This window comes from Nuphar pumila, chromosome 1 (genome assembly GCF_984573655.1).
Source record: "Nuphar pumila chromosome 1, dmNupPumi1.hap1.1, whole genome shotgun sequence".
Taxonomy (NCBI): domain Eukaryota; kingdom Viridiplantae; phylum Streptophyta; class Magnoliopsida; order Nymphaeales; family Nymphaeaceae; genus Nuphar; species Nuphar pumila.
The window spans coordinates 124,712,773-124,784,861 of NC_143249.1; the positions used below are offsets into that span (position 1 = coordinate 124,712,773).

The 72,089-nt window shown below is 39.7% G+C and overlaps 1 protein-coding gene across 3 annotated transcripts; it reads left to right on the plus strand.

Moving 5' to 3' along the window:
- The first annotated feature begins 10,809 nt into the window (after positions 1-10,809).
- On the plus strand, positions 10,810-54,272 carry LOC149849149 (hydroxyproline O-arabinosyltransferase 1-like). 3 transcript variants are annotated; one of them, XM_090013439.1, is made up of 8 exons: positions 10,810-11,438; positions 12,136-12,203; positions 12,315-12,516; positions 12,608-12,705; positions 12,837-12,906; positions 13,035-13,106; positions 13,281-13,394; positions 53,906-54,272. In XM_090013439.1, exons 1-8 carry the CDS (start codon positions 11,007-11,009, stop codon positions 53,963-53,965), a joined length of 1,116 nt encoding a protein of 371 aa, XP_089869565.1. In that variant the 5' UTR covers positions 10,810-11,006; the 3' UTR covers positions 53,966-54,272. The 3 variants fall into 3 exon arrangements, with proteins under 3 accessions (XP_089869565.1, XP_089869571.1, XP_089869575.1); XM_090013445.1 differs by lacking the exon at positions 13,281-13,394 and having other exon boundaries at positions 10,811-11,438; XM_090013449.1 differs by lacking the exons at positions 13,035-13,106; positions 13,281-13,394 and having other exon boundaries at positions 10,811-11,438.
- The last annotated feature ends 17,817 nt before the right edge of the window (positions 54,273-72,089 follow it).

Here is a 72,089-nt window from a genome sequence, read left to right on the forward strand (position 1 = left end):
ATAGAAAACCTCATCAGAAAATTCTAACATTTTTGAAGTGAATAACATATAGAAAGATAAAGAGTTTCCTTGTTTACAGATTATTGATCAGATCTTCGGTTAGGGAGATACGAACAACACAAGTTGAATTAGGGTTTAAATAACACATAACGAGTTCTGAGAAGTTGATCATACTCTCTGACAGAATAAAAATATCAGACAGAAACATAAAAAAATAAGAAAATTATAGTAAATACTAGACAATAATACAAATCCACTACAATTTACGGATTGCAAATCGAATCTCGAATGACAGAAATATAGTATCTGAAAGTCATACCTGAATATCAGTAGTGATTTTAGGTAACAGAAATCACGGGTCGACTTTGTATTTTTTTAACAAGGTTCCTGAACCCAAAAAACTCTGATTTTTTTATAAGAACTTACTGACAAATCTATGGACTAAACATAAAAAAATTAGAATTTTTTACCGAATATTTAAATATGAAACAACATGATTTCTACTGACCTAGAATCAAAACACACGAAAATCTAATAAAACACTAAAAACTATGATTTAAGCATGGAGAATAATAGAAAAAATACCTAAACAGCATAACAAAATTTAATTTAATGTTTGAATACATAAAATAAATACTGATATAATAATAAAATAAAATAAAATAAAAATATAGATAATCCATGGATGGAATTGATTTACCCTTTGAAAATATGGATTTAGCCCATTTAATGGGTAAATCTCATATTTCATTGGTTAAGAATATAAAAAACAGTAATATAAACGGTTCTAATGGATTAGAATCTTGAAAAATAGCACTAAACATGGTTAGATCATCTTCTTGGATCGAACTTGGGGTTCTTGGATGAGATTCATGGTTGAAATCCATGAATGAGGGGGTGCCCATGGTGAAATCCAATGTAAAACCTAAAAAAAACTAAAAAAATTCATGAAATAATATTAGAGAAACTCACCTTGGGGGCTGCAGCTGCTAAGGAGGAAGGAGAGGTGCTGGAGAGGAGAGAGAAACTCCAAGAATTGATGTGATAGAGGAATAGGGGTCGACCCCCCCTTGGCTCTCTTTAAATAGAGTTAAATTAGGTTTTTCTAAAAAGTTAATTAATCCCAAGTTTGATCCTTTTAAAAATTATCCAAAACCATTAGTGGGGGCAATTTTTTTGAAGTTACCTAACCTAATTAGACTCCTAACTAACCTAAAATACTTCCAAATGTGGCGCCACCTAGTGTGGGCCCACATTGGTTTTTAAAACTTTAATTTAAAACTTTTAAAACCCACTAGTTAAAAACCTAAATAAAATGGATTTTCAAAATTATGTTTGACTCTTCTAAACCCCTAACCTAACTAGGACACTGACTAACCCTAGTCTAACCCTGACTTCTGCAAATGTGGCGCCACCCCGAGTGGGCCCCATTTGATTTTTCAAAAATGATTTCAAAACTTGAAAATGAGAGGTTTTTCAAAAGATATTCAAAAGTAGACTTGAAATTGAAAGTTTTGAAATAACACAGAGTCCTGACTGAGTCTGAACTTCTCTAGATATGGCACCAATTGAGTGGGCCCCACATCAGAGTTTTGAAAAATTTTAAATAAAGACTGAAAATGGCTTTGAAAAGGGGTTAAAATCAATAGATGAAATTCAAAGGTTTTGAAAATAGCGTTCTAAGCGAACTGGAACTCTGGACCAGAGTCCTGAACCAACTAGGACTCTGAGGTTTTAAAATTTTGAAAGTCAAATGAAGAAGTTTTTGAAAGATTCCATCAGAAATAGTAAAATAAGTCGAAAATGTAGTCAAGGTTAGAGTCCTAACTCAATCGAAACTCCAAAATAGAGTTCTGAATCAATCATGACTCTGCAAAATGACCTAATTTTTAAAAAACAAATGAAAAAGAATGAAAATAGAAGTAAAAACAAACTTCAGAATATACTCCTAACTGGATTAGGACTCTGGGACAGAGTCCTGATCGGACTAAAACTCTAAATTTTTTTGGTATTTTCTAGAAAACAGATGAAAGAACTTGTGAAAACAGTGAAAATAGCAACAAGTATTGAAATCAAAATAGAGTTCTGATCCAACTGGGACTTTGGGGATAGAGTCCTAATCGGACTAGAACTCTCAGAATTTTGGATTTTCTGAGAAAACAAATGAGATGATCTTGAAAAATAGGTAAAAATAAGATAAAATTGAAGTCTGGTTCAGAGTCCTGATCCGACTAGGACTCTGAAGAAGAGTACTAATTCGACTAGAACTTTAAGAATTTTTTATTTTCTAAGAAGCAAATGATGAGATTTAAACAGAACTTTGGAAAACCAGTGAAAATGAAGTGAGAAAGTGAACTCAGGATAGAGTCCTGATTCGATCAGGACTCTGGGACAGTGTCCTAATTCGATCAGGACTCTGGGATAAAATCCCAGAATTTTGAAATTCTATGATAAAGGTGTAACAATTTTGATTCCTGAAGAGATAAATAGAAAGATTTTTGAAAGATTCTCTCAAAATTGAAATCAGGGTCAGAGTTCTGATCCAATTGGGACTCTTTGAATAGAGTCCTGGATTGACTAAAACTCTAAGTTTTTGACTCATTTTGAAAATTTTTGAAAGATTTGATTGAAAATAGATAAAATATTTATTCGTAGTACTTACACAGTTACATTATCTCATTTATATTAATAACTTATTTAAAATGCTCAGGTACATTTAAACCAATCGAGCATCTTGCATGTGAAGGCAATAACCAGATTATTATGCATGCATGTATTTTTTCATAACTTGGTACACTTTTAGCACCCCATGGGTTCTAATCAATCCGTTGTTCATTCATGAGCAATCTCATGTATATGCATGGTTTTTATGTCTTACAACACAATATCATTATATGCAACACACATATTCGTGCACTTATGGCACCACATTGGTTCTTTTAAACCACAAGCTCATTCATGACCATCCACATGTGCATGCATACATTTCATATCTTATAGTATATCATAATATCATGTTATATATTATAACATCATGCTGCATATTATAACATTATGTTGTAACTATAAAAATATAATATCTACTCATAAATCTATATTCAAAATCAGCTAATATCGCAAAGAAAATATATTTTTCTCAAAAATAATTTTCAAAAAACGATTTTGGTATATTAAAAACTTTCATGCTCAAAATCATATCAGTACCTAAGTGGATTTAGACTGATATGCATGTTGGTATACATCTGAAAATCATTCACAACTTGTTCATATATTTATCCCCATACACATATTCAAGGTTATACTGTATCTACCTTGAAATAAAAAAATCTACCATAAAAGACTCTCTCACAAGCATATTCATCAATTGGTCCTTCTCCTACGCATGCCCCACCAAGATTCATTCGCACTAGCCTTCAAAGCACTTCTCAAAGGAGGGCGTGTAGGAGAAAAAAGGAAGAGAGAGATAGAAAAAATAATAAAGAGAATAAGAGACTAGGGGCGTGTGGGAGGAAAGAGAAATGACTCTTAAAATTTTATCTTTGGTGTTTTCTTTGATTAAGAAAACTCCCCTAATCCTCATCTCATTTAAATTTCAATTTCATTACATGTAAATTTATAAAATATTAGGCTAATTAGGAGTTCTACATGTTATGAAAACTATTAAACCCATTAACTAATTAGGACTCTTAAGGAATATAAAAACTAATTGCCTAATTTGACGTTAGCCATTTAGAAATTTTTGGGCAAGTAGGAGGAGCTCACATGGGGGGGTGTCTTATCCTATGGGTCCAACTTACTAATTCTTTATGCAAACAAAACTCCAATTCAAATCCCAAATTCACATTCATATTCAAATTCAAAGTGAAATTAAATCACAAATTAAAATTCAAACCCAAATTAAAATTGACATTGAAATTCAATTCCAATTTGAAATTAAACTCCAAATTGAAATTTAATCTCAAATAAAATTCAACTTCAAATTGAAATTAAATGCCAAAATAAAATTCAAATCAAGGTGAGATTCACATCAAATAAAAATTCAAATCTAAATGAAATTAAATTTTAAATGTCAAACCAAATTTAAGATATAAAATTCATCTTTATTTATTAAATAATCATGAAAAATTCTGAGGTTTATGAAAAATGATGCCCGGTAAGGGATTTTGTGGTGGCACTAATGATCCGATTGGCTTCCATGTTGTCAACTGTCACTGTGGGCAAAAGTTGGCCACGTCTAGTTGGCAAAAAAATGTCATGTGGGGTTTTTTTGGTGGCGTCTCTGCATCCCATCATATTAGTCACGAAATGCAGTACCCTCCACAGCACTCACTCACTTCTATTAAACCCTTCATCCATTGTGCCTTCAAGACGATTCACACTTCACTTATCGTTGAAGCACTCATTAAGCTTCCCCATCGCTCGAACAAGTTTTAGATTCTTTAACGTTTTGATCAACATGGTGATAAGAACCAAAATTGTAATGCCCCAAATTTTCAAAACAAAGCTAAGTTAAAATTTTCATGATTTTTTTTTCTTTACAGCAAAACTTAGAAGAGCTTTTAGCGGCGGAATCAGACAATAATGAGTCGTCAGTTTTAGAAAACTTCGGGCAAGTCACAGGTATGTGGCCAAGCACTCCTTGACCACCAAGATGTTTCATTTATCAAAACCACTTATTTATTACAAACATTACTGCTTAGAAAAAGCAGTATTTGGTTTAATAAAGGAAGCAATAGAATATTGACTAGAGAAACTCTCAAATTCGATGCTGCCTTGCTCCGCATATCGCAACGCAGGTCCAACACCTGAAACCTCCATTAAACGGGGTCAGAACCATTGATGGTCTGGTAAGCAAGCAATCATATATCCATTCAACTCAAGTAAATGTGTTGACCACTCAGGGTCACAGTTCACAATAATGACGCTCAAGTCTCCACGGCTTAGCGTATATCGCAAGAGCCTCCTCAAGACTATGAGTTGAACATTCGCTCAAGTCTTCATGACTTAGCGTGAGCCTCTTCAAGGTTGTGATTTGAATATCGTGCTCAAGTCTCCACGACTTAGTGTAAGCTTCTTCAGGGTTGTGATTTGAATATCCGCTCAAGTCTTCACGACTTAGCATTGACCTCTTCTGGGTGTTAGTTGGGATGTCAAAGCTCAAGTCTTCATACTTGGCACATCTGTATCCCATGAATCCAAGTGTGAGCTCCTCGATCTTAACTTGTCATACAGATACAACATGGGTCTTTGTCCAATCGGTCTAGTAGTATACTGATCATGACACCTTCACTAAGGTTATGCAAGACTTGACACAACAACATCCATTCACTCATACATTCAATACATCGTTGAACCTAAAGCTAATGCATTGTTTCGATATTAGCATTTCACCCCTTGGTACGTGAGAGAACTTTTGTCCAGGCATCAACGCGACGTTTTGGAGGTTGATTATTTCATGTATTTTAGATACCCCAGAGGCATGTTGACCTCATCCATGTTAGGGTGGTAAACTTGTACCAAAAGAACCCTACTAGGCCCAATTCAGATGCATCATCTACTATAGTAGTTGGGTTCAATCCTTAGATAATTTAAGGATAACCACGACCTCAAACCCCTTGAGTGACTGAGGTCCCATTGAACTCTGTCAGGTTCATAATCAAATACATGCCACTCGAGCTGTACCATCACCGTCTGTCACAGTGAGCGATAGTCATGAAGGGGTCTAACGGTTTTACTATTACTTATCAGATATGTGCATGCCTATCGGGCAGCCAGTGCCTCCCGCACTGAGGACATATGTACCCGACCCCATTCATTGTAATCCCCTCTAATATGATTCTTTGACCATAGGGTTTATCAGACTTTAAGTCTTATTCATATGCATGCTTGACCTTGCTCTTGGCATCTGCGGCCATCACGAGCATCTCACCTCTTTCGGGTGGACAATGTACTCTGACACTACAGCCCTTATGAGTCTAGTTGTATATCAGTATCTCAATGAGCATGCATATGACACGATCTTAATGGATCGATTGCTCGGCGTGAATCACCGCAACAAGCAGTTGGCCTAGTCAAGGCGCGACAACTACTCTGGCTCTGCGGCCCTTACGAGTAAAGTGCTCTTACAGGTGAACATAGAAAAAAGTCATTTTGGCAGTGTTTCAACAATAGGGCATCCTCGTATCGTTCAACTGGTTTCGGCAGCTCTTTTGCCAACCATTTCGATAGCACTTTCCTTGTTTCAACGATAGGAGTGAGTCGAACCTTTCTACATTGTAGAAAGTACTTAACAGAATATGCGCAACACCTCCTCTGTATAATGGAGTAACATGCTACGCTTTTTCTGAGCTTGGTTGAGCTTTTTCAAAAATTTCAGCAGCACTCCCTCTCTTTGTCTGAGAAAGCGTGTGTTTCTTTTAAGCTTAGTGAGCATCTTTTCAGATATTTCAGCAACACTTTCCCTTTTTGACAGGGAAATCACTATGCTTTAACTCAAGAATGGATGTGCACTGTTGTGTGTACTTAGCATCCATCGAGGTTCGATAGAATCTTAGGACATATACAGGTCATGCGCAAATGACTTAGGTTTTTACGAAAAAGTAGTTTTGTGCAAAGGTGAAGCCTTTCCAATAGGGGCTTCATTCGTCAAGCAGAATCTTGATCGAGGAGCGGTAATAGAATCGCATCAGCGATTTGAAGTTGATCTCCATTTGAACGCTCATTTACATATACTATATGTAGTATAAGCAGAAGCTTGAGCTTTATATGACGATTGCGTAAAGGAGTACATATACATATTATTTGGAGGGTGAAACCGAACAAAATATCTTACATATATAATTGCAAAAAGCAGGAGCCTGGGCATCGTTCGATGTAACGGCAAAACAAAATGCACAATGTAAGTGTGTAATGTAAATTACAGAAAGCAGGAGCCTTGACATTATATAACGCGACGACAAGACAAAATACAATATACACAGAAATCCATATCTAATGATAGTCGCAAGGCAAGCGCGTAAACACTGAAGTGTCCTAGAAAGCTCAACCAATGACTAGAGCGAGATACCATTTTTAAGAACGCATATACTGCACATTCAAATATATATATCCGAGATAGTCACAAGGCGAGTGCATGAACACCGAAGTGTTTTAGAGGGCTCAACCAAGGACTAGGGTTAGACACTACTTCAGAAAGTATACACCATATACAAACAAGCAAATACTTGAAAGAAATGGATCAATGAAGCGAACTTACTTCTGATCAGCGAAGAATGGATCTGGAATGCTTCTTCTGCTTTGAACTGTGTTTGAACCTTTCTTTGAGAGGTCAGACTAGGTCAGATGAGGTTGATCTAGTTGATAAAGAGGAAGAGCAGGTCAAGCTGCTTAACCTAAGTGGTTTAAACCAAACTGGGTTTGGTCCAAATTAACTGGGTCAAGCAGGTTCAGACTTAACCCAAGTAGGCTAAGTCTGGGTTAAGTGAACCAAACCAAGTTTTGGGACCAAAAAAGACTTTGACTTTGACTAAACCCAACTAGGTTCAAGCCAAGTCAAGTGAGTTTGGACCAGGTCAGGTGGGTTCAGACTAGGTAAGGCAGGTTCAGACCAGGTCAGGTGGACTAAAAAAGGCTAAGTTAGGTAGGGGAGGTTTAGGAGAGAGAGAGAAGAGGAGGAGAGAGGGGGGGTTAGCGATTTTTCAAGGAGAGGGTCAAGGCTATTTATAGTCAAGATTACTTGGCCCTCAAGTAATCCCACCTCCTCTTTGGATTTTTCTAGAAAAATCCAAAAGGCTTCTTTTCCCTTCTTGCCTTTAGCTTCTTTTTAATTCCAAGAGGTTCCTTTTGTGTGGGGCCCACATGGGATATTTCTATGAGATATTTTGTGGGTCCCACAAGATATTTTATGAGAAATATTTCTGTGGGTTCCACCAATATTTCTGTAGGTCCTACAAAATTTTTGGTTTTCGATGATTTTTTTTTTTGAAAAATTCTGAGTACGTCATTCCCTTCGTATTGGTGTAACTAAGAAAGTTGGCTTGTACAAATCTCTTGATTTTATTAAGGAAGAAAGTTATGACTCCCTAACGGTTTGAGCATATATTCATGAAGATACGAATATCCCAAGTATAACCAATTCGTAGAAATCGATTCGTTTCATATTTTGAGTTTAAATGTTATTTTCTTATAGAAATACCTCATGAATTTATTCAGAAAGATACTGAAAAATTATGGGTCTTACAAGAACGAATTCAAGAAGGGTGCAAAACCTTGTTGTTGCATTTTTCAATGCAGTTGGTTTATCAATCGAGTCTCCGAGAATGATGATCTGATACCATTAATAGAAACCTGACCCTATGGAGGTAAAATTTCTATAAATCTGATATCACGAAGACTCTGGCGCAGAAAAAAGCCAGAAAAGAAAGAAATATGTTCTCGATTTGGCTAGGCTTTGTGTTAGATATGGCCAACAATAGGGTAGAGGGAGAATATTGATCCCTTTGGGTGGGCTACTATTGACAAAAATATAAAAGAGGAGAGAGAGTGTAACACCCTAGGATTTTAAAACCCAATAAAAATGCAATTTTTTTTTATATAAACAACGGAAATGGTTTTTGGCTTCTGGTTTTAAATCTCGGGCACATCACATTTCAGCAACCATAATAAAAGCAATAATAAATTTATATCAACATTATATATATGCTATTTTCATAAGGTTCAGAAATTAAAAACATTTAGGATTAAATTTAAAATAAAACCTAAATTAATTCCAGGATCTTAGGAATCTCGATTCTTTGATGCCGCTCTTGTCAAACATCCACTGTAATATTATCTACTCTATATTCGAACTTGAAATTCTCATAAAACAGAGTCAAACTTGTGATAGTCAGGTAAACTATTAATCAAAATCATACAATTCAAATATTAAGCAAGATTTCAATAATTTAAAATCAAAATGCATGTATCCAAGAACAATTATGGCAATTAAAATAATTCAAAACATGATTATATATGATATCGAAAAGGCATAATTTCATATCAAATTCAATGAAAGAAACTTTATTGTTTCGATATTAATGTCCTCCTAGTACGGTGGAGGGCACTCTGATCTCAGACTAAGTATTACAGGGGTATATTATTTTATTATGGATTACCTGGATACCTGAATGAAACAGGCTCCCAAGCGAGTGGTCAACGACCGGGAAGATTCTCGACAATAGTGAGGAAACAGGCGAATCAGATGCATCCACTGACTGTGGAGACCCGTTGGTCTCGGCCTCCTCAACCCGAGTGACAGGAGACCTTAGAGAATATATTGCTCCTAAAAAATATCATCATCATAACAATGTCACTCCTGGCTGTACCACTACCCCTTCCAAGGTAGACAATGACCTGAATGGGCCCAGAGGGTTCTTTTATAGGAGTTTAATAATTTCAAAACTAGGCTCAATAGCCCAATAACTCTTTTTTATTAAATAATCACTAAAGTCAAATGTACCCAGCCTATTCAACATTTGCTTTGGTAAAATGAGCACACGCTTATGAAGGCGGAAATTAAGTTTGTGTGTAGACATGACTCATGCAACAAATGTTTTAGCAAATTTGCATAATAAAATCTTTCAAAATCAATATGCTATACAAAATTCTTCTTTTTATCAAAATCGAAAATCATCGAAATCTTGACTATATTATTTATCAAAATTTGATTCAAAATCATAAGATTTGAAATCTTATCATTCAAAACAGGTATTTAGTTTATGCAGATATTTAAATAATCATGCATGCATAAAAAATATGTCTAATACAAAAATTATAAGATTTTGATAAAATAACTTACCTTGATTTTTGGTAGAACGAGGAATAATAAGATAAAGCACTCGTACTTTGATTTAATCTGATAAAATTTATTTTAATAGATAATGTTTTTATATTGAATTTTGGGCAGTATTTGTACTCTAAATTCGTAGAAACATCTTTTTAAGAAATTATTAAAATCTAAAAATTATTTTGAAATAATCTTAAAAAATTTATAAAAATTTTCACAGAGCTTCCTCTGTAATAATTCAAATGTTCGAAAAAGGTTTTAAACTTGAATTCGAGTTGTAAAAATTCAAACATGACTTTGCATCACAAATATTTTTATAAAGTTTTTTAAAAAAATTTGACTCAGGTATTTAAAAAGGATTTTCAATATTTTGACATAATTTCTTTTATAAAATTCATTTTTTTAAAAATAGCTATACAAATTTTGATATAATTTCTACTAAATAAAGTCAAAATTTAAAAAGTATCTGAAAAACTTTTGCTATAATTCTGATTAAAATAACTAAAAAAATTAAAATTTATTTAGAAAAATTTGCCAGAATTATAGCTATATTAATTCTACTTTTCAAAAATTATTTAAAATAACTTTGCCAGAACTTCTGTTATGAAAACTCTATTTTTTTAAAATCTTTTAGAAAATTTTGCCAGAACTACTCCTATAGTAGTTTTAAATACTTAAAAATATTTTTTAAAATTTGAACAGAACTTTCTCTGCGTAGAAGCAGGGTTGGATTGAATTTTGGCAAAATTACCAAAATTTAAATAAAAAAAAAAGTAGGAAGGAGAACAGGAGGTTCAACAATTACAAATTTGAATTCAAAAAAAGAATTTGAATACTAACCTGATTTAAAAAAATTGAGCAGCGTTTTCGCAGTTCAAAATTGATTTTTCTGCTAAATTTAACAGAACTCCTCCAGACAGCGCTTTCGGGCTGGATTTAAGTCGTCGCTTAAAAGCTAGATAGAAAAACTGAGGTTTGAGATAAAGTAGGAGAGAGAGAGCTGAGAGAGAGAGGACTTGTAGCCCTTAAATCCAGCAACTGCAGTCACGGGTTCCCTCAGGTGCAAGGCGGCGTTCTGCTCGTGTGCCCGAGGTGACCAGACGCAGCTTGAGCTGCTGCCGCCCGGAACCGGAAGGACCTGGTCCATTTGAGTTTGACAACCACGAAGAATCAGGAGGAGAGTATGGGTTGGTGTGACGCCAATCTGGTGTACTCTCTTCTCATCACCTTCTTCGCCGCAGTCATCACCTACAACATAATCGTCTCATCCAATGCCGCCCCACCTCTCAGTCTGATAAACGAGTTCAGATTCCCATCATCATCGTCATCGTCGTCTGGCTATGTCACCATCGACCCACTCATCAGGAGGCCCTCAGAGGTGAAGAGGAGGGGGGGTAGCAGCAAGAGGCTCTTCCACACGGCCGTCACCGCGTCGGATTCGGTATACAACACCTGGCAGTGTAGGATCATGTATTACTGGTTCAAGCGGCACAAGGACGGCGAGGGATCGGAGATGGGCGGGTTTACAAGGATTCTGCATTCCGGGAAGCCTGATAAGTACATGGACGAGATCCCCACCTTCGTCGCCGACCCCCTCCCCCCGGGCTTGGATCAGGTGCATGTCGCTCCCCCCAATTCCTCAATCTTTTGATTTGTTCTCGTTGTTTTTGTAGTATTAGATGAGGAGGTCTTTGTCATTTATGGTTGCTCTCCAAACATTGTTCTCAAAAGTGTTTTTACTTGAGTATGTCATATGTGGGGGCTGCTCCTGCCATTTGGTGGGGAATTACCGGAAGAATTTCTGTGCATTGTGCTGCTTTCTTGCTCCCTTGCATTTCTTGGATATTGGTTTATTTCTTCGATTCAGACTGCTTTAGTTCTTTTGAGCTGATATGGTTCTGAAAATCGCGAGTATATGATCGAAAAAAAGAAATCAGACATACTTGAATTTGTTAGTATTTTCTTCCCTTTTTTGCTATTTCCTTTTCTCCCTTTCCCCCCTTGCGTTTACAGTTCATGGGTGAGGACTTGACGTTTCAGATTCTAAACTTTGTTGAACGTCGATTTCATTGTTCTTTCGCTTTTCCATGCGTGGTTAACAGTCTGAAACCTTCTAGTTGTTTTCACCTTTGTGGCTTTGCTTGATGGACAAGGGACGGTGTGACATGGTGAATCCGAAGATATTGACTCTGAAAAATATAAGACATGTATAATCTGCTTTTCTGTGATTTACATTCTTAGGAAGTATATTGCTGCCCATGAACAGTCATGTTTAGAAAGTGCTCTATTGGGTGTATGTATATCGTTCTCAGGGTTACATAGTCCTCAACAGACCTTGGGCCTTTGTTCAGTGGCTTCAGAAGGCTGACATAGAGGAAGAGTAAGAACTAGTTCCTTTATATTAAATTCAATTGGTATTAAGTTGTCTCCTTCTGCCTCAGTCGTAGCCTTTCATCTTTTATATTTATATTATTTTTAACATTGTATACAGGTATATACTGATGGCAGAGCCTGATCATATTATCGTAAAACCAATTCCTAACCTGTCAAAAGGCGGAACCCCAGCTGCATTTCCCTTTTTCTATATTGAACCAAAGAAATATGAGATGGTGCTCCGAAAATTCTTCCCAGAAAACAGTGGGCCAATCACAAACATTGATCCCATTGGCAATTCCCCTGTTGTCATAAATAAGGTGCTTCTCCATGCATTTGATCTTTTGGTCTTCCTCTGTAAGTGTCTTATCCTATATAATGCTGTTATCATACTACTATCTATGTGTTTAGGCATCTCTTAAGAAGATTGCACCTACATGGATGAATGTTTCTTTGGCAATGAAAAAGGATCCTGAAACTGACAAAGCATTTGGTTGGGTGCTTGAGATGTAAGTAGTTTTGTTCTTCATTATGCTCATTAAGGTTCAGCTTTTGCTCTTGATTTCTCCCACATGCATGCATGTGTGTCACCTTGAGGGTTTATTCAAATTCTCATTTCTTGTTGATTTGATGATTACAGGTATGCTTATGCTGTTGCATCTGCACTGCATGACGTTGGTAACATTCTCTATAAGGACTTCATGATTCAGGTGTTATGCTACGCTATGATATATTTTACTTGTGTTTGCTTAATGAAATACTCAACTCGTTTAGTATATGCTACTTGTGTTCCCTTAGCGAAAAACTCAACTGACTTGTATCTGCTTATGTATTGAAGCCTCCTTGGGACAAAGAAATTGGTGAGAAGTTCATTATTCACTATACTTATGGATGTGACTTTGACACACAGGTACAATAGTTTTCTTTCTAGTATTTTTGAGATTGAGATTGGTCTGTTTGAGTACATAATTTTGTCTCTCATGCATGCAACATTCCTTATGCTTGCTAGACATGACAACTTGGGACTGGCATGTTTGCGTGCTATATACCAGTAACATGGTTGTGTGTTTGATGCAATCTGCAGGGAAAGATGACTCCTGGGAAATTTGGGGAGTGGAGGTTTGATAAAAGATCATATGATCATAGTGTTCCTCCAAGAAACCTTCCATTGCCACCAGCTGGAGTCCCTGAAAGTGTGGTATGAATTTTTAAAAAGTACATTCGAAGTATATTTTCATCCTTTTTCGATGCATAAAAATCATTTCTTTTTAGAGCTTCTGTAAACAGATAAAAGTGGGAAGACAAATCCAACTCCATAATCATGAATACTTAAGTGAATGACACTCTTAGATGGATGTGTTGTTGTCTTTAACCTATGTCACAGGGACTCGGCCAACTGGGTGCCGCAGCCGTGTCGACGCGACGCGGGTGCGTCACCTGGTGCGGTCAACCTGACCCTGGGTGTGAACCCAGGGTCATTTATGTCCAACTTTTGAACTTTATATATATATATATATATATATATATATATATATATATATATATATATATATATATATATATATTTGCCGCACCCCCGCACCCAAGTTTTTTGAAAGTGCCGCACCCCCGCACCCATGTGACATAGTCTCTAACTAATTTAATAGAGCTAGAGGTTGATAAGAATTTTGATGATGGGTTGTATCTAACCCATTGGTTGGTAAGATGCTCTGTTTATTTATGAGGATCTAAAGATTGCTTGTGTTACTGACTCTGCATGGTCAAGCAAAGGATACTAAATCATTTCCTGAAAAAAGAAAATCAAAAGAACTTTATTATGACCTTTATATGCTTTGAAGTAACTTTAACAGCATAGGACCAGAAATATAGCTATTTTGCCGCATTCATGTATTCTCCTTAATAGAATTCACTTTTCATAAATTTTGGATGCATTTAAAACAAGTCTACTCCTTTTGGCGTCATATAGTTGAAAATGCCATTACATCCAGCTCTATCAATAGGTTACCATCATCGATATATACATTCCAATGCCAGCGAACTTAGGTTCCATAATCTTTACCACAGACATCTGTTGGTTTTAACACAAGGAACTAGTTTTGTGGTCAAAATTATCCAACCTTGATGTATCCAGTGTTTTCCAATTACTAGAGAATCGTGACTAGTGATAATGCATAAAATGCATTATATAATTAACATAATATGCATGCCATTATCCATATTTTTAGAGTTAAACCCCATGTTTATGTGGAGTCTAGTCATAGGAAGCTACATTTCAAATTTCATCCAATTCAGAGTTAAATTGGCGAAGTTATGAGTTTTTTCGTGAAATGGAGCGAATTTCGGCGAGATCCAGATCCAGACCCATATGAGAATGACGATTTTTGGATTTTTGGATTTTTGGACCAGAATTGGATCATTTGACCCAATTCATAGACCCATTCATGTTTTTCCAAAAGGGGGCGCCTAGCTATTTTTGAGAAGTTTTGAGTGTTTTTTAAAACACTTTTATAAGAGTGTTTTTACAATTTTTAAAAAGAGGAAAACAAAGAAATAGGGCAAAACCCTTAGGCTGATTTTTTTGTCCAGAATTTCTGAGCAACCTCCACAGCCCAACCACCTTCATCTCCTACTTTCCACCTTCGTTTTGTCGCACCGAGGAGCTTTCCGGGTGTTTTGCCGTCGAGGAGTTTTCTGGGCGTCTTCCATTTCTTTCTTTCCACGTCCTTTTGTTATTTTATTTTCGTGTCTAGCTCTACTAATTTTCTGATTTTTGTGTGTAGCAATAAGACAGTCATTGACGGAGCTTAGTCTTCGCACCGAGGAGATTTTCGGGTGCTTTTTGATGAAGGAGATTTTCGGGCCCTCACGCGAGCCGAGGAGTTTTTCGAGCTAGCGCTTCTTTCCCACCTACCGTCCTTCGAACCACCACCGCCGTTCCGCCACCAAGTTGCTGGAAGTTGCAGACTTAATCAGAGATTTAGAAGAGGCCGTGGGAGGCCTCAGCTCGTGGACCGAGCACGGATCGTCCGGTTAACAAGCATACTACAGGTCGATAGGCGTACTTATGGTGTAAAGCCATAGCTTGTGAAAGGATGAAAATGCCCTTACAGACTTGAAGGAGTGCTTGAGCAACTTAATTTAGGATTTGTTTTTAGTTAATTGTTGTTTCTAGTCTGTAATTTAATTTTAATTTTAGTGTTTGACTTGGTTGTAAACATTTCTAATATTAATGAATTGAAACTTTTAGATTTAATTACGAATATTGTCCCATTCCTTAAGGATTCGACCCGTACTCGCCACGTTCGTGGAAAGTCGGTTTTTATATTTTTGGTTGACGATTTTCCAAATGTTTTATTGAAAAATATCTTTTAAAAGCACCACTACAAAAAGATCAACCAAATTTTGGCGCCGTTGCCTGGGAACGACGATTGATATTCTGTTATTTCTAATATTTCAGTTTATTAATATTTAGTTAGTTAGTTGTTTTAATTTTATTTTCTAGTTAATAGGATTAGTAAGTGAATATAGGCTTAACATAGTTAGTAAATATATGATTCACGTAAATGTTTTTCTAGGATTCATTGAATTGCATGAGCAAAGGAGAAAATAAGCACGTGAGTTTTAGAGAACATAGTTTGTGATTTCCTGTATTTACTATTTTAGATTTAAATTTTGTTATTTTAATTTTGTAGAATAGTTAAATATTTCTGACATTGTTTAGATTAGTCTTATTGTTATTTACTGCTTGTTTTTGTGTTTTTATTGCGTGTTAGTTTATTTTAGTTTAGGTAGAATAGTTAGAGTTAGTTGATCCATACACCAGGCTGACTCAGTGTATACAAGGGCGGAGAACTTTAGGAGCTCCACTTCACCCATTTAACCCAAAACCAGAGCGTATTCTAAGAAGATTTAGAAGTCTGGATCAGATGGCGGAGCAGATGGAGCAACGGAATGAAACCCATCCTTTGAGGGATTTTTTTATCCCTAACCAATACACCCTGGCGTCAGCCATTAGGAGACCTGAGATAGGAGCACCTCAATATGAGATCAAGGCCAACATTATTCAAATGCTACCATCATTCTATGGCCTTGCACATGAGGACCCATATAAACGGTCCGAATCAATAACTTCGGAGACGATGCTATGAAACTGACACTTTCCCTTCTCTCTGAAGGACAAGGCGAAGTATTGGTTCAAGACCTTGAACTCGGGGCAAATCGAGACATGGAATCAAGTGCAACAGGAATTCCTTAGGAAATATTTTTCCATTGGTCGCACAAACCAATTTAGGCGAGCCATTACTAGCTTTTCGGAGATGGATGATGAGCAATTCCACGAGACATGAGAACGTATGAAGGGCCTGCTTAGGAAATGCCCACATCATCAGGAACCTAGGTGGCGGATAGTTCAGAGCTTTTATGATGGTCTGTCCGAGAGGAACAAACTGATGATAGATTCATCCTGTGGTGGTATGTTTATGTTAAAGAGCAAAGACGAAGCGTGGAGGTTATTTAAGACATTAGCAGAGAATTCCTTACACCACACGACTTCAACTTCAGCATCTCGTTATGAGAGAGTTATACCGAGTGGTCCCAAGAAGGGTGGGCTACTAGAGGTAGGTTTTACTGATGCAATTCAGAGTAAGGTTGATATGCTTGCGCATAAGTTAGACCAACTTTTAGCCGGACCATCTTATTAGCAGACAGTGTGTACTCTCTATGCTAGTTCGGTACATTCTGTCACTGAGTGCCCTTCGATAGCTCAGTACCTTGAATTTGTTCACGAACAAGTTCAGGCTGCTCAAGGGTTCACCAAACCCATGCATGATCCATATTCTTCTATACATAATTCAGAATGGCGAAACCATCCTCATTTTTTGTGGAGAAATCCACAAGCATCAATTTTTGTCCCTCCCATTCAGCAGGTTAGGCCCAGCTTTCCCATGCAGACATATCAGAGGCCCAGTTACCCTCAGTTATCCTCTACGTATTCCTCAGTTACTCCTCGGGAGCTTGCACAACAGTCATCTTTCGAGGATAGACTTCTCCAAGCATTTCAGGAGGTGAAAAGCTCTAATCAAAATGCCTTCGAGAAATGCAATAATGTACTGTATACCCATACACAATCTATTGCCAAACTCGAGACACAAATGGATCAATTAGCAGGGGCATTGAGTAGGAGGACCGATGGTAGCTTGCCTAGTCAACCTGTCATGAATCATAAGGGCAAAGAGCGTAGTTCTGGAGGCCTGTACATGACCAATACATCACACCAACAGGCCAAAGCAGTGATGGCCTTTAGGAGCAGACGTGAGTATCATGCAGCCCCGAGAGAGATGACCGATGAGCCCAGTGAGACCATGCCATCTACAATTGCTCAGTCATTTTCCCTCGATGAGGATAAGGATAAAGGTGAGTCTTCTCACAAAGAGGAGGAACCCCCAGAATATGTCCCTAAACCACCCTATCCTAAAGCATTAGAATCTCCCGTTGGCATCAACAAGCAGGAAACTAAGGTGCAGGACATGCTTGAGATCTTCAAGCAAGTACAGATCAACCTTCTCTTGTTGGATGCCATTTAGCAAGTTCCGACATACGCCAAATTCTTGAAGGAACTATGTACACAGAAGAGGAAATCTAGAGGAAAAGTTTCTACCAAGGTCCTTCTGACCGAGCATGTGAGTTCGTTGCTTCAACATCAAACTCCACAAAAGCTCAAGGACCCTGGTGCCCCGATTATTTCATGCATCATAGAAAATATTAAGATTGAGCGTGCATTGTTAGATCTTGGGGCAAGCGTGAACATCTTGCCTGGATATTTCTATGATTCTTTTGGGTTAGGAGAAATAAAGCCGACACCTATAACCCTGCAACTAGCTGATCGTTCTGTCAAGGTTTTGAGAGGAATCCTAAAGGACATGTTAGTGAAAGTGGAGGATTTTTATTTCCCAGTCGACTTTATTATCCTAGACATGGAGGGTGTAGATAGTCATCATCAGACTCCGATTATTTTGGGCCGACCATTTTTGGCGACGGCCAATGCATGTATCAACTGTCGTACCGGAGCGATGGATTTATCCTTTGGTAACAAGAAGGTGAGACTAAATATTTTTAATGTTGTCATGGAACCCGCCGGAGATGAGTCTTGTTTCTATGTAGATATTGTTCAAGAGTTACTGAAAGAAGACTCAAACTTGCTACTGTTTAGAGATCTACTCGATGTATGTGATACAGTAGAAGATAGCCTAGAGAGTGATTTTGATAAGATGTCTTCTGTTGTGTCAGAGGAGGGGAGTGTGCTCGGGAATATTGTGTCCAAGAAAGGAATAGGATAGGATCTGAGCAAGAATCATGTACTATATGTGTAATAGTAGAGGTAGAATTTGATTTTTTTATTTTATTTTTCAGTGTCTGCTTTATTTTTATTTCATTAGTCATTTGATTTAATCTCTTGTGCTAGAATGGTGATTGTTTTTCCAGGACACGAGGATGAAGCAACAATTAAGAAGTCAACTTCATGTCAAGTTCGCAGAAAATCATACACCTGCGTGTGCACGATGGTGGTGCAATGAACGCGGCAATGGAGTAGTCAGACGAGCTTTAACATATAGTCAGGTTGTATCTATCCTTGTCTCAATTTATTTTTGTTCTTGTGGCATATTCATTCATGCATATAGTTTCAGATAAGCATGGGGGAGTGTTGTTGAGGACAACATCATTCAAGCATGGGGGAGGGATCATTGAAAAAAAATTTGATTTTTTTTGTTAGAAACTCAATTTCTAGCTTTTCATGGAATGCCTTTTGTAAATTTGACATATGTTTAGAATTTTAAATCCCATGTGCAATTTTTTTCGAAAGATTGATCTAAAAAGAGTGATTATTGCATAGATTTTGACGAAATGAGAACATGTGATTGTTGGAGTCTTGATAGAATTATTTGTATGACAATGCATAGCCTTTTATAAATAAAAGTAGTGAAAGAAATATATGTAAGGAGCAAATGTAGTTGTTCTAAGTCTTTTAAGTTGTCACGTGAGTAGTGGTGACAGACATTAGTTGACGTGTTTCGTCTCTGCGAAAGAGGGCAACTTGGTAGGTCGAACACTTTGCTTAGACATCGTCAGTGAGGCCTGTTGGGTTTGAGTAAGTAAGTCTGAGGGGTGTTTTACACCTGATGCCCTAAAGCCGTCTGGCTTGAGAGTCATCGACCTAAAGGTCGCTACACGGACCCAATAGAAAGTCTAATAGGCAATGTCATTGCACACAACAAAAGCTACATATACTACAAAAGTTTAGGACCTATTAACTTGAGCTATTAATGTCGAGGAATCTTTGTATTTGGTACCCTAAGGTCGTCTGGCCTGGGAGTTATCGCCCCAATGCTCGTTACAAGGGTTACGAAGTCTGATGATGGATATAGAGCTCACTTGAAAAAAATATACAAAAAAAAGAGCTTGAAAGAAAAATTCACTGCTTAGAAAAGAAAAGGAAAATTTAAACTATGAAGAAATCATACAAATAAGGAGAGAAAGATGACAACATGAAGGTGTTCAAATTTCTGAAAAAGGAATGTAAATGATCACGAATTTCAGAAAAATATTTGTACTGTGGGGGTGTGGTTTCTTTTCATATGTTATTTCTTACATTTGCATAAAATGAAAGCTAGAAGTGATTAGTAGTTAGTCAGTTTTCTTATAATATTAGTTTTAGTGTTGCTCAAAGGACTAGCAACATTCAAGCATGGGGAAACTGATAATGCATAAAATGCATTATATAATTAACATAATATGCATGTCATTATCCATATTTTTAGAGTTAAACCCCATGTTTATGTGGAGTCTAGTCATAGGAAGCTACGTTTCAAATTTCATCCAATTCAGAGTTAAATTGGCGAAGTTATGATTTTTTTCGTGAAATGGAGCAAATTCTGGCGAGATCCAGATCCAGACCCATATGAGAATGACGATTTTTGAATTTTTGGACTAGAATTGGATCATATTGACCCAATTCATAGACCCATTCACATTTTTCCAAAAGGGGTGCCTAGCTATTTTTGAGAAGTTTTGAGTGTTTTTGAAAACAGTTTCATAAGAGTGTTTTTACAATTTTTGAAAAGAGGAAAACAAAGAAATAGGGCAAAACCCTTGGGCTGATTTTTTTGTCCAGAATTTCTGAGCAACCTCCACAGCCCAACCACCTTCATCTCCTACCTTCCACCTCCGTTTTGTCGCACCGAGGAGCTTTCCGGGTGTTTCGCCGCCGAGGAGTTTTCCGGGCGTCTTCCATTTCTTTCTTTACACGTCCTTTTGTTATTTTATTTTCATGTCTAGCTCTACTAATTTTCTGATTTTTGTGTACAACAATAAGGCAGCCATTGACGGAGCCTAGTCTTCGCACCGAGGAGATTTCCGGGTGCTTTTCAGTGTAGGAGATTTTCGGGCCCTCACGCGAGCCAAGGAGTTTTCTGGGCTAGCGCTTCTTTCCCACCTACCGCCCTTCGAACCACCACCACCGTTCCGCCACCAAGCTGCCGGAAGTTGCAGACTTAATCAGAGATTTAGAAGAAGCCGTGGGAGGCCTCAGCTCGTGGATCGAGCACGGATCGTCCGGTTAACAAGCATACTACAGGTCGATAGGCGTACTTATGGTGTAAAGCCATAGCTTGTGAAAGGATGAAAATGCCCTTACAGACTTGAAGGAGTGCTTGAGCAACTTAATTTAGGATTTGTTTTTAGTTAATTGTTGTTTCTAGTCTGTAATTTAATTTTAATTTTAGTGTTTGACTTGGTTGTAAACATTTCTAATATTAATGAATTGAAACTTTTAGATTTAATTACGAATATTGTCCCGTTCCCTGAGGATTCGACCCGTACTCGCCACATTCGTGGAAAGTTGGTTTTTATATTTTTGGTTGACGATTTTCCAAATATTTTATTGAAAAATATCTTTTAAAAGCACCACTGCAAAAAGATCAACCAACCACCAGCATCTGTTTGTTAAATTGTTGATTCATGTAGCTTCCATTAGATAATCTTGCATAATTGCATGATTATGAACATGCACAAACTCTTAAATTACTCACATTATGCAATCAAAATTCATATTTTCTTTATTATTTAACAAAGCATAAACATGTGCCAATTGATTTCAGTGTCACTTAACTTGATCAACTATAATCCATACTATGGGAGAATACTATTCATTTATAATCTTCCGTGTTTAGAATCTTTGATCATTAGTAAGGGAAATTCCACAATGGAGGTGAATGATCTCATAGCAAGAATACAACGATAGGCTTGAAGGAAGATGAAATAAACTCTACTAGCTATATCACAGTGACACGTGACTTTGATCTCATGTCTCCAGTGACACTCTCAGACATGTGATATGTAAAGCCCACAAAAAAAAAAAAAATCGTGCCGGGCACACGTGCCGACGTTGGTCCGTCGTGTCGGACCTGGATCAGATCCAGGCCCGACCTGAACCCAACCTGGGGCCTGGGTTCTCGAACGTTCGAGCCAGTGTCTTTAAAAGACGCAGGCCGAGTGCGACGAGGGGCAAAATCCCTCGCCACTCTCTCTCTCCTCCTTTCCGCCTCCCGTCTCCTCCCCTTCCTCTGCGGCCACCGACGACCGAAGCCGCCGCCGACCATTCAGGCATCCCTCACCAGAGCTCCGGTGAGCCACCCCTACCTGTCACCGTCACCCCCCTCTCTCTTTGCTGGCCTTCCAGTCGGCGACGAGATCGGCGATTCCCCCCAGCCCTGCCGTCAGCTACAGCTCGTCGGCCACCTCCTCTCCTTCCTTCGTCCCTTTTCGCCCATCGAAGGAGGTCCCGACGCCATCGCCATTCTTCTGTGCCGTCCCTGGACTCCCCCTGAGCTGGGTCCCTCGCAGGTAAACCCTCACCCCCCCTTCGTTTTTCTCTCCTCGTCGCTGTCTTCTTCACTCTTCTCCGTCTCCCTCGACCCTCCTGTTCTCGGGTCGATGGACCAGAGCCACCATCGTGGTGGTGCTGAGCACCTCCCCCTCCCTCTCTCGTTCGGCCGTTGGGGACGCCGATCGGGTACTCAACCATGATCGGTCATCTCCCCCTCTCCCTTCCGGCAGGCGCTTGCGTCGCCTCTTTTGTCTGGCAAAGGGCTCTCGGGGGAGGGCTCCCTGGTGGCCCTTGTGTTTTGGTCGGCAGGGTGGCAGCCCCCCCTGCTTGCTTCTTGTTCAGGTAGGCCGGCAGGGGCCAAGCCCTTGTCGCCTCCCTTTCTTTTCCTCGACAGGTGGGCAGGGGTTGAGCCCCTGCCACCACCTTGGGCTTTCTGGGCCAGTCGACAGGGTCGGGTCGGGCCGAGCCCTGTCGCCTCCCTGTTTGTTTGGGTAGGTTGGCAGGGACTAAGCCCCTGCCACCTCCTCCATCATCCATGGAGCAACAGGGGCTCAACCTTGTCGCACCTTCTGCTGAGCCGGTGGGGGTCAAGCCATGCCGACTTAGACCCCCCCTTCTCTTTTGGCAGATTGGCAGGGTCTGAGCCCCTGCCTCTGTCATTGTTCATTGGGGGTTAGTAGGGTGCCCCGCCCCTGCGAATCCCTGCTTTGCTTGCGTATTGACAGGTAGCCGAGCCACCTACCCCCCCTTTCTGTTGTTCGGGCATGCAGAGAGCAAGGCTCCCTGCCTCTGCCACTGCTTGCCGTTTGCAGCCAGCAAGGCCCTGACATGGTGCCTTTGCTGTTCCAGCAGGCAGGGAACTTAGGGCTCCTTGCTTCTGCTGCTCCTTTGCAGGGAGCTGAGTCCCCTGCTCCTTCTTGCTTTGTCCTTATTAATTATAACGTGCTAATGCCCTTACGCATCGCAGGTTGCACGACGGAGCCGCTCGCTCCCCGTGGCTTGAGCCGTATACACTTATGCTTGCTAGCGTACGCGGACCCGCAACCCCTCAAGGTAGGGGAAAGTTGCGCAAAGGACAATAAACGAACTTAATTAAGCAATAAAAACTTAAAATGAGAAAAGGATTACAAACAATATGTATACCTATGTTACATGGGTGCGGGTGCGGGGGTGCGACACTTTAAAAAAGCTTGGGTGCGGGCGTGCGGCAAAAAATATATATATATATATATATATATATATATATATATATATATATATATATATATATATATATATATATATATATATATATATATATATATGCCCTATGAAGAGAGAGAGAGAGAGAGAGAGAGAGAGAGAGAGAGAGAGAGAGAGAGAGAGAGAGTTGCGGCAGTAAAAGGGGGACTTCACAATAGAAGTCGTGCCCTACTTCATGTATATATATATACAAAGTAGTAACTGGGTTGGACCAAATATTTGGATCGATACCCAAACATAAAGTTATATGTTACATTAGAGAACCCAACATTAAACTGGAAAACCCGATCCAGTTTATAATACAATCTTAATACCCTCCCTCAAGTTGTGCATGGTCTTGTACCATGGACAACTTGCCTTTGAGATACCAAAACCGCTCACTCGTAAGTCCTTTGGTAAGTAGATCAGCAACTTGATCTTCTGTTGGTACATAGACTGGAATAACTTCTTTGTCTTCTACCTTCTGTCGGACAAAATGTTGATCTATCTCTATGTGTTTCGTTCGACCATGGTGGATAGGATTGAAAGCAATTTGAATGGCACTTTGATTATCGCAAAACAGATTCACAACCTTCACTTTTTCTCCTATCTTTGTTAATAAATGTCTTAACCACGTAACTTCGGCAGTGACAGAGGCCATGGATCGGTACTCAGCTTCTGTACTTGAACGCGCAATAGCACGTTGCTTCCGGCTACTCCATGCTATTTAGTTGTCATCAACATACACACAATACCCAAAGACCGACTTTCTATCGTCTGGATCTCCTGCCCAATCTGCATCTGCATACACTTCTAGTTGTCTATGTTCTCCTTTTGCCTTTGATTGACAATAAGCAAGCCCATCTCCAAGAGTACCCTTCAAGTACCGAAGAATTCTTTTAACTACTTTCATGTGTTCTGTACGTGGATCATGCATGAACTAAGAGACTTGATTCACTGCATATACAATATCCGGCCTCGTAAAAGTAAAATATTGAAGCATCCCAACTAAGCCACGATAATATTTCGGGTCCTCATAGATCTCCCCATCTTGAGCACTGAGTTTATGGTTTAACACACTAGGAGTATTCAATGGCTTGCAGTTCTTCATTCCTGATTTCTCCAAAAGATCCAGAGCGTACTTGTGTTGGGTCAACAAGAGGCTAGTATCTTGTCGATCCACTTCAACCCCCAAGAAATATCGTAGGACACCAAGGTCCTTCATCTTGAACTTCTGGCTCAATAGGATCTTTGTAGCCTCTATATGCTTACAAGAACTTCCTGTAATAATAATGTCATCTACATATATGAGAAGTAAGGTGCTGACCTGGTGTTCTCGAAAAATGAACAATGAATGATCGAGTTGAGAACGGACGAATCCACATCGTTGTACTTCAATGGAGAAACTGTCAAACCATGATCGAGATGCTTGTTTTAGTCCATAAATAGCTCGTCGCAACCTGCAAACATGTGTCTCAGGATTGCTTTCTGCATAACCAAGAGGCTGCTTCATGTAAACTTCCTCCTTTAGATCACCATGTAAGAATGCATTTTTAACATCAAGTTGGCTTAGAAACCATCCATGTTGAACCGCCAAGGATAACACAAGTCGAATGGTTCCCATTTTTACAACTGGACTAAAGGTCTCGTCATAGTCTTCTCCATATGCTTGTGTGAAGCCTTTAGCAACTAGTCTTGCCTTATATCTTTCAATGGATCCGTCAGGTTTGTACTTGATTTTATATACCCACTTAGACCCTACGACATTCTTATCCGGAGGTCTAGGAACTATTTCCCAGGTCCTACATTCATGCAAGGCTCCCATTTCTTCATTCATAGCATCTACCCATTTTGATGACAAGGAGGCTTGGGGAAAATTGATGGGTTCTTCCTGTTTTTCAACCTGTGCAACAAATAACTGCATTTCTGTGGAAAAATTCTCATAGCTTACCCATCTTTCAATAGGGTGTCTGATCCTTTCCGAACGTCTAACCTGCTCAGTTATGTGGGGTGTATCCCTTCTCCTGGCATATACTGCCCCTTTGAATCTTCTGTCATCTGGACGAGCAGTACCAGATGTCAAGGTTTCTTCTGCGATGGGAGGCACAGTAGATCCCTGAGCAACTGTCAACACGTTCCCACTAGATTTTGCATTGGTTTCCATGGGCTTACACTCATCTATCACTGTGTGACATGGAGCAAAGTTATCCATCTCTAGCTGATCAAACAATTCATTCGCTAGCCACGACTGATAGCTTTCTTCCTCTTTAGTAACCCTTGCCTCTTTGTTCAAGATCTGAACATTGCTCTCATCAAAGACAACGTTTCGTGAGATTTTAATGCATTGAGTGTCTGGATCATAGCATCGATATCCTTTATACTCTTCAGCATACCCAACAAACCTGCATCTACAAGCTTTATCCTGAAATTTGTTACGTTGGGAACTGTCAATGTGAACATAGCATACACATCCAAACACTCGTAGTTGACTGTATTGAGGCTGGATACCAAATAACACGAAATAAGGAGTCAAATTATTCAACATTTTCATCGGTAAACGATTTATTACATAAACCGCAGAGTGGAAAGCTTCTGTCCAAAGACTTAAAGGAATATGAGTGTCATGCAACATACTTAGGACACTTTCAACAATATGACGATGTTTTCTTTTCGTAACCCCATTTTGTTGTGGTGTGTGTGGGCAAGATATTCTACGCCTTATCCCGTTGTTTTGAAGAAATTTAGTAAATTCTTTTGATAGATACTCTCCCCCTCCATCACACGGGAATTGTTGAATACTTGTCGAGAATTGATTGACAACAAGAGCATGAAATAAACGAAAGAATTTGAATACCTCAGATTTGTATTTCATAAAATAAATCCGAGTATATCTGGAATAACTATCAATGAATGTGACATAGTAGCGACTGCCAGACAAAGAGGGTTGGGGAGCAGTTCCCCAAACATCAGAATGAATAAGTTCAAAAGAAAAAGAAGCTCTTTCATTTATTGAATTGAAGGGAAGTACATGACTCTTACACAACTGACAACTAGAACAAAGGAAACCATCAAGCTTATTATGCAGACTTAACCTTGAAATAAAGCCGCTCGACACCAGTTTCTCAAGAGAAACATTATTACAATGACCCAAATGACAATGCCAAATATTTGACTTATTATACGAAGATAAACTCAAACAATCCTTAGATGAATCCAATTTGAATGGTTGACCAATGGACGATTTTGATCCAGCTCTACGAACAGGTGAAGAAGTCTCTTTGAGGATATACATATTTCCCTTTCGCTCTCCCTCAACGAGCGTCTTCTTCGTGAGTGGATCCTTGACACAGATAGAAGGAGTAAATTCGACGCAAGAATGAATGCCATTAACCAATTTAGAAACGGAAATAATATTTTTGACAATATTAGGAGAATGAAAAACATTGGACAATTTTAGGGAACCATCAGAAAGAGGAATGTTCACGTTTCCAGTGTAAGTTATTGGATGGAGAGCTCCATCTCCAGTTTTAATACTTGCATTTTCATGATAAGGGATAGGTTTCAAAATCTTACCAATATCACCTATCACGTGAGCTGCAGCTCTAGAATCAACATACCAAGTTCCCTGATCACTCTGTTTGAAATTCTATCCTGACAAAGCTGATATTAAAAGGCTCTTGACATTGTCTTCATCCCATTGATTTCCTCCAACTTTTCCCTTGCTCGACGACCTTGTGACATTCATTTTCCCTTTGTTTTGCGGGTTGTGCTAACAATTTGCCTTGATATGTCCCTTTTTGTTGCACAAATAGCATGTTGGAACATTTTTGAAATTGTGATTTCCCGAAAAACTACTTGACGGCGGCATGCTAGGCGTGGGCAACAATCCACGCCACCCTTGATTATTTCTTATTTGTCCATGTCCTCCTCGAAAGTGGCCACGTCCTCTCCCTGAATTTGTCCCTGTAAACAATACTTCTTGGCTTCCTGAATTGTTGCCTACATCTTCTCCTTTAATGGAAATTTCATATTGTAGTAATTTTGCCCGAAGATCCTCAAAGTTAGGAAGTGAAGGAAGACACAAGAGAGATGTTACCAGCATATGATAATCTGATCCAAGCCCGTTTAGCGCTTGTTAAACTTTATCCTTATCAGAAATCACACAGCTCACCATAGCCAACTGATCTGTGATGATCTTCACCTTGTTCATATAGTCTGTAACATTCATGCTTTCTTTCTTTAGGAGTTGAAACTCCTTCTTCAAATGCATAATTCTTGCATCTGAGATTTGAGAATAAGTCTTCGCAAGTTGTTCTTACAACTCCATTGCTGAGCACTCATCTAGAATACCTACAAGAACCTCTTGCGAAAGAGTAGAGGTAATGTAGACTACAACAGCTTGATCTCGTTTTCTCCAAGTGGTGAATTTAAGATTTCGAATCAACCTGTTAGAAGCCTCTCCCTTATCTTCCACAATTTCCTGCACAATAAATTCCGGTGGTGCAGAGATCGTTCCATCTAAGTGTCCATTAGAGATCGAGGCTCTTAATGAAAGGCAGTATCTGCCTCTTCCAGGTCAAATAGTTATTGTTGCTCAGTTTGTCTGAGATAAGTTGACCTAGAAAACTAGATGGCAGGGTAGGAGAGTCCATGAAAACTAAACTGTAAACTGAATGGATTTGACTGCTGCCAAACACTTAAGGAATGACTTTAAACACTTAAGGAATGACTTTAGATCTGAAATAAATTCAGACCAGATTAAATGAAGAATAAAGAATAAGGAATTGGTATTTTAGATCTGGAAGGAATGACCAGAAATCAGAAATCAGGAATAAAGGGATGAATTTGGATCAGGAAGAAATAAAAGAAAATGATTCGCTTCAGATCTGAAGTGAACTCAGATAAAACCGTGACAGGCGAAGAAGACACAACTAAAAAAAACAGATCTAAACAGTCGATGACTGTTTTCAACTTGATACAAATTCTGATATCAGAACACACGTCTGGGCAGATTCGGACTTCAGATAGTCTTTGGGTCCGACTGTCTGATCCAAATCAGACGTGATGAACAAAAAAAAAATATAGGTAAAGAGGGCAGCAGTCACGCAGGGTCTAATTAAGAGAGCAGCAGTCACGCAGTCAAAGGGATCTACGATCAGATCTGAACCGATAGTTGAAGAAAACAGAAGGTCGATGACTAAACAGAGAGGAGAAGAGAGGATGTAGACAAAAAATGGGGCACGATAATAAAAAAGAAGGCAGATGGAAGAACCTGGAAGAAGCATCACCTGGGACGTTGATCTCGCTGGATAGTCCTGGACGAAACAGCACCTGCAGTGTCGATCTCACTGGACATGCCCTTCGGAGTTGACTCACGGTGCAGAAGCCTGCTCTGATACCATGTGAGGTTGAGGCATGAGAGAGAGAGAGAGAGAGAGAGAGAGAGAGAGAGAGAGAGAGAGAGAGAGAGAGAGAGCTACGACAGTAAAAAGGGGACTTCACAATAGAAGTCGTGCCCTACTTCATATATATATATATATATATATATATATATATATATATATATATATATATACAAAGTAGTAACTGGGTTGGACCAAATATTTGGATCCATACCCAAACATAAAGTTATATGTTACATTAGAGAACCCAATATTAAACTGGAAAACCTGATCCAGTTTATAATACAATCTTAATAATCTCTTCGAGGGCTTTGCTCTTTGGGGGTAGGTGTAAAACCCACAATTTTACAAAAAAAAAAAATTGGACACTGTGATAACTGCAATTTTTCCATTAAAATTTTTTATGTAGTATGCGTAATACAGGCTGATTTGGGCACGGATCCAAGTTTCGGATCCAGAACCCATACTTAAGTAATACCACTTATACATATAAACCTATTAAATATCCATATATATATACGTAAATAAGAAAATAAATAATATATATATATATATGTATATATATATATATCATTAGTTGGGGTTTGGACCCAACTATGGGTCCACCTCTTTAATAAGACCCGGATCCAACATGTTGTTGGATCCCGGGTGCGGGTCGCAGTTCGGACCCGGACCCAGCCCACACTTTGTAAAACGAGAGGGGGGGGGGGGGCAACCCGATATGGGTTGCCCGATAAAGATATGAGGGAGAAAACCCTCTCCCCCGATAAACCTCACGTTAGGGTTCTTTTGAACCCTAACACGTTGAGAGCGTGAGAGATGGGGAGGAGAACACAGCGCAGCCACCGGGATGGGGGGGTTTTCCTTCCTTTTCGGGGGGGGGGGGGCACCCTCCTACAAATGGGGACCCCGAACCCCTCTTCCATCCCTCTCTCGCTATCTCTCTCTCTCTCTCGTTCGAATCGCCTCCGAGCTCCTGCCTACAACACGCAACATTTGCCGGGAGACGCCGACCGACCTCCTCTCGCGTGGCTGCCGCAACTCCTTCGCCGGAAAATGGTAGGGTCTGTAACCTTTCTCAGGTCAGTCATGGGCTTGGTGGGGTGTGGGTTTTCCAAAAACCCAAATCGGTCGATGGGCAAGGGGTTTTCCCTTCGAGCTCTGCAATTTGGGGGTTTCCCCTTCGAGCTCTGCAACTTGGGGGTTTCAGATTTCTTTTTGGGATCAAGCGTGGTGGTGGTGGGTTCTTGTCAAACCCTAATCCGGCAATACCAAATCCCATCGATTTGGGGGCTTTTGTTGTTGAAACGGGAAACCCCAGATTTGGGGATTTCTCTAAGCAAGTAAATATTTTCTCTCAAAAGAATTCAAACATGAATACAATGACTGCATACTTTTGGAGATTTGTGTGTCATACGTCTCTTACAATCATATCAAGAACTAGCTTTACTATATCTTACTATGCAAGTAATAGCAAATGTTCATTTTCAGCCATATCAAAAAAAAAAAAAAAACTAACTGTATCATACCTCCGTATTATGGACGCAGCCATAAAAGATGTGTTCCCCATTTCCTGCCTGTACTATGCCTTATCTTAATGCAATGGTCTGTTTGGATTGATTGCTACATTATGAAATTCTGAAGCATGTCCAATTTGTTGTAATCAGCAATGGTTTGGCCAAACATGACAAGTTTGGTAAAATTTAAATCCAGCATGTGTTTATTAATGGTATTTGTGCCTTTAACATTTCTTAGTTTCTTTAAAATTAAATGATCTTGAAGCTTATTGTCTGGCTAAAATTATATTGGACCTAAATAAAAGAATCTTTTTAAAGGAAATTACACCATCTGACTCTAATTATATTGATAAACCTTAAATTCTGGAAGTGTCTGTATTTGGCATCCATGCATCTGTGGTTCTATATCTCCACTGGTGTAATAGGGTTACTTCCATGTTGTTTTATACCAGGACCAGATTTGCACATTCAAGCTAATAAATGAGCAACCGTATGCATAGAAATTTAAACTGATGATTAGTTAGATATGAAACTGCGTAGTAACTTGGAAATTACATTGATATTTACTTACATATTAAGTTGCATAGTAACTAGTAATTTTAATTGATGTTTAGTTGCATATTAAACTACATAGTAACTTGTAAATTTAAATGGATGTTTAGTTGCACATTAAGCTGCATAGTAACTGGTAAATTTAAAGTGAGGATTAGTTGCATAATAAGCTGCATGCAATTTTTTTGGGGTTCACTGCATAGTAACTTGGGAGATAAATTGATTTTTAGTTCCTGCATAAATTACGATGGTCAAATTTCATATTCCTTAAAATATTCCAATGTTATTATGTGTACACCATCTAGAAGGTTCGAATGGCCATTTAGAGACTTATTCGTCAATGTTCCTATGCATGTGAAACTGTGTATTTTTTTCTGAAGTACTATTGCCAGACCTTACATAATTGCTGAAAGTATCAAATGAAAAAAAAAAAACTGCATATCTTGTGGAATGTTCAAATGAGGATGTATTGGGAGAAATGTTTATAGTAGTGTCACTGAATCTCAAGACACCAGCCGTGCCTTTGCTTGTTGGTCGAGCTTTTAAATACATGCCATTTTTTTTGTTTTATATACATGGAGGTGTGGCGACAATTTACTATTAAAGAATAAATCAATAATAATAATAATAATGTTTCGACAACCGAATCTATGGGTTGGTTTGTGTGGACATATGAATGTCCAGCCAGTGTATTGAGGGTCTTGCATAGGCCATCGAAGTTATGATGTGAATCCACATGAAAACGAAGATATAATATTGTTGCTTGACTGGGTTAAAGGCACCGGAGCACTTTGGGTGGGTTATGCTATCAATATGACAAAGGATTGAGATTGTTCTATAACCTTGGTGAATTGACTAAGGCTGAGAATCCTACTGTTGTAGTAGTAGAAGGAAGTTGGGTAAATGCCCTGTACTTCGGGAAATAAATTAAATAAAAAGATTAACCCACTCAATTTCGGGCTTACCTTGGAGAGGGTAGGTGGTACAAAGCTCCGGGGACATGTTTACTGTTTTGAGCTAAAGTGACTCGTTGGTCCCCAGTCCTCGGAGTTGGGGGACCCGGACTACCAATATGTCCTAGGTGGTAGCTCCTTGTTCTTCTGCAGAAGTAGGGATGCATCCTGTTTTGGTTTGGCCTTTGGGAGGTTCTCTCGGTCACTGGCCGCTCCCTTGGGATCTCAGTCACAGTTAGAGTGTTCGGGGTAATAAAACACCGTTGAATAATATACCCCCGAACATTCTCTTCTGTGATGGTTGCCTCGGCCCGTGTGTACCCACGGGATAAGAAAAGATAAACATCAATTAGAACATGTTAGGTATCACAGTGAGTGGAGTTCTAGAGAGACATGTTTATATTTTTCCAGCATGTTCTGAGCTTGTAATAAAATGAAGTCCTGAAATGTGTAGAGATGAGATACTCAGATTCATAGGATAATTTGCTACATGAATGTTATGCATCACTGTTGTTATTGTTGTAGAATATGCTTTAATTGCTTAATTGTTGTCTTCGCATAAAAGGCTTTAATTGCTTAATTATAACTGCTGCCTCATCTGTTTGTCTGCTTAAATATATGCCTGTTACTGCTTTTACATAGTCTTTTTGTGTACTTCTTATAAGCTGAAATTACACATCACATACTAGGTCCATGGTTTACCTGCATTAAGAATACAGTTTCTCTACTTAGACGTGGTAGTCTAATTCCTATAATTTTTATCATTTTCAGGAGAAGAGTAGTTCTATGAGCGATGCGGGATGGGGCGCTGACCAAGACCTGATCTATTTGTTCCCTGGCGGTTCTGCTTTCTTTCAGATTGAGATTTTTGTTTTGAGATTCATAATGTGAAAACTCTGATGTTGGATTTTATTATTATTGAAATGGAAATAAATGGTGTGGTTTGCTTTTACCTTCTTGTATCGTTCTGAAATGCTTAACCCGGGAATTATTAGTTGTTTCCGCTTAAAAAAAAAAAATCCCTAAAAATTTGGGTTAAATTTCGGGGCGTTACAGACACAGACCGAAACCGAGTCCAGGGAAAACCCCTTAATTTTTTTATTAATGCCCACGCTGATAAGGGAAAACTTTATTGGTCGTTTTTCCCCCCTCTGCTGATAAGGGAAACCCCTTTGGGGTTTACTGATTTGCGTCCTCCCGTGCCCTTTAAATCACGCAAGGGTGAGGGGGAAGCCCTCACCCCTGCACTCCTCCTCCTCTCCCTCCCAGCGCCGCCGACTCTCTCTCATGTACGCATCTCCTTCTTCTCTTCTTCTTTTCTTCTTCGTCTCCTTTTGTTTTCCGAAGGGCCGACAGGAGGCCGACGACTCCTTGCCGTGCCCTCCCCCTTTTTCTCTGCGTTCGTCGGAAGTCTGACGGCTCCCTACCACGTCCTTCTCCTCTCTCTCTCTCTCTCTGTTCGTCGAAAGAAAAGTCGTGACACAAATGACCCTAGGTGCGTTGACCGCACCCAGAGTTCGGTTGACTGCACCCAGGGTTCAGTTGACTGCACCGGGTGCTGCACCCACACGCACACCCACGTCACGTCGCATCGACGCGGGTGCGACACCCAGTTTGCTGAGTCCCTGTGACATAGATGTATACATATATCTATATATGTATGCATTTAACTCAAGGACGCGGTTTCATGATCCTTGTCCTTTTTTTTCCGATCTTTATTGCTTTCTGTTGTCGCCTCGCTTTATGTGTCCAGGCTGTCTTTACCTTTCTTTTCTGTTGCCCCGCTCTTTATGCGCTATGGCTTTTACTTTTTGTCTTTACTTTCTTGTCTTTTACTTTGTCATTGCGCTTGATGTGCCTAGGCTTTTTTTTCTGTCTTTTATGGTTTTTACTTTGTTGATGCTCTTCAACGTTGTGTATTACTTGCTTGCATGTCTGGTTAGTCGAGGTACAGTTTCGTACCTCGTGCACTGCCTACATTCACTTGCTTGCGTGTTTGTTTAGCCGAAGTGCGGTTTCATACTTCGTGCATTGCCTTGGGTATTCACGCACTTGTTTGGTTGATTAGCTGAGATAGAGTTTCATACCTTGTGCACTGCCTACGATGTTTTGCGCTCGACATGCAGTTTTGCACTTTGAGGATCGATCATACTTTATCGTCGCACAGTAACGAGCACGGGCTTGCTCTTTGTTAGCTTGCACTTACTGAGTGCAGCTTCGAGCGCATTCCATCTTGTTCATTTGTCTTAAAAGACATGATGCACACTTATGCACTTTGTTGCACACTCAATTGTTCATGTTAGAAATACTTATTCATTTACATAGGCTATTGCACATGCTTGATATAACTCATTTTTTGTTTTAATTGCTTATTTGAGTTCTTTATTGTCTTACTTGTGCACCTACCAGTTTTTCGTGAAACTGACTCATTTTATGGGCAGGAGTTATTTCGGATCTGTACAGGCTGCAATGACATGATGACGTGATGAGATCAAGATGGGGCTCTTTCCCTGACGTTTCGCTCCTGAGGACATTTTTGGTAAATTTGATATAAAGTTTCTTTAAAAATCTCTCTTTTGATTAAACTTTGAATTTTTAAAATTGTGTTACCAAAACTCCATTTCTTCTTATTTTAATATTGAATTGCAAATCTGTTTGTGAGAGAAAGTTGGTGCTGTAATGCGCTCAAGGTCCAGGGACTTGCTATTTCAAACATGATTTTCCGCTGAACCTCTATTTCAAACTCTGATAATTGATGGATTTCAAAGCTTTCGAACTTTACATAAAAAAATTATAAGTTCTTGATTTTGGGGCGTTACAACTTTGGTATCAGAGCGACAGGGAAAACAGTAATTCTTGATCATCCGGCATCTGCATCGCACTGTGAGTATTGTTTTTTTAAAATTATTTTGTATTTATTTTAATTAAAGAAATGTGTTTCTGCTTAGATGTCATTTAATGAACAGATCAAGTCAATAGAAGCGTTGACCGGAGCAACTCCAAGCAATGATCCACAACTTGGATCATAGGGTGGATGGGTTGGTTTGCAAAAACACAAACATAAGATGTAATAACCCTCCTATTCTTTCAAATGTGCCCCCGAAATTCTTATGATTGTGATGCTTATGTTAAGGTATAAGTGGATAGCATATCACACCTACTGTAAAAGCCCGTAAAAAAAAATAAATTTGTTATCAGGCGGACACGGACCCGAGCCCGACCTGGACCCAGATTCCCGAAGGTTCGAGGGAACCTGCATCTTTTAAAAGACGCAGGCGCCTCGGGCGAGGGGTAGAAACCCTCGCCCCTTCTCTCTCCTCTCCTGTCTCCGTCCCTCCCTGCAGCCACCGACGTCAGCGACTCGCCGCCGGCCACCGCCTTCGTCCCAGGTGCTGCAGACGTCAACGATCGTAGCCGTCGGCGACCTTCGACTGTCGACGACCATCTCCCACGCTCTCCAGGAACCTCCATCGGCTGACGACCTCGTTTCCCTGATAGCCACTTGCGACATCGCCACCAACCTCCCGTCTGGCTGTCGGCTGCGCTAGAACCCCGACGTCGGAGTCGTCGACTTCTCCTCTCCCCCGACTCGCGCTCATCGGTGAGCGCTGTCGCTAGGCGACAACGCCACCACCACTGTCGTTGCTCTCCTCCCGTTCGTTCGTCGGCTGCGCCAGAGCCCCCGACGTCGGAGTTGTCGACGCCCCTTCCACTTAGCCTCTCCCCCTGTTACCCCGACCTTTCGATCGACAGTCTCCTGTTTCCTCTGGCCGCCAGACATCTACAGCTGCTGGCGACAGCATCGTCGTTGCTCCCTCTCTGCTGTGTTTCCCGACGATCGCCGCCATCATGCACCCTCTCCCCTCCCCCCCCCCCCCCTCTGAGTCCTTTCGGCAACCTCAGCCATCAACGACCACCCCGGTTCGTCAGTGCTTGCGAGCGACCCTCGACTCCTCTCTTCTTCGGCCTCCTGACGCCGACGAACCCAAGCGCTCCTTTGTCGTTTGCTCCCCTCTCTGCGTGCTCGCCTTGACTCTTTCGTTGCCGCAGTCTTCTGAGGTAAACCCTCCCCTCTTCTTTACTTATTTTTCTTCTTTGTGAGGGGTTGACCGACGGGGGCTGAGCCCCCTGTCGTCGCCTCTCGTCGGCAGGGGGTTACCCCCCTTGCCTTCTTTTTGCTATCAATCGACAGGGGGGGGGGGATGGGCCCCCTGTCGTCGTCTCTTGTTGGCAGGGGGTTAACCCCCCCCCCCCTCCTTTTTGCTGTCTGTCGACAGGGGAGTTGAGCCCCTGTCTTTGCCTCTGGTTGGCAGGGGGGCTTGCCTCTCGTCGACAGGGGATTTTTGCCCTCGTGCCTCCTGTGGTTCTTCGACAGGGGGTTCCACCCCCTGCCCCCATCCTGTCTTCGGCAGGGGGCTTCGCCCCCTACCTTGTGTTTTCCGTCAGGGGCGAGACTCCCCTGCCTTTGTTTTGCCTTCGGTAGGCGGCTTCGCCCCCTGCCTTCTTATGTTTGCTTGTAGGGGGCGAAGCTCCCCCTGTATTTGTTTCCTGGCAGGGGGTGAGTCTCCTTGCTCTTGTCGTTTCCTGGTAGGGGGAGAAGCTCCTCCTACCTTCTATTTTTCCTCAGCAGGGGCTGAAGCCCCCTGCTCTCATGTTGCTCCTCGGCAGGGGGTTCTGCCTCTCTGTTTCTTGCGTTTTGCCAACAGGGGGCAAAGCCCCCTGCACCTCGTTTGTTCTCCGGCAAGGAGCTTTGCCCCCTTGCCTTGTTCTTGCTGCCGGCACGGGGCAGAGCCCCTGCCTGTCTCGTGTTCCAACAGGGGGTGTTTCCCCCCTGTCTTGTTGTGGCAGAGAGCCTTTGCTCTGTCCCCTGCCTTTCTCTGTTTTGGCAGACAGGGAGCTCCTGCTCCCTGCCTCTGCTGCTGTTGGTTGAGGCCCCTGCCTCTAGCACCCTTGTCTGTAGGATGCAGAGTTCCTGCCTCTGCCTCTTGCAGGCAGGAGGCCTTGCTGCCTTTTGTCCCTCTTCTACAGGGAGCTGAGCTCCCTGCCTACTCTCGTGTTTGGGGTCCGGTACCACTGCAATTCTTACTGGACCCGCTTCTCGTTTATATTACGACATATACTAACGTTCTAAGCTTTCTAGGTTGAACGGTGGATCCAGCTCGCCCTCGTGGCTCGAGCTTGCGCTTACCTACGCCGCAGGCGTACGAGGACCCGCAACCCCTCAAGGTAGGGGATTCTTGCGTAAAAGAACAATGAACGAATAAATACTAAATAAGGAAAGATAACTAAAAGAGGATGATATATGTATACGTATAAAATATATATGTATGTCTTTACATTCAAGGACGCGGTTTCGCGATCCTTGTCCTCTTTACTTTTCTTGCACATTCCTTTTCTGTTGCCGCCGCGCTATATGTGCCTAGGCTTTTAATTCATGTCTTTACATTCAAGGACGCAGTTTCACGATCCTTGTCCTTTTTACTTTCTTGCTGCCCCACGCTTTATACGCCTTGGCATTTACTTTCTGTCTTGTCTTTTCTGTTGCCCCGCGCTTTATGCGCCATGGCATTTACTTGTATACCTTTTTACTCTAAGATACAATCCTGGTCCTCTTTTACATTCTCGCACTTTACTTTCTGCATTTACTTGTTGCCCCACGCTCTACGCGCCATGGCCTTACTAACTTTTGTTCATCGTACCTTACCTTCCTGTTGCTGTTGTGCTTGCTTTTGCACTTACTTCTTGTATGTGTTGTTCGTCCTTACTTTGCTGTTGCACTTTGTGCATATGCTTTGCTCGTGCATGTATTTTCTATCTCTGTCATATGCTTCTTTACTTGCTTACGCTTATCGATCTATCGAGGTACAACTCTATGCCTCGCAAGTCATCTTTTGCACTTGTTTAGTCTGGATAGGATCCCATACTTCGTAGGTTGCTTACGTAGTTGTCTGCTCATGTGTTTTGATGGTCGAGGTATGATTTCATACATTGTGTGGCTTGTGCGTTTTACGCTTGAGGTGCAACTTTGCACATCGAGTCTTGCTTTTCGATTTGCCACGACACACTTATGCACTTCGGTTTTTCAAAAATGATGGTCTTAGGTGCAAACCTATTTTCAAAGATGTATAGCTTTGTAAAGCAGATTTTCGAAAGCCTTTTGCGAGATAGCGGCTTGATCTCCCAAATCGATGTATTTGAGAGAGGTGTGTTACAACTTCAGTTCGCCTATCCGATAAGACTCGGATAACCCTGTTTAGGAGCCTGTGCATGAGTAGGGCGAGAATCCTATTGAGGTACTTGCCCCATCGCTAGATCGGCGTTACATCACCTCTGATGCGAGACCTAGTTTCTAGGCTTTCTGGTCAAACCAAGATAGTTGGCGCACTCCCTTCTTTCACGAGGTTATTGTTGGATTTCTTATGAGGAATCCATGCTCCTCCTTCTATAGTTGTACTCTTAGTCACGTACGATATGTTTAAACTACGAAGAGCAGGACGAAAGGTCTATAGTGACCTTGAAACGTGTATTGACAATTAAGCTAAATCCTGTTATGTTGATATTCGCCTAATGGGTAGAATGCTTGCGATTGTCTAAAGGACCCGAGTACGATAAGTTGGAACTTGAATGAGTTCACTGTGGACTTTTGTAAAGCAGATGTGTTGGGAGATTTTCTGTAAGAGATCCTTACCCCTCTCATCGTGGTTGTACTTTTGAACAAGTACGTTGCATACTGCGGTAAGTAGGATAAGAGGTGTCTGGTTGCCTCGAACGCGCAGTGGCGCGTGTAATTCACATAAATGATAATCATGCGCCTTCACAGGCAAGATGCTCGATTGGGTTGTAAGGCCAGAGCATGTAGAATGGGATGGCGGTTAAGAAACCCCCCGTCGTGCCTGTTCGGGACAGTTCATCAAGAGAGAGGATGAATGGTACAAAACTCCGATAGACAGACCATTAATGACTATTACGGGCAAATGTCCGGCTTCCCCAGTCATCGGAGGTTAGGGGAAATGGGGCTACCATATTTATCCTAAGTGGTAGTCGCCTGACACTTCTGCAGAAGATGGATGCATCCATAGGCTCAGTTTTGCCTTTGGAGACTTACTCTCTTGACTACTGGTCGTCCCCTTAGGAGCGGACTCAGTCAGTCATTCGGGGTATAATAAAATACATAGCATAATGAACCCCTGAATCGATCTCGGCTGTTTTTACGTTTTGCCTTGTGCGTACCCACAATGGCCTGTTTATAATGAGAACAAGATATAACTTATGCACACGTTTGTGAGAGATGCGTGCTGTGATTTGACTTGATTGCCTACTTGCTCGGTAGTTCAGTATGCTACTCGTTGAGCTATGCACGCCTGTCGAGGCGTTACTCTAGTTGGTTAAACTGCTTACGCAGTTCTTTGCTTAGTAATAACTAGCTTCTCATACTAGTTAAATGCTTATTCGTTGGCTTGCGTCTCTTATGATTGATGTGACTGCATACAACTCGTAATCTACGAACTGGTGGCAACTAAGACAAATGTAGCCGCTTGTCTTATAAGCTGTTTACATATTGTGATATAACTGCTATCGTATGATTGCTTATCCTGTGTAGCTTATTAATTGCTTGTGATGTAATAACTTGTGCCTTACGATTTATGTAGTTACTTGTCGATGGACTGAACCATCTAATGGTAATTGTATGTATTGCGAGCATTGTCATGAATGCTTGTCTTATTCAGTTGGATTGTTGCTTGTTTAGCACTGTGGTCCTTACTGCTCTTGTATTTAACTTTGCTTTACTAGAGTTTTGCTTACTCCATAGTACGTTTGGTTAGTTCTGCTAGTCCTGCTTTTTCCTGATTGATGTAGCGGATATCTTGCTTATTGCAACATTTGTTCCTCCTTGTCTTTTGCACCCCTACTAATCTGTTGTGAGACTAATCCATTTCATGGGCAGGTTGAGACAACTTGCGATGACGTGATGCGTTCAAGGCAAGGCCCTTTTCCTGACGTTACGCTCCTGAGGACACTTTTGGTAAATGTGGTATAAATTTTTTTTTGAAAGCATCTCTTCTGATTAAAACTCTGGATTACTAAAACTGTATTACCAAAACCTTATTCTTCTTTTCATTTCAATGAAATATATATTTGAGTTGCAAATCGGTTTGTAAAGGAGAGTTGGCGTTGTAATGCGCCCAAGGTCTATGGACTTGCTATTTCAAACATGATTTTCGTTGAACTTCTGTTTCAAACTATGATAAATAATCGATTTCAAAGCTTTCAACCTTTTTCATAAAAGGTTTCAAGTCCACGATTTTGGGTCGTTACAACTTTTGGTATCAGAGCGACAGGGAAAACGGTAATCCTTGATCATCCGACATCTGCATCGCACTGTGAGTATTGTTTCTCTTGAATTATTTTTGCATTTATTTTAATTAAAGAATGTGTTTTTGCTTAGATGTCGTTCAATGAACTGATCAAATCTATAGACGCATTAACCGGAGCAGTTGAACAGCTCCAAGCGATGGTCCAGAACTTGGATCATAAGGTTGATGGGTTGAGTTGCCAGATCACCAACCTAGGGCAGAGTGTTAACCCTCATGCTCTCTCGAGTCAGATGTGCCTTCGGGACTCCGACGATTGTGTTTTTTGTGGAAAGGTGGGTCATTATGCTGAAGAATGCCACTTTAATTAGGGTCGCGATAAAAAGTCTACCGAAGATAGTGATGATAACAAGCGTCGACCTGTTAAAAGACAGAAACAAGGTTGAAAAAATGAGCCGCAACGACCGTTAAAACCAAAATGTTTGAGATGCAATCGTGGACAACCATGCCCTCAAGACTCGGATGACTGTTTTTATTGTGGCAAAATGGGCCACTTTATCCATGATTGTCGCAAGAAGAAGGTCGATGACCTCCAGCAAATGGGCAGCACACCCCAACCTCCTCAACAACAACAACAAGAACAACTCAAGCAGTAAACTATTGTGAACACCCCAAATTTTTCGAAGGTTTGTAAAAATGACCTTTTTGCCCCTGACTCCATCTTTTGAGAAAACCAAAGCTAAATTTCAGTCATTCTTCAGACTTTCTGGATCAAATTCCCTATTGATATATTCAAATTCAATTTCGGATCCAAACCCAGTGTTTTAAATCCAAATCTGAGCCTCGTTGTCCAAATTCCAAATTAAAATTACAAAAATACCATAAAATGGTTTTGAATGGCTCGGGTAGTTCATCCAGCATCCTGTCGGATCCACAACTTTGTATTTCTCGATTCGAGGTTTTAAACCTCGAATATTTCCTCAAAATCCGGATATAAACTCATTTTCTGAAGAAATTTTCCCAAAATAGCTTTGAATTCTCAGAAAAACTCTCTTTTGTAAATATTTTGCAAAAATACAAATTTTTTTTCTTAATCTTTGTTTTCTCGTAAAATTTTAGGATTCTATTCTAAAAATGCAAAAAATGAAAAAACAACACAAAAACCAAAAAAATCGGAAAAATTATGCGAAAAACGAGTAGTTTTAAGCTTTTTAAAGTTGGTTTTTGCTAAAAAACTCTTTTTAAACCACTTTATGAAAGAATGGCTTTAAAAGGACCTCCTTTTTGAAAAAAGAAAAGATCGTAACGGCCCCTTCCCATTCTCGAACTCTCTTTCTCTGCTTCATCACTCTCACACCACCCATCTGCTTTGGATCTCTTCTCCACCTTCCATCTTCAACCACCTTCCCATTCTCGAACCCTCCACTGTTTCTTTAAGAGGAAAGCCTCCATCCAGGATCGGATCATCCATTTTCCATCAACTTTCATCCATCCTCCTCTTCCCTCCGCCAGAATCCTAACAGAGCAAGAACGATCTTCTTTACAACAAGTAGCTAAGGTAAGGGTCCTTTCTAATTTATTTTTTTTTGGTTTTCCTCGATTCCCCTTTGCTCTCACTGAAGCACCCACGATAGCATTGATTTGCTTATAGCAGATCAATCTATCCAATGTGCAATACTAACGGAATGCCCCCCCCATTCCAACATTTTTTCTTTGATTTATTCTTGTTTTGAGATATCGTTTATATTTCTGTATCCTGTTGGCATAATTTCAATTTCTGAAATGCCATTTTTATCATCTTCCCTGTATCTCTGCTGAAATGCTCCACATATCTTCTTTATTTAGATCTTATGGCTCATTTGATTTAGCTGTTGCCTTTGTTATTTTCCCAATCACTAAGTCGTTTTGATTCATATCCTCCACACTAATTCATCTGCATTGTATTCACGAAGTTTCATCATGTTCGAATATGTTCATAGACTTCATGTCATTTTACCAAACTGATGTTGCTTATTCATTTATTGTTGATTTCTGTTGTGTTTTGAGGGTTAATGGTTACAGTAGGAGTCATCCGAACCTGCTTTGTTTTAAGGCCTCTGTGATTGACCCATTGTCATTTTGATCATAATACAGTATTGTCGATGTTTTCAAATGTCTGTCGTGCTATGCTTGCTGTGTATAAAGAAAAAAAAATTATTGTAGCTAAGGGTTCGTGAGATGCAGAAATGCAATGTTCTGATTCACCAAATGCAGAAATGGTACAGATGATCTGTTCAATGCCTGATATAGGCATGGGTGCTTCCCATCCCAATATGAAGTCTGCTGATATGAAGTTTGAAAAGGTGCATTGCGTGGTGCCATCAAAGATCACGGATGGCCTTACCAAGAAATTGGAAATGTTAAACGGACCAATGTCAATATTTACTTCATCATCTGATGTTCATTCTTCAAATCTTTTCTACTTCTTCCCCTTTATCTGTGAATTTTACTTCGGCTTCCTATTCAAGTTCGGCCCCCATCCACTACTTGTTCTGTGGTTTCAAAGAATTCACTCTGTAACCAAAATTTCCAAGGAATTCACAACCTAATCCTGGTGCCAAAACCTTTTCACCAAGATTCAGTTCATAGAGTTTCATCTCTTCCACAAGGGTTGGTGCGTCTCCTCTTAAGTACTCACCAGCCTCTTCTACCAAAGTGTCATGTAACTGTAGCCTAACCGATGCAGTTGTGTGTAGCTCCACCATTTATGTCTGGCATCTGTCAACCTTTTGTATTACCGAACCATGTGCCAATCTCACTACCTTTGCCTGCCATCCCCCCCCCCCCTTTTCTGTCGCAAGCATCGTAGGTGCTCCTGGAGGCAAATTCGCCATATGATTTCCAACGACAAAGCTACAATTCTGTTCTCATTCAAACAAAGAAATAAAAATTTGAGAGTGGGTTGCTTTACCTATGAGGAAAATATTAGGCATTTGTATCTTAGCAATACATTCAATTTTAGCAGGAGAATGTATTGTTGTTACCTGCCTTTGAGTTTTTTTTTTCTTGCTTATGTTAATTTAACAGCTAGTTGATCATGCTCCCTGTATTGAAATTGATATAAGCTATGTTTTCTGTAATTTTTATCTGTTACACACACATATATATATATATATATATATCACTGTTGTGCATATATATATATGTAATTTTTTTCCTCCTCTTTCATTCTGCTATATCCTTCATCCACAGCAACCCTTACTATATCGCCTTCAGCCATTAAATGTTACATTTCTTTCCCTCACACGCACATAACAGTCTCCAATGAAGGTGAAGGCAAAAGCAGGAATTCCACTGGCTTAAGCAGTCCTCTGGTTCACGGTTCATTGGAAACTATGTCTACGAAGATGGAGGCCTGTATGTGGTGACTGGAACAGCAATAAGAAGCTTACCTTTTTATATTTCTTTTTTTTTTTTTGGAACTTACTGTAGCAGTGGGTAAGAACTTAAGGGTATGTATGAAAGATCCCCATGAATTCAGAACAAATCTTCAAGAAATCAGTGGATCTAATAGCTGCAGGGTAATCACTTGTTCGTTGGTAATGTTTGTCACCATCGCAGCTGCTGCAAGTAATATCCATCATTGCTACATTGCAATACACCCCTGTCATCTTTTTCTGCAAAAGTCCACTGTTTTCAGCCACCTTGTAACTATCTGCAGCCATGGTCATGTCAGGGATCGGTTCATTTTCTATCTCAACTTTCCATCCCATTTTGGGTTCATTCACTGACATCCTACTGTTAAATCTAATTGTTTAGATAGTGTTATCCATTCACTTAATACCATTTAGATCGTTTTGTTTATTCCTTGGATACACGTTGACATCATCATTCTATGTATCCTTTCATTAGTACCTCCACGTTAATCTTTAGTTTAAACATGTGCCGGTTAGTATCATCATCAGTGTCCTCACAACATCATTAGTTGTTTTCACAGGATTGCCTGTGCCATCATCTGCTGTTTTCGCAACATTGTTTATAGCATAGCTTGCTATTTTTCACAGCATTGCTTACTGTCTTCACTCACATGCTGTTATCTGTACACAGCACCCTGCTGCACTTGTGCTTAGCACTTGTAGCACACCCAATGCTCACAGTAACACCCTTCACAGCACCTGCTGTATGCCCTGCACCCCAGCTGCCTTCATCAATAGCTCCCAGCCTCCTCACTTGGCTGCATTTCCATATTCCAGCACCACTATCCACACTCCCTGTACCGTCCTACACTGCACCCACTACTTATATCATTCACTTATACCCTTGCACCACAGCATCTCTTTCATTATCATATCATCCCTTGTCATGCCTATGAGCCCCTGCAAGTATACCACTGATGCCAAGAGTTTATACACCTTTTCCCTTTTCCTTTATCATTACACCCGGTGCAAAATCTGGGATCAGCACCTCCCTTTCCCTACACTGCTATGGTACCTTCAGCCACTCTTTAACATTTCCCATCTCTACCATCCACACAACAACATCATACACATCCTTTAACATCATTCATATGCTTTTCCACTGTATTTTGGTTGTATACTAATTATGTTTTTGCAGGAAATGTATGAAAATGATTGTCTCCCTTCTTAGCTTGAAATTGTAATTTCCATTCCAATGATGTAATAGTTAGGCCTTAATGAGAATTTACATTTCCAGCTTTTAGATAGAATGAATGAGCATTGTAAATGCCATAAATTGCTGGTTTTCATGCTTTTTACCTTTATTTTCCAAAATCTCACAATGGTGAAACACGAATGGCACGTGCACCATTTCGTAAGAGGTAACTAATTCTAAGTTGATGATTTGCATCAATAGCCATAGTTAGGATGTAAACAAAACCTAGTATTTTTATCTTTTATAAAATAACACTAGATCAACACTGGATCCTTTTCAAAATTCATCATATTTTCTTTAAATATTTTCCTCTTTTATCAGAGTTTAGTCTAAAATTGATTCAATACATATATCAATGGCCATAGTCAAGATATATTGAGAATTAATTTCATTTTAAACTCTATAAAAGCACCAAAAATGTATTTTATCCTTCATTTGAATTTAGATATGACTATTATATAATACATTCAATGACCATAGTTAGGAGTGTATTATATCATTTAATCTTATTTACATTCATTTAAAGAATGAAATATGATTTTCAAAATCTAATTTCAAATCCTTGAAATTCATTCATCATTTAGGATAAAATTGCATCATATTTTCAAAATTCCCTTTTCAAAAATTCCAAGTGATTCTTTTCCTTCATTTCTCAAATCAAACCTTATTTATGGATTCAAATCCAATTCTATTTCTCAAGATTCAAAAATTCAATTTCAAAGCCCCAATTTGACTTTGAAATGTCAAAAATCATCTTGTACTTCAAATTCCAGTTTCAAAATTCAAACTTCAAAGTTCAAATTTTGAAGTTTCTGATTCATCTTCGGATTCAAAATCAAGTTCTATCTTCTTACCTTCAAATTCAAAATCAGAGTTTGAGATTGATTCTGAATCTCAAAAACTCTTCATAAATTTTAAATTCACTCAGGGTTTTCAAAACCCAGATCCATCTTCAAAAGTCCCATTTGGACTTTCAGAATAAAAAATCCAAAGTTAGATCCTAATCCCAACTTGGATCCAAGATTTCCAAGTATAATCTCCACTTTTGGATCTCAGACTTCAGATCCAATCCCCTTTAGGATCCAGAATCCAATTCCATCATTGATCTCAGACCTCAGATCCAAATCCCCTTTAGGATCCAGAATCCAATTCCATCATTGTATCTCAGACCTCAGATCCAAATCCCCTTTAGGATCCAAAATCCAACTTCATCTTGGATCTTAGACTTCAGATCCAAATCCCATTCCAAATTTCGGATCCAATTTCATCATTGGATCTCAGATTTCAGATCCAATTCCCATTTAGGATTCTAAATCTAGAATTCAACCTCATCTTGGATTTCAACTCTATTTAGAATCCAAATTTTGATTCAAATTCCATTATGAATTCCAAATTTCAAAATCAAATTCTATCTCCAAATCTAATCCCATTTTTTCCAGATTTCAAAATCCAAGTTTATCTTGATTCTCAAAAATCCAAAAACCAATTCTATTTCTCAATCTTATTTGGATCTCTCAGAACTCCTTCTGATTTCAAACTCTGAAGCTAGAATTCATTTTCATTTCAAACATTCATCCAGGTTCAAAATCCTAATTTAAAGTCCACTTATGACTTTGGAATTTCCTTTCCTCTCCTTTTTTCTCAACTTCAAAACCATTCCTTCTCAAAGATCAGATTTATCTCCCCACACTCTGATTATTCCAAAAACTTAGAACTTTAAAATCTTAAGTTCTAAGTTAGAAACCATTTCTTCATTTCTATTATCGGATTCATCTCAGAAATACTTGGAAGATTTCCAAAATCATTTAAAAAAAAACATACATCCTTGCATTGCACAAGCATGATTCTTTGCGCATTTAGACTTAGGATAGATTCTTAGACGATGTTTTAGCAAAGCAAAAGACATGAATTCGACCCTTGGTTCGATTACCCCTGGTAAAGGCGCCAGGAACGGTCGAACCTCGTACCGACGAGCGGATCCCGTCTCCCGATTTTCCCGCAAATATTTCAAAACGGAGGTGAGTTATTTTCTTAAATATCTTCAAAATTAAGGTCAAGTGAGACCCCGCAAAAGAGTTCATCTTCTTTTCTTTTCTCTTCTCTTCTCTTCTTTCTTTTTTTCTGTTTTTCTCCCCTCAAAAAGGAGGAAATAAAGGCTGAAAAGGAAAAGAGAAGGAAGAGAGAGAATATTACGAGAGGAAATTTTTTTGCGATGATCACACCTATGTCCACTCTCCTATGATAGAACACATAGAAAACGTCGAATAGATATTTTGATAGTCTTAGTTTAAGACTTTTTGTGTGTTTTGTTATGTATTTTTGTTAAGTAAAAGCTTATCGATGAAATTACGTATGACTTTGGTGTCTCTGAGATCTTAATGATTATGATGCTTATTAGGTGAATGACATGTCACACTTACAACTGATTAGTTTTGGGTAGTTGACTTGCTACGCCTACAAATGATTAACTTTTATGTGGTTCACTTATATGCCTACAAATCATTAGTTTAGACTATTTAGAGGAATGGCACTTCACGACTACAAATGATTAGTTTTTGAAGGATACATCACGCCAACATAATTGTGTTGCAGAGGGTTGCATTATGATCGGTTGGGTGAATCTATCATATCTGTATAGCATGATTGGCAAATATCATGAATATTGGACTAAAATGTCTTGATGATGTGTGTAAGTTTCACGCTAGAAAGGTCGGATGCGATGTGTTTTAAGGTAAGAATTATGAACGCATTTGATGATGCGATGATTTGAATTGTCTTACATGCACATATAACTTGAATCTTGTGAATTTATTGAATTACGTATGAGTACGTAAGTTGAAGGTAAGTTGATTTATAATATATTATGTGCGTGTTCCTATGTGTATGGAATTCATTTTTTGATTACGCATGCTTTGAGGTCCTATTTGAGGAATGCAATGTTCCTTGTGGCAATGATACGATGCGTAGTATAAAATGCTTCTGTATGATGTGATTGATATGCCACGTGATAAGAATTATCAAGAGCATGCGATGAATGTTTAAATTGGATATATGATTAACCTTGTTGGAAGATGTGTGATTTTGTGTTTTGTTTTGCCATGTGAAGTGATACGATGCATATTGCTGGTATATATGCTTGTGCCCATATTGGTGGCTGCTGACCCCGAGAGCGGTCAATTGTTTTGATATCTGTTGAGAACCTGATCTCCGAAGGATTACCTGCAAGGGTGTGTATCACCAAGATCAGGTGACTCGACTAGAGTGGTAGATCTCTGTGAGGATGTGCACTGTCCAAGAGCGGGTAACCGCAAAGATGGTAAACTCCTGTGAGGAAGTGTATGGTCCAAGACCAGGTATACCAACTAGGGCGGTAATTCCTCGTGAGGTTGTACATTTCCCAGACCAGGTGATCTGGCGTGGATCTTGTTAATTATAGCTGTGGTTATCAACCTTGGGAGTGGTCATTTGTGTTGATGCGTGTATCACAATGATTTTCATTGAATATGGCATTTGTCGATGATCGGGTTCCTAAAGGATTCTCTGTGAGGGTACGTATGATCAAGATTAGGTACTCCGGTTAGACTGGTAGAATCTCTGTGAGGAGATACACTGTCCAAGAGCAGGTACCTGTAAAGGCGGTGAACTCCTGTGAGGAAGTGTGTTGTCCAAGACCAGGTATACCATTTAGGGCGGTGATTCTTTGATAGGTCGTACATTTTCCTGACCAGGTGATTCAGCGGGAAACTTTGATTTTGATTTTCATGAAAAGTTATGGTAAGCTGTGATGATCTTTTGATATTGATCGAGATAGCTAGTTATGAATCTATAGATTTGGCTTTCTGTTTTAGCATGATTATATGCCGAACCTAGATGTGAGAATCAAATCTTTATTGATTTTAGATCGTGATCATGTTTTGGACCTTCTATGGAAGGGTGGGCTTTTTTAAGAAAGTATGACGCCTTAAGTCGTAATAGGTGGCAGTTGGCCGCGTAAGGCCTTGAGAGATGAGAATAGATTATGGTTATTCAGGACGAAGAGTTTGTTAGAAATAGTGAGAACGACAAACGACGTCTTGATGATGATTCAGAGACCCCGTTCAAGGAACGTAAACAGGTTAGAACAATGACTCGTTATGTCTCTTCATCCGTGTCGAATCAAGTAGAAGATAACAAATAAACATTCTTATAGTCTTCTGCTAAACTCCCTTTAGTAAAACTCGCCACTCTCTCTCTCCTCCTTTCCGCCTCCCGTCTCCTCCCCTTCCTCTGCGACCACCGAAGCCGCCGATGACCATTCGGGCATCCCTCACCGGAGCTCCGGTGAGCCACCTCTCTCTTTCTCTCTCTCTCTCTTCGATGGCCTTCTCGTTGATGACGAGATCGACGATTCCCCCCAGCCCCGCCATCGGCTATACCTCGTTGGCCACCTCCTCTCCTTCCTTCGTCCCTTTTTGCCCATCGAAGGAGGTCCTCACGCCGTCGCCATCGCATTCGCCTATGCTTTCCCTAGACTCCCCCTAAGTCGGGTCCCTCGCAGGTAAACCCTCACCGCCCTTGTTTTTCTCTCCTCGTCGTTGTCTTCTTCTCTCATCTCTGTCTCCCTCGACCTTCCTGTTCTCGGGTCGGTGGACCAAATCCACCATCGTGGTGGCTCTAGGTTTGCCAGGGCAGGAGGTGCTGAGCACCTCCCCTCCTCGTTCTTTCCCCCTCCTCTCTCGTTCGGCCATCGGGGACGTCGACCGGGTACTCAACCCTGATCGATCATCTTTTCCTCTCCCTTCCGGTAGGCGGCAAGAATGCCCCCTGCGTCGCCTCTTCTGTCTAGTAGAGGGCTCTCGGGGGAGGGCTCCCAGGTGGCCCTTGTGTTTTGGTAGGCAGGGCCCCCTGCCTGCCTCTTGTTTGGGTAGGCCGACAGGGGCCAAGCCCTTGCCGCCTCCCTTTCTTTTCCTCGGCAAGTGTGCAGGGGTCAAGCCCTTGCCACCTCCCTTTCTTTTCCTCGGCAGGTGGGCAGGGGTCGAGCCCTTGCCACCTCCTTGAGTTCGAATGGGTTGGTAGGGGCCAGCCCCTGCTGTCTCCTTGCATTCCGGTCTCTCGGCAGGGGTCGAGCCCCTGCTACCACCTTGGGCTTTCTGGGCGAGTCAACAGGGTCGGGCCGAGCCCTGTTGCCTCCCTGTTTGTCTGGGTAGGTTGGCAGGGACTAAGCCCCTGCCACCTCCTCAATCATCCATGGAGCAACAGGGGGTCAACCCTGTCGCACCTTCTACTGAGCCAGCGGGGGTCAAGCCCTGCCGACTTAGACCACCTTCTCTTTTGGCAGATTGGCAGGGTCCGAGCCCCTGCCTCTGTCATTGTTCATTGGGGGTTAGCAGGGTGCCCTGCCCCTGCGAATCCCTGCTTTGCCTACGTATTGACAAGTAGGCGAGCCCCCTAACCCCCCTTGTCGTCTGTAGCCAGCAAGGCGCTGGCAGGGTGCCTTTGCTGTACCAGCAGGCAGGAAACTCAGGGCTCCCTCCCTCTGCTGCTCCTTTGTAGGGAGCTGAGCCCCTTGCCCCTTTTTGCTTTGTCCTTATTAATTATAACATACTAATGCCCTTACGCATCGCAGGTTGCACTTATGCTTGCTAGCATACGCGGACTTGCAACCCCTCAAGGTAGGGGAAAGTTGCGCAAAGGACAATAAACAAACTTAATTAAGCAATAAAAACTTAAAATGAGAAAAGAAAGGATTACAAACAATATGTATATGTATATCTATATATGTATGCATTTAACTCAAGGATGCGGTTTCACGATCCTTATCCTTTTTCTTTTGTCTTTATTGCTTTCTGTTGCCGCCACGCTTTATGTGCCCAGGCTTTTTAATTATTGTCTTTACCTTTCTTGCACTTTCTTTTCTGTTACCCCGCGCTTTATGCGCCGTGACTTTTACTTTTTGTCTTTACTTTCTTGCCTTTTACTTTGTCGTCGCGTTTGATGTGCCTAAGCTTTTCTTTTTGTCTTTTATGGTTTTTACTTTGTTGATGCTCTTCAGCTTTGCGTATTACTTGCTTGCATGTCTGGTTAGTTGAGGTATGGTTTCGTACCTCGTGCACTGCCTGTATTCACTTGCTTGCGTACTTGTTTAGCCGAAGTGCAGTTTCATACTTCGTGCATTGCCTTGAGTATTCATGCACTTGTTTGATTGATTAGCTGAGATACAGTTTCGTACCTTGTGCAATGCCTACGAGGTTTTGCACTCGACATGCAGTTTTGCACTTTGGGGATCGATCGTACTTTATCGTCGCACTGTACGAAATTCTTTTAAGGAAGGTAGGATATAAAGCCCACGAAAAAAAAAATCGTGCCGGGCATGTGCAGACATTAATGTTACTTTTACTTGTTAATCCCATATTCTGTCAATATTTATTTGAGATTTTTTATTTCTTGTTGGTTGCTTCATCAATAAAGCATTATTTATTTATTTATAATTTTAGATATTTTTATAGTTTTTTTTAAGTTTTCAAAAAAAAAAATTTTTGAGGCTTACGCTTTACGTCTCGCCTCAGATTTTGGTGGAGCGCCTGGCTACGCCTCAATGCTTTTCACAACACTGGCCTCAACCAAATGTACCAAGGTAGTTAAAACCTCTAAAAGCACTTCTAATTTTCTCAAAACCATCAAGAATAACCTTTGTCTCCAAAAGGAAATTCACATCTGATTTATTATATTTTATCAGATAAAAAATTTCTCCCCGAGCCCACAACCTCCCCAGTACCCTAATATTCCAAGCTAGAATCTTCATTGGAAGTAGGGGGATTTGCGGAACCATAGCATTCAGAGAGTTTTCATGTTCAGACAAGGAGTTCAGATTAGTACCTGGCGGTAGGGGTGGGCATCAGGCTGGCCAGTTTGGAAAACCTCAGCCCATGGCCCGTTGGGTCTAATCAGGCCTATTATATAATATATTATGTTATATATATATAAAGTATATTATTTATATAATGTATTATATTATATATTATGTATATATAATGTATTATAATATATATTATGTTATATATAATATATATGTACACGAGCCGACCCGGGATGCAGGCTGGCTCGTGTTATCTGCTGCCTAGTAAATCCCACCATGTTCAAAGAGCTCCCACTGTGGAGTTGCTGTTGGTCGCAAGCGCTGATCATCTTCCTTAAATATTAGTAGGTTGGTACACACCCTTGAAGAGATCATTTCCCACACTTCTGGGGCAAGTGTTGAACCACCATCCCCTATTGTCATGTCAACTGGGTTGAGGTTGGCTAAAGAACGTTGCGTTTTTTAGGTCTTGTCTCTCCCTCTGCTAGGTAGATGTGGGCATCGGGCCGAGCAGCCCACGAGTCACCCCGGCCCAACCTGCCATGGGCCGGGCTTGGCTCTATAAGTTAGACCCAAGCTTGGCCCCAATCGGGATGACATGGGAGATTAGTTCCTATAGTGATTAGATTTATTTATGCATTTTTAGATGCCGAGATACCCAGGTGACTAATGCATATAGAACTCAGCAAGGCTGAGTTAAATGTATGAGCATAATTCCAAGGCACCTCCCAAAGTGACCAATAGTTGGTTTCTATTTGAAATATTTTTGAACTTGACTTTCCCTCTCTCAAAATTGATCAAAGAAGTCACGAGGCTTCCACAAATTTTCAAGAGGCCTCATAAACCCCTCTACACGTTTTTTGCAAATGAATTTAAAGTTTGGAAATGGGTCCATATTGGTTCAAATATTATCCACCCTAAAGGGCGCCAATTTGGATCAAATACTTAAAATATCAGATCCCTTTTAAGATCCAATACTTGCAAGTTGGACCACCTTCAAAAGAATGGACCAAGGTCCGTATCCAAAGCTGAATATAAAAAAATTAAAACTACTCAAAATACTAAATACACCCTCTAGTGCCTAAAATAGATCTTAACGGATACTAAAACTATCCGGATTCGTAGAATCCGACACCTAAAAAAATAAAACAAAAAAAATACAAGGGTGATTCCAAAAATCACAAAAATGAAATAACAAAACAAAATATATTTTCTGAGATCATAAAAACTAAAATCCTCAGAAAATAAAATATTTAAAATGACTATTGTACCATTGAAATCCGTTTGGACCCGAATGGCCTGGATTTGGATTGGATCTTCTTGGGTATCTCTTCCCAGATCTAGTATGTAGAGTTGGATTCACATCCAACTCCTTTTCACTGTGACGATTATTCAGATGCTCTGCATCATTAAGATAGTCGTGTCGAGTCATGTAAGTTATAGATTGACAAACAATCATGCTTTTCCAATCAAGTCTAGAGATATGAAGTCTGGCAATCCTTTTAATCTTGTGCATTCAAATGTCTGGCAATCCTTTTAATCTTGTGCATTCAAATGTGTGGGGTCTATCTCCAGTTTTGTCCAAAGGTGGTTTTGCATATTTTTTCACCTTTATTGATAATTGTACAATATATACTTGGTTATACTTTATGAAGAATAGAAGTGAACTTTTTGAAATCTTCAACGTTTTTGTGCTATAATTGAAACCCAGTTTGTTACCAAAATCATGGTTCTTCGTTCTGATTCTGGAGGTTAGTCATATGTTTAAAGGTTTCTTGCAAGAAAAAGGGAGAGCATAAAAAATCGTGTCCTTATACTTTTGAGCAAAATGGTGTTGCAGAAAGGAAGGATAGGCATATTTTGGTGACTAGCATAGCCTTGCTTTGAGGGATGTGTGCCTAAGAAGTATTGGGCAGATGCAGTTTTCATGGCCATATATCAAATTAATCAGATGCCTTCCAGTGTTCTTAATACGATCTTATCACCTTGGCGGCACCTTATTACGTTCTTGTTTTTGGAAGAAAGTCCATGCTCTCCATTAAAAAAAGGAATTTTCTCCTACAATAGAACCTATTCCTCTTCCATTACATAACACTTGGAGATTTTGATTTCGAAATTGGTAAATTCTATTGCATTACCACTTTTATTGTCCTTGCTTCCAAGTTCATGACAGGCACAAGTTCATATTTACTTGTCAAGAACGCTGAAGTGAATTGTGCATAGCATTTTTGTGATTCTGTGCTCAATAAGCAGTGAAATGCAGAGAGCTTGTGTATGAATGTTTAAAGAATTCAATACAATCAGAAAGTGAGGCAGTTAAATATGCTTCCATTGACCAGTGGAGTAAATCATTCCCCTGATTAATATTGATGCTTTGTTGGGTGCAGGTAATGTTGGTGAAAATGGTGAATGAAGCAACAACAAATATACCTGATTGGGAAGCATAAGCGTACATCTAAATTCAGGTGTTTTTCGTGCAGCATTCCTCTGCCTGGTTTTGGCATTCATGTAGAGTGCAGCATAGTTTGATCAAACATTACCAGTCTGTACCAAGCGTAATTTTGTCAGTTTCTTTTCCTTTTATGTTGAATGGAGCTACACGTCATCTTCATGTACCACGTTCCATTCTTTGTAAAGTTCTTTTGCCATGTATTCTCATTGGGAGACTGTTGTAAAAACAATAGGGGATGCTTAGACGGCGTGGTTGTTTTGCATCACCATGTTGAAGTGTGCAATCGATCCATACTTGACCAAGATCGTTGTTTCATTTTCTCTTCTAAGAACTCTTCAACCCTTCAATTTTTTGTTCCCATCCACTAGGATTGGACATTTGGATTCGAAAGGAGCTAATACTGACCTCGATTACTTCTTTGGCAATAGAAAAGGAAAAAGCTTTTGTGTGAAGAGAATTAAATCATTGATGCCTATGCACTGTAACACCAAGCACAAGAAGTTGATATTGTCCAAAATGTCTGTGACATTAGATTTTGACGTTTAAAATGGGAAGAATTGCTTGCCCATACACGTAACAGCTGTTCTGACAGAGCCCAAGGTTTTCTCTACTTTATTTGCTTGTTTGTTTTTCACCGCATTTTCCCAGAGATTGTTGCCAAATATCGAACCACAATTTGTGGCGCTCACCAGGTGCGTTTGAACGTTAAGCCGAATTTCTTACCTACATTTGAATCGCCGATGTGCATGGACAAGACAGACCGGGATGTCCACATTCTCCTGTTTTTTGGGTTGCGTCTGATTCTGTCAGTCTGCCACTGTTAGGACTCACCATTTTAGCATCTGTGCATCCAGCGTTTGCTTGGGTGCACACGTGTGGGGCCTGCACTCGTGCATCCTGTGGAAGGGCGGGGGTGATGCTGGGTTGCGATGAAGCTGATCCGAGATTCAAATGGATCTCAATGCGCGGAAGCAGGTATTATGTCGGGTGAGTCTAACTCGCGGGAATCGAACAGAACGTCTTGGTTCTGTTTGGGAGCTTAGCAGAGTTTCAGTCCCTGAAGTTGGAAATAATATCCAACTGACTCGGGATGGACAGAACACACAGGACAGTTGTTTGGTTGAAGGAATTTTGTCTGAAACTCCACGAACAGTCATTGTTGTTCAGTTGATGGGCAGACAGTCGACTTTGAGAGAATTTTCAAACCTTCAGGCGACTGAGTTTGGAAAAACTCAAAACAACAAAGTTGTTTGTTATTGTCTTATCTTTCTAATGAACTAAAGTCTAGAATTTTTGGACAAATACTCAGTGAGTTATGCCCAAAATACATATGTTTCTGTTATAAAACTTAAAACTAACTGAGATAATAGTTTGGGATTTTTTTTATGCAGAAAACATGCTCAAGTTTGAAGGCACAGACGGTCGAATTACAGAATGTCTAAAACATGAAAGTTGTTGCTATGGGTGTAATCTTTTTAAAATATCAAAAATATTGATAATCAGGATAATATTGACCGAGATACGAATCAAATACTACACTATGTCAGGAAAAAGAAAATAACAGTCATGCAAATCCTATTCAGACAACCAAATTTACCAAGAATTTTAGCTGCATGTCAAAGTGAATTCAGGCAAAGTAGTAAACACCAAAGTTGTAGAGGTAGGTCTTAGCTTTCCAACGATTCTAAGAACGCCCAAAATAGATATGTATCTAGAGAGATACAGTCCAAAGACTGGGATAGGGTCAGACAATCCCGAATGCAGAGACACACTTGTGCAACACAAAAGTTTTAAGTTCAGTTTTACTTAGGGTGTTTAACAGTTCAACATACATGAAAATACACTTCTAAAGGTGGATTCTTCAATTTTAATAACCCTTCCTTTGAACTTAACTCCGATTATAAAGATTTAACTATAACTCAAAGGTATTCAGCTATAAAAAATGTCCAAAACAACTTCTCAAACACAAATTTCGGAGAGAAAGAAACTAGTTCAAGTGAGATGCAAGAACAATCTAAACTTCAATATTGAAATGTTCGATTCAAGACATATTACAATAATCACAACACAAAATAAATAACACTTGGGTTTAGCCAAACCGGTAAAAATGAAATGGTCCAGTTCAAGCTACAAGCACTTCCGACAACTCTGACGGTCTCAAGACCAGCAATGCCGGCTAGAGCGGCTAGAACGCTGTCTCCTTTGGTGACAAACCACAACGTAGATACTCTTCGAATAGCAAGGCTATATGTCTTTCACGTCTAGCAAAGCATCACAATGGAGGAGGGTGTCCTATGCAACTCCTCCAAGTTTTGAATGCTCCAAAACCAGCCCAAACACAATAAATCACCAACTTCTTTCGAGTCCTTTCTTTCTCAAAACACCTTCCAGGAAAAAAAATTTTTGATAGCCAAAACTGCCTGCCCTACCTCCATTAGAGCCCTTAAGCTCTAAGGAGGAAAGGTCATGATGGAGGAGGGGCCTCTCCAAGGTTGCCACCCCCTTCTCCAATCCCCTTTCAAGCTTGTCATAATGGAGGGGGCTTCTCCAATGCTGCCGCCCCTCCTTGTCCATTCAGAAAGCACCATTTGAAATGGTCAATAATGACTTTCTAACAGCCATATGACTTTTGAGTCAAACTGAAAGTTCAAATGAGGTCTAAAGTGGTCCACTGGAAGGGGCGCCACTTTGGATCTAAGAGGATTGAATCTTGGGCAAGATCCAATGCCTTATAACCTGGATCCTACTAAAAAAAATATAGAAAAAATATTATTAAAAAAAAAAACTACCCTGTAACCCCGTACACCCTCTAGTGCAACAAAAAGATCCTACAGAGCACAAGAACTATCCGGATCCGTAGAATTTGGTACCTAAAAAAACAAAACAAAACAAAATAAAATCATATAAGTAAAAATGTCTAATATGATTCCAAGCTTGCTAAAATGGAGTCAAAATATCAAAATGAAAGTATCGATGGACATGGGCTACTCCGAGGATCCACTTGAACCAGAAAAGTCCTGAATGTGATTGGATCGTCTCGGGTAACGTTGACCGGATCTGGTATAGAGAGTTGAATTAGGATCCAACTCGTCTTCAATGCTCTGATTGGCTAGATGCTCTGCATCATCCCCCCCAGATTGAAAAGGCTTCATCCACATAGCCGAATCCTTGCTAAACGTGTCACCATGGTACCGATTTAAGTGTTTGACATTGAACATATCTGACATCTTGAAATGAGGTGGCAATTGAACCCTGTAAGCATTAGAATTAATAACATTAGTAATTGCATAAGGACCAATGCGCTTAGGTGCTAACTTACCATGCATATCTGGAGGTAAACGTTCTTTTGTCAAAGTAACCCATACCAGATCTTCAGTTTTAAAAAGTACATGTCGATGCTTTTTATCATAGCTTATTTTATACTTACTGTTTCTTTCCTGAAGCCTTTGTTGTACCGATTCATGTATATTTTATGGAAAAGAAACACTATCTTGTAGTGAATTTAAAACATGTTCAATAACTGGAATATGGGCTAAATCTACAGGAAAACAAGGATTAAAACCATAAAGAACAAAAAAAAGACTAAAACCAGTAGAATGATTCACAAATTTATTAAATATAAATTCAGTTTATGCAAGTACGTGTAGCCAAGATTTTGGTTTATCGTTTATTAAAGCACGAAAAAGATTTTCTAAAGACCGATTCACAACTTCAGTTTGACCGTCGGTCTGTGGGTGATGAACAATGCTAAATTGCAAAGTGGTACCTAACTTTTTCCATAATTGATGCCAAAAATATCCTACAAACTTAACATCTCTATCAGAAGTAATGGTTTTAGGAATTCCATGTAATTTGTAGATTTTTTTGAAGAACAAGTTAGCTATATGCGAAGCATCCATGGTTTTTCTACAGGAAATGAATCAAGCCATTTTTGTATACCTATCTACTATGACAAAAATGGAATCAAGACCATGCGAGGTCTTAGGCAACCCTAGAACAAAATCCATTGTTATATCTTGATAAGGTTTCTCAGGAATAGGCAACGGTAGATATAGCTCTGCGTTGGTGACATTACCCTTAGCTATATGACATGTGTGACATTTTCAATAAATTTATTCACGTCTTTACGCATATGGGGCCAAAAGTATTTTGATGACACTAATTTTATCGTTTTATCTCTTCCAAAATGTCCCTCATTATATAATTCAAAAATTAAGTGGTCTCAGGGAACAATCCGAAATACAAAGTAAATTACCTTTAAAAAAAAATTCATCGACCAAAGAAAAGTCATCATGGATATTATCTTTCACTTCATTTATAATTTTAGAAAAATGACTATCAGATTCATATAAAGACGCAAATTCTTCAAAACACCAAATAGATAACTTCATGGTAGAAAGCAAAGTGGTTTTTCTACTTAACGCATCTGCAACTATATTTTCCTTACCTGCTTTATGTTTCAGAACAAATGTAAATTCATGCAGGTACTCGACCCATTTGGATCTACTAGCATTCAATTTATGTTGACCATTAATATACTTAAGAGCTTCATGGTTAGTATGGAGGATGAATTCTCTATGCACTAAGTAATGCCTCCAATGCATTAATGCCCTAACAATCACATAGAATTTCTTATCATAGGTGATGTACCTAAGTTTGGCTTAATTCAATTTTTCACTAAAATAAGCATCAAGTTTGCCTTCTTGACTCAACATGACACTTATACCTACACCAGACGCATCACACAATAATTCAAAAGTAAGTTCAAAATTGGGTAAGGCTAGCACAGATGTCGAACACAAGTATGATTTCAAGAGCTCAAATGACTTCTGAGCTTCAGGATTCCATTGGAAGGTTTTCCCTTTAATGCAATCCATCAATGAGGCAACTATACTACTGAAATATGGAATAAACCTCCTATAGAAGGAAGCTAAACCAAGAAACCTATGCATAGCAGTGATGGAGTTTGGCACTGGCCAATCTCGGATAGATTCGACTTTAGATGGGTCGACAATATTCCAATGGTCGACACCACGTATCCAAGAAACATGACTTTTGTGGCCAAAAAGACACACTTATCGATTGACGCATAGAATTGTTCCCTCCTAAGGATTTCAAACACTAATCTTAAGTGTTGTAAATGTTCTGGTTCACTTTGACTATAGATAAGAATATCATCAAAATAGACAACTAAGAATTTTTTGATGTAAGGTCTGAAAATTTGGTTCATCATTCTCATGAAGGTAGATGGGGCATCGAACAATCCAAAGGGCATCACATGTAAGACCCGCAAATATTTCCGAGAAATTCAATGTTTATGTAATTACGAGGTGTACACTTTCGTATGCTTACGAGGTTATAGCATGCATAATTAGGTATACTTTGTAATATGCTTTGATTTTTGATTCATAATGAGCGAGGTTCGAAATCACATATGTGAAATATACGAAGCGACATGAGTACAATTCTGGATGAATTAACTTCTGAAAATTTAAGGGTAAATTCATAATATATGTATTTAGTTTATCCTCGAATTTGAGACCTAAATGAGAAAAAAACCTTGCCAGTGCATGTGAATTACTAAAAATGCATATCGATAGTATACGAGTTGTAACAACAGCAATTCTCGTAAACGATGAAAAGGCTTACAATGGAGCCTTAAAAATTTAATGGTAATTGAGAATTTTTAAAATGAAAATATGTCGTGGTAAGTTTAATCTTTATCTAAAGAATTAAACAATCATTTTATTTATTTATCGTTTTGGAGTTGGGTCTGACCAGGGGCGACCCAAACCCATGGGGCAATCCAAAAGCATGGTCGACCCTCCAGTGGGACATTTTTGGTCTTGGTAGACCATCTGGTCAAGGGTTGACCAGCTGGGCAGTGGCATGGGTGTAAAAACCCATCTTCCCTTTTGAATCCTTGCCATGGGTTGGCCAAGTGGGCGACAACCCATGGCATTCTTGTAAGAACTCAAGTGCAGCCTAAATGGCGCACTTCTAGTGACTGAAAGGGGTGGCAGCTTGGGGACTCCCCTTGTAATTTTTCAAAGTTGTAATGGTCATTTAAAACCTCAAGGGATGGCGTTTTTGAAAACCTTTTTGAAGTTTTTGAAAATGAGAAAAATGATTGGCTTGTTGGGCGGCTATGGGGGGGGGGGGGGGGGGCGTGAGCCACCCCAACCCTCTATCTTTTCCCAATGCATCATAGCCCTACATTTCTAAAACCCTACATACATAAGCCTTGAAGAAAGAGAGAGAACCCTAATGGGCGATTTTCCCTCTCTCTCTCTTCCCCTCATTCCCTCTCATTCTTCTCTTCTTCCCCAAACTGTGGGGTGTGTTTGTGTGGGTGCTAAGCACCATTTTCATGCAAGCCCATAAGCTTCTCACCCGAAGCTTCCTCCACGTCGGTTGAAAGCCTTCAGAGGTGAGATTTCCTCCATCCTCCATTAGCACATTTGTGCTTTCTTTCAAAAAAAATGTATGTATGTTGGTGCTATTTTGTTCATCGTTTTGAGACATGAGTGTAGCATGTGGTCGGTTCATGTTTTGAATATGTTTGTAGCTTGATTTCCCTTTTTTTCAATGCTGCGTTTTCTTTTAGGGGTTCTCATCTTTCTTGTATTTTGTTGGAGTTGCGGCATCGTGAGTGGGGTCTGCTCAATTTGCAGCCACCACTCACGGCGGAAGGATGGCAGCAACGCTGCCATCTTTCATTATTGTATTCGGGTGGCCGTTCAGACTTTCACCTAGCTGATCCTGCTATCTCTCTCTCTTTTGGTCTGTCTCAGTCTAAACCAAGTTGGTTCAGACTAGACCTTGGGCACCCCTAGTCTAAGCACAGGGCTAAGACAGGGTTGGGGTGGCCTTCAACGTGCCCAAGCCAATGCCAAGTGTTGGACGTGCACTCGGGTGGCTATGAGGCGCTGGCACCCATGCGCCAAGCGCTGGCACCCATATGGCAGGCGCTGGCCTGCAGCGCCCTGCCCCTTTTTCCGTTGGTGCGATCCGCACCTTTGCGGGTCTGGACATCCCGGTCCAGACCAGTGCTCAGGGCTCGAGCAAAGGTTCAGATCTGCACCAGACCTGAGCTAGACGCTGCAACACCTGAACTGAGCTCGGTTCAGGTGGTGCGTTGCGGACGCCAGTTCAGGCAAGTTTGGACCGAATGTCCAGACATGCTGCCAAGTTCTGAAGACCTCTTGGTCCAGCTGCGTGGGTCTGGACCTCTGTCCAGACCAGTGGGATGCTATGACCATGTCTCAGCAGCACCCTACATGGGTCACTTGGGAGGCATCGCTCCTGAGCTGTGCCTAGTTGTGCGGCTGCGGCAATTTGTCAGCAGCTTATGTTGGTGTGTTTCAGTTTTGCGGCCTTAGTGAGGCCTTGGTGCAACCCCGTGTATGAGGTTGCTGCAGCAGTTGGGGGCAGCATGTTGTCGGGCCCCATCCTCGCTATTTCATAGTTTTTCACGTATCATGGCCTCAATGGCCGTTTGGTTTAGTTGCACATCTCAAAAGCATGATGACTTTTGCCATATCGCCATTTAGCAAATGTTTTTCCTTGTCGTCGTGGTACGAATATATATGTATATATTCCACACTAGTGATGACATTTCACTTATGTCACTTACGCGCAGCATAGTTGGCAATTATGTGGTTGGCGAGGTACACGAAACAAATTAAAAATCATATGCAATATTACAAATTAAAGAAAAGCAAGAAATTTACTTGCTTAGTATTTTCACACTTAATTGGGTTTACTTAGAATCATGGGATTAATAAATCAGGCATTTTGTTTCCCAATAAGTGTTCATGCTACTTGTCACTTGCACAGTTCTCAACACACATGACTTTTGGTTGCGCATTTATGATAATTCTCAATTGCAAATAACATGGGATAATGACATGTGGCATGATGGTTGATTATATGTTAGATATGTCAACGATTTTGAGTACCCATGTCATAGAGACTCATGGTTGATAGAACTCCTTGGCAAGTTATCATGAGCGATAGACCCACCTCGTGAGATGAGCTCACTAATATTAGTAACGCGGTGTCTCACGTACTTTCATAACTCGTGCGATATGATTCTAGAGATGTCTTGCCCTGGATGTATATATATACCTTCATTGAATTATTCATTGTTCCCATTAAACGAAAATGTTTGTAATCATGCTAAATGACTTTTAATGTTTGGTTTTGAGTATGATACTAGAGTTGCAAATTCTTACTCTCTTGCTTAATGAGTGATGCATCTATGTAAATATGTTAGTTGTAAGACCCGCAATTTTTCAGAAAATATCTGAATAAAATTCATGAGGCATTTACCGGTAAAAATAGCATTTCTTCTCAGAATGCGAAACGAATCAATTCCTGCGAGCCAGTTATACTTAGGATATTCGTCGAATCGCGAATATATGCCCAAACACTCTGGAAGCCATAACTTCCTACCTGAATGAAATCAAAGGATTCCTGCGAGCCAACTTTCTTAGTTACGTCAATACGAAGGGAATGGCGTACTCAGAATTTTTCGGAAAAAAATCACTGGAAACCCGAAATTCTTGCGGGACCCACGGAAATATTGGTGGGACCCACATAAATATTCCTCAGAAAATATCTGGTGGGACCCACAAAAATATCCCATGGAATATCCAAGTGGGCCCCACACCAAGGAACCTCTTGGAATTAAAAAGAAGCCAAGGGGGTAGAATGGGCATGGAAAAACCCAAGAGGAGGTGGGCTTGGGCTATAAATAGCCCTCCCCACTCTCTCTCTTCTCATAAAAATCGACCCCCTCTCTCTCTCTCTTGCCTTCTCTCTCTCTCCTAAACCTCCCCTACCTAGCCTAGCCCACCTGAGCCCACCTGAGCCCACCTGACCTGGTCTGAGCCTGCCTGACTTAGCCTGAGCCTGCCTGACCTGGTCCTAACCCACCTGACCTGGGTCTGAACCCACTTGACCTGGTCCAAACCCAGTTGAATTGACTTGAACCTAGTTGGGTTTAAAGTCAAAGTCAAAGTCCTTTTTGGTCCAGATTCCGGTTTGGATTTCTGAACCCAGACTTAGCCTACTTGAGCTGAGTTCAAACCTGCTGAACCCAGTTGACTTGGATCGAACCCTGTTTGGTTCAAACCACTTAGGTTGAGTAGCTTGACCTACTCTACCTCTTTCCCAACTAAGTCAGCTTCATCTGACTTAGTCTGACCTCTCGAAGGAAGGCTCGAAGCCAAAGAAGCCACCCGGAGCCGTTTCTTCCACGATTTGAAGTAAGTTCGCTTCGTTGATCCATCTCTCTCAAGTATTTGACTGTTTGTATATAGAATATACTTTCTGAAGTAGTATCTTGCTTTAGTTCTTGATTGAGCCCTTTTTGGACACTTCGGTGTTCACCCGCTCGTCTCGTAACTATCGTCGGATATATCTATGTTCAAACACGCAGTATATGCGTTCTTCAAAATGGTATCTCGCTTTAGTTCTTGGTTGAGCCCTTTAGGACACTTCGGTGTTCACCCGCTCGCCTCGTAACTATCGTTGGGTGCGGATCTAGGTGTATATCTGCTGATTCTGCCGACGCGTCTTATATCGCACAGGCTATGTAATTTACCTTTGCCGTCGCGTCGTATGATGCCAAGGCTCCCTGCTTTCTGCACTTCCGATTACTGCACTTCCGATTATGCATTTACTTACGCCGTCGCGTCGAACGATGCCAAGGCTCCTGCTTTCTGCAATGTATTTACTTACGCCGTCGCGTCGAACGATGCCAAGGCTTCTGCTTTGTTATATATGTAGAATATTTTGTTCAGTTACACACCCTGAACAATAGTATATGCATTTCTTTATGCTGCCGCTGTATAAAGCATAAGCTTCTGCTTATACTACATATATAGCGCATAAATGAGCGTTCAAATGGAGATCAAACTCCAAATCGCCAATGTGATTCCCTGACCGCTCCTCGTTCAAGATTCTGCTTGACGAATGAAGCCCCTATTGGAAAGGCTTCGCTTTTTGGCAAAATGCTCTTTACGTAAAGACTAAGTCAATTACGTATGGCCTGGCTATGGCCAAGGGTTCCTGCAACCTTGATGGATGCAAAGTACGCACAACGGTGCGCATCCATTTCCCGAATTAAGCGTGGCGATTTCCTACCAAAGAGGGAAGATGCTGCTGAAATGGATAAAAGAAACACATGCTTTCTCCGTAAAAGAGAGGAAGTCCTGCTGAAATTTCTGAAGAAGCTAAGAATAGCTCAGAAAGAACGTAGCAGGATACTCTGACATATAGCAGAGTGCTACCCAGTTCATGGTTTGCCCTCTACAACGTAGAAGGGTTCGTCGCACCACTGCCGATAGAGCAGGGGAGGTGCTGACGAAATGGTTGGCAGAAGAGCTGCCGGAACCAGTTGAACGGCATAATGATGTCCGTTGATGGAACGATGCCAGATCGGCTCGTATCCTTGTGCCTGCAAGGGCACCTTGCTCGTAAGGGCCGCTGAGCCGGAGTAGAGGTTGCGCCTTGTCTAGGTTTGGACTCGTTGCGTAAAAATACGCCGAGTAGCCGATCTAATTAGATCGAGTCATATGCATGCTCATGGAGAACAGTTACACAACCAGACTCGTAAGGGCTGATGAGCCAGAGTGTGTTGTTTCCACCCAAAGAGGTGTGATGCTCGTGGTGGCCGAAGTGCCAAAGAGCGGTGTTCTGCATGCATATGAATAAGACTTAAGGTCGCACATACCCCGCGGTTGAAGATCGTGTTAGGGGTACCCCCTCAGTAATGACTGTGTTGGGGCAGACTGAATGGGGTCGGGTACACACTCCCGTAGTGTTGAAAGCACGGGCTGCCCAAATGGCATGCAGATTCTGTCTAAGTAATTGTAAGACTGGCAGACCCCTTCAGGAATTATGCTCACTGTGGAATGACAGTGATGGTACAGCCTTGAGTGACATGTATTTTACTTTGGACCTGATAGAGTCCACGATGGCCTCAGTCACTCATGGGTTTTGGGGTCGTGGTTATCCTTAAGATCTAAGGATTGAACCCAACTACTGCAAGTAGAGGATGCATCCGAATATGGGCCTAGTAGGATTCTCCCAGTTGAAACACACTGCCCTACTATGGATAGGGTCAACAGGCCTCTGGGGTATCTAAAATACATAGAATAATCAAACCCCAAAACATCGCGTTGATGCCCAGACAATAGCTCTACCTGCGTACCAAAGGCGGGAGCGGTTAATTATCAAACAATGCATTAGTTCTAGGTACAACGATGTTTTGAATGTATGAGTGGATGACGTGTTGAGTCAGTCCTGCATAACCTTTGTGAAGGTGTCATGTTCGGTATACTACTGGACCGACTGGGCGAAAACCCGTGTTGTATCTGCACGACTAAGCGAAGCTCGAGGAGTTGTCCTTAGATGCGTGGGATACGGATGTGCCAAGTATGAAGACTTGAGCTAGACATCACTTTGAGACTCGGAAGAGGTCATGGCTAAGTCATGGAGACTTAAGCGGCTATTCAAATCACAGCCCTGAAAAGGCTTGCTCTAAGTCATGAGAACTCGAGCGGATGTTCAACTCATAGCCCTGAGGAGGCTCTTGCGATATACGCTAAGTCTTGGAGGCTTGAGCGTCGTTATTGCGCATTGCGACCCTGAGTGGTCATTATCGTACTTGAGTTGAATGGATGTATGACTGCATGCTTACCAGACCATCAGTGGTTCTGACCCCGTTTTATGGGGATTTCAGGTGTTGAACCTGCGTGGCGATATGCGGAGCAAGGCGGCATCGAGTTCCAGGGTTTCTCTAGACAGAGTTGTACTGCTTCCTTTTTATTGAACCTACACTGCTTTTCTAAGCAGTAGTGTTGTAATAAACAAGTGGTTTTCGATAAATGGAACACTTTGGTGGTCAATGAGTTGCTTGGCCACATACCTGCAACGTGCTCGGAGTTTTCTAAAACTGACGACTCATTATCGTCTGATTCCGCTGCTAAAAGCTTTTCTAAATTCCGCTGTAAAGAAAAAAAAAAGAAATTCATGAAAATTTTAACTTAGCTTTGTTTTGGAAATCCGGGGCGTTACATTAGTGTTGGCATCATTGTTCACTTCTTAGTGTTATACCTTACTGCTTCTCACTGGTTGTAGTTATTTTTGTTTTATCATTTCAGATAATATAATTGTTTCACCACGATGCACATATATGTCACTTGTTCTGCTTCCTTGAGTATTTATGTAAATGGATGCATGACATGCGATGAATGCTACATTTGGCTTATGGATTGTCGTGGTTGATTTCTCACCACCTCGCAAGAGTGCTGACCCCATTTTATGGGGATGCAGGTGTTTGCTTCTAGGTGTGTGATGGAGCTCGATGTGCGGAGGAGGACATGAACCCACACTTCTAGAACATCGAAGATCTTGGCAGTGTTTTTGAAAAAAGAAAATGTCGTATCAACTTGTAAAATGTGATAAATAAAATGTTTCATATTCTTGTTGCTTCTCTTTGTGATTCGCCCAAAGTTTTTCGCTTGTTTTCTCTTTCTAGTTTTCCACTTTGCGCAATGTTTTTCAAAAAAAAAAATTTAACCCTAAAAATCTAAAGGATTTTCCAAGTTGGGAATTCTAGGATGTCACATCACAAGCCATTCGTATAGTCCATCACGAGCTTTAAATGCAATTTTCCACTCATCTTCAGGTCTAACTCTTATTTAATGATATCCACTTTTAAGATTAAATTTGAAAAATATTTTTGTCCACAAGATCATCTAATCTTTGAATGAGAAATCTATACTTGATGGTAATCTTATTGATAGCTCGACTATCAATGCACATTCTCTAAGTATCATTCTTCTTAGGTACTAAAAGAGCAAGAACAACACAGGGGCAAAGGCTTTTTCACGAATATGACCCTTAGTCAACAACTCTTTGACTTGTCTACAAAGTTCTTCATACTCTGTAGAACTCATCCTATAATGCGGGGCATGCAGTAAGACAGTGTTGAGAAACAATATTTTGATGATGAATATGTGATGTGATATTGATATAATATGATATGCCTATGCTTAACATGATGATATTGAGAAATGTTATATTATAACTTGATATGATTTGCTGTGTATCTAACATGTATTTGATGCAAGGTTCTTTCAGTAAAGAATAGTGAAGACTATATGATCACATGCAACATTTGAAGCAATCATACTTGGATTCTGAAGGAAAAGCTTGATTGACCAAATCTTCATAAAGACTCTCAAAGATGGAGATGATCGGTAAACAAGAATGTTTCTTTCTTATTAGAGTCATATGTAACAAAACCTTCAAAAAACATGCATAATTCATATTTCTATATGTGTTTTAAAACCACACATTAAATATATAAGCCATTTATATGCAAAAAGATAAGCTTTTTAAAGTAATCATTGAGTATGTTTTAAATTATTTCAAAAAGGTTAAATCAAACCTTTTAGAGCAATCATTGTACTTCATACAAGCATTTATAAAAAAGACAACTATTGAAAAAATAAAATAGCTCATGATATAAGAGCATTTATTCAAGAAATGACAATTAGTAAAATCATCATTACTTTAAATCACTCAAGCACTAATTATATTTCAAAGCATTTACTCAAGAAATGACAATTTATAGAATAATCATTACTTTAAATCACTCAAACATTAATTGTATTTCAAAGCATTTATTCAAGAAATGATGATTTGTAAAAAGAATCATTATTTTAAATACTCAAGCATTTAGTGTACTTCAAATCATTTATTTGAGATATGACGATTTGTAATAAAAAGCATTATTTTGATACACACATTTATTGGTTTACAAGACATTTATGAAAAAGTGAAATGATACACAAATTATTGTATTCTAAAGTACATAACTTTTTCATAAAAAAAGGATGTATTGAAGAGACAAGGTGACTCATATAAAAAAGTACTCTCATTTGAAATAGTATTTCAAAAGAACACATCTTTTTGTAAACCTATATATACAAATAAAAAGGTGTTATTCTCACAAGAGATAAGACAATGAGCTTATTGAAAATGAATCAATAGTGAGAGAAAAATCAAAAAGAAAAATTCATTCTCCTGAGTGATTATTCTTTCCACTTTTAAAAAGAGAACAATGTGAGAGAATCTTCAAAAACAGTGTTATTCCAAAGCGCATTCATCTATTGCATATCATTTTGAAGATTCTATAGGGAAAGTGTGTAACTTTCTATTGTTCAGTATTGATCCTTCTCTGGATTGAGAAGAAGACCTCTACCGGGTTGTCTGTTTGAGGGTGTTGCAGCTTTGATCTATCTCAGGATTGAGAAGAAGACCTCTACAGGGTTGTCTGTTTGAGGGTGTTATAATATTGATCCTTCTCAAAATTGAGAAGAAGACCTCTACAGGGTTGTCTGTAAGAGGGGTTGTAATATTTATCCTTGTTGGGTTTAACAAGGAGGAAATAGTGGAATACTCAAGTGATAAGACTTGAGAACTGGATGTAGGTAAGGTGTTTGACTGGACCAGTATAAATCTTGTGTTCACTGTGTGGTGCCTTCTAATATTTTTTAATTTTTGATCCGTGCTCAGATCAACTATTCACCCCCCCTCTAGTGGGGTTTTGTCGGATCCGACATAACAAGTCCTCCGACATAAAATAATAGCATCTTCCTATGTTCGTGATATTAAAGGTCAACATTCCTCTCGTCCTTCTTTTTTTAGTGGCACTAATTATGGATATCAGAAGTATAGAATGACCATATTTCTCAAGTCTAAAGACTTTGTTGTATGGAAGATAGTAGAATGCCCATATATATCTCCAGCATCAGACTACATTTCATGGTCTGATGAAGAAAAGAATATGGTAAATTTAAATGCAAAAGCTATGAATGCATTATATTGTGCCATAAATCAAAATGAGTTTAACAAAATATTTGTCTGTGATTCCGTGTATGATGTATGGCATTCTCTGAAAGTCATCCATGAAGAGACTAGCAGAGTAAAAGAAGCAAAGATCTCATCTTTAGTTCGAAAATACGAACTATTCAAAATGAATAAAGATGAATCCATTACAGAGATATTCACTAGATTCACCAACATCACCAATGATCTTAAATCTCTGAGAGAAACCTATTCCCAGACCGATAGGGTGAAAAAGGTTTTGAGATCTCTCACATCTGAATGGAAGAAGAAGACCACAACTATCGAAGAAGCCCAAGATCTATCAAAATTAACCTTGGACAATCTCATAGAAAATCTAATGGCCTATGAAGTCCACATGAAGGAAAGAATTGAAGAAGAACAACCTTTAAAGAAAACTCTTGCCTTCTTATTCCTTTCTGAAGAAGATGATTCAGAAAATGATTCTGAAATAGCTCTTCTAACTCGAAGATTCCATAGATTTATGAAAAAGGATAGGCTATTCAAAAAGCATAAGAAAAAACAAGATTCTAAAGATGAAATCATCTGCTATTAATGCAAAAAGCCAGGTCATGTAAAACGTGACTGTTCTCTTCTAAAAAGGAGATCCAAAGAAGATGACCCAAAAAAAAATACTTCAAGAAGAAAGCTCTACATGCTCAATGGGATGACTTAGAGCCATCCCCAAGTGAAGATTCAAGTGATGATGAAGTAGAAACAACAAACATGTGCTTGATGGCAGAAAAAAGCCCTGTAAGTCCAAAATCTAACTTTTCTTTTGATGAACTTCTAGATGCTTTTTAAGAACAATTTGAAGAATCTAGAAAAATGAGTCTAAAAAATAAAGTTTTAAAGTCTCAAAACTTAGATCTTTCTCCAAAAAATAAAAAACTTACTATTTAAAATTCTAATCTAAAAAAGAAAAATCTAAGGCTTGCTTCTGAAATTAATTATACAAGTGCAAAAACTAAAAGTCTTCAAATAGAAATTTCAGAGTTAAGGAGTAAAACTGAAAACCTGATGAAAATGGTTTTCAAATTTACCAAAGATAAAGAGAACCGAGATAAACTTTTAGCTTCTCAAAAAGCCTCCTTTTACAATTATGGTATTGGTTACTCTCATTTCAATACACCTTCTTGTTCAAATTAGAAAACTACTTTTGTCAAAAGTTCTTTAAACTCCAAAATGAGTTATCATTCTTATAATAATTACAAATCAAATACTATGTATTCTTCACTGATCAAAGAGAAACCCAAAACTAAATGGATATGGGTTCCTAAATCTAACAAAAAGAGATCCGATTGGGTACCAAAAAAATCATTCACTTGATTTGCTGTAGGCTTTCAAAAAGAAGAACAAGTGGATATTAGATAGCGGATGTTCAAAGCATATGAAGGGACATTCAGATCTATTTGTTGTTCTTCAATACAAAGGAGGAGCCGTCACCTTTGGAGATAACAACAAAGGTTTAATAATTGGTATTGGTAATATCGGTAATATCGATCATCCTCTTATTAAAGATGTTCTTCTTGTGAAAGGTTTAAAATATAATCTTTTAAGCATCAGTCAAATGTGTGACATAGGATATAATGTCAGTTTTAAACATGATGCATGTCTTATATTTGACTAAAAAAAATATTATATTAAAAGGTCTAAGAAAAAATAATGTCTATGAATTATATTTAGACAATATTTCTGAACATTGTCTCATTGCTAATAATGACTCTCAAAATTTATGGCATATGAGGATGGGACACATCAACTTTAAATATATCTCAAAACTTGCCAAAAATAATTTGGTTCGTGGGTTGCCTAAAATGTCTTTTAAAAAGAATTATTTTTGTGATGCTTGTCAATTGGGAAAACTGTCAAAATCATCTTTCAAATCAAATAATATGGTGTCAAGCAAAAGATCTTTAGAGCTTCTTCATCTGGATCTTTTTTGTCCTTCTAGGATAGCTAGTCTTAATCATAACAAATATGCTTTTGTAATTATTGATGATTACTTAAGATTCACTTGGGTAGTATTTTTGAAAAACAAAAGTGACACGTTTCATGAATTTGAGATTTTATGCAAAAGATTACAAAATGAAAAATCTTCTTCTGTTGTCAAAATTAGAAGTGACCATGGAGGAAAATTTGATAATGAACTTTTTATAAATTTCTGTAACTTGCATGGCATTTCTCATAACTTTGCCTTTCCTAGGGTTGCACCTCAGAATGGTGTTGTACAAAGAAAGAATAGAACCCTTCAAGAATCTGCCAGATCAATGCTCCAACATAATAATCTTGCCAAATACTTCTGGGCAGAAGCTGTAAATACTACAAGCTATATCTTAAATAGAGTTCTGATTAGGCCTTTATTAAATAAAACTCCCTATGAAATATTCTATGACAGAACTCCAAGAATAGACTATTTTAAAGTTTTTGGCTGTAAATGCTTTATCTTGAATACTAAAGATAATCTTGATAAATTTGATGCTAAATCTACCGAAGACAGATTCTTAGGATATTTAAGTCATAGTAAAGCATATAGAGTGTTCAATAAAAGTACTAACTCTATTGAAAAATCTCTGCATGTTAGCTTTGATGAATCTATTGGCCTATCTATTCTTAATGATACTAATAAGGATGACTTTATATGTAAAATTTTTTCTATAGATAATGCAACAAAGTCTAATGAAAATGGTCAACAAGAAATATTTGTTGAAATTAAAGATCATCCTCAAAAGCAAATATTGGGAGACCTATCCAAAGGGGTTCAAACAAGAACTCAGCTGGAACGTATTGCAAATATGACTTTCATCTCTCAATTAGAACCTAAAAGGATTGATGAAGCCCTTATATATGAGTTCTGGATGCTTGCAATGACTGAAGAACTAAATCAATTTCAAAGAAATGATGTATGAGATCTTGTACCTAAACCAAAAGATCATCAAATCATTGTGACAAGGTGGATCTTCAGAAACAAGCTAGATGAATCAGGTAATGTAGTTAGGAACAAGGTAAGGCTTGTGGCTCAAGGATACAATCAGGAAGAAGATATTGACTTTGATGAAACTTTTGCTCCTGTTGCTAGACTTGAATCCATAAGAATGTTTTTAGCTTATGCAAGCTATATGGATTTTAAATTATATCAAATGGATGTCAAAAGTGTTTTTCTAAATGGATTTATAAATGAAAAAGTTTATGTA

Coding starts and splice junctions, on each gene's coding strand:
- LOC149849149 (XM_090013439.1), top strand. CDS start 11,007: ATGGGTTGGTGTGACGCCAATCTGGTGTACTCTCTTCTCATCACCTTC. Junction 12,706..12,836: donor TTTGGTTGGGTGCTTGAGAT/GTAAGTAGTTTT, acceptor TGATGATTACAG/GTATGCTTATGCTGTTGCAT. Junction 13,395..53,905: donor CTGGAGTCCCTGAAAGTGTG/GTATGAATTTTT, acceptor TGTTGGGTGCAG/GTAATGTTGGTGAAAATGGT.